Genomic DNA, 72,089 nt, shown 5'->3' with positions numbered 1-72,089 from the left:
TTCTATTGTAAATAACTTTGGCGCCGGTTAATGAATCTACGTGAATTTCTCAAAGAAGATGGCCCGTTGCGCTCTGCTCCTTCCCTGAAAGTTTCGGGGGGATTCGTGAAGTGGGGGCTGAGAAAAAAGGGGGTCCCAAAACATGTTTTCCCCATGCAATTTTTCATAGGACATCTAGGCAAGGCTACAGCCCATACCGCTGAACGGAATTACACCAAACTTGGCAAAATGGTAGAGACTGGTACCCAGTACAGCCTTTTGTTTAAATGGTGTAAATCGCTCCAGTAGTTTCTGAGAAAATTTAATTTGAAAACTATATATATCAATAGGCCGGACACCGTGCGCGCACCGTACGAGCACTGGTGCGCGCACGCTAGCATGCGTGAGCGGAATTTTGATTGGCTGTTGGACGTCTGTCAACATTCCAGTCAGTCGAAATCAGGAAGTGATGGCCGCCATCTTGTCTCCGAGGCAGAAGCTAGCTGAAAACAAAAGTGTAGAACCTGAAAAGGGGCAGGGTAGAGACTCCCTGACCCCCTAGCCCTTCTTATGGGGTCGCAGAAGGCCCCCAAGGGAAAAATCGCAGAGTGCACGCATGGTGCGTGGACGGCGGCCAAAAAAGACAAAAAAATACAGTTAAATAACAAGTTTGAGTGTTTAGATGTTGGTTGTCTCTAAAAGGAACAGCATACTATTGGTTTAGAAAAGTTGAGTTCACACAGGTGTTCTGTGGAGAGTTACCATGGTAACAGGCAGAGAGTTCATTTGGGGTAGGTTGAACATTATGTTAGTTTGAAAGTATTGAAATGTACAACCAATTAAAATGTTAGTTTGGTTTGGTTTTTGCTTGGGAAGAAATTTGATTGGTTATGTACGGGGATATATGTGTAAAATGAGAGGTAATGACGGCCATTTTGTGATTGCAGTGTCTGAGGAACATTTTTGAAAATTTGGCTTCATAACATCTGGTGTGTGATTCACACTGTAGTAAATCTTCAGCAGCATTTTAAAAGGTGAGTACTTAAATTGTATGGGCAACTATGTTGTACAATTTCAGTTAAAAAGAAAAATGTTTTCTAATGTGGAAGTCTCTCACTCTTCCTCTCTTTCTCTCTCTCTCACAGTCTCCCTTTATCTCCACCACTGTTCTTTTTCCTTCCTCTCTTTTTCAAAAAATCCTTCTGTTTCACTTTCTCCTTTTTCTTTTCTGTTAATATGCTTTTTTCTCACTCTCCTTTCCTCGCCTTCATATATCTTCCCTCACTTTACTATAAATGCCATAGAAACCCTTTTACTAGCATTTAGTAATCATTTCAGGAAAATTCTGACAGAATAATTTGCATATTTGATGTGTTTTTTAAAAATATGAGAATACATGTAGTCACAAAGTCAATCTGGCTGTAGGAGATGTAGTGTTAGAAAGTCCTATGCAGTATGTCTGTCAGGCTTCTTAATTCCCAAGTAGTCTCCTTGCTGTGTGAAAAGAAATGCTGGGTGTGTTGTATAAATGCCATAGAAACTCTTTCACTAGCATTTAGCACTGCCCTAAACCCTGAAATAATGATAATGTGAGTTAGTGTGTTTTAGGGAATATTGTGACAGAATACTTGTTAAAGCTAGTTTTATTTTATCTATTACTAAAAATGATAAATTAAAGTGTTTATTTTTTTTGCAAATGACAGCAACAAATTTGTTAAAAATATGGATCGCAATGAGGAGACAGTGGAAATCGGGTTTGAAGTTTCATCTACTTTCTTAGAAGATTTGAATGTTCCGTTTTATGACAACACTAATGAAGAAGAACTTAGTGGAGGAGATTGAACAAGTGACTTTTTTGATGAGTCTTTGGACAGTGAATTTCTGTAATGTTTGGAGATGATAGAGGTTGAAGAGTCATGTTTGCAGACTTACGAAGAAGAAATTCCTGATGATTTGATGTTAGAAGTGATTTTACATTCTGAAAATTCAGAAGAATAAATTTATATTTAGAAATCAAAAATTATTTGAGAAATTTTTCTATTTGTAATTGTAATTTATGAGGTAGTAGCCAAGTGATTGTGGTATAAAGTGAGATTTATAGTATAGAGTGCAACATTTTTGTGTTACATTGTAAGTTTACTTATAGTTACTCCCTTTCTCCCACTATACTTCCTTCTGTGTATATCTGACATCTGTTCTCTTTTACGTATTTTTTCGGTCACTCTCCTTCACTTACTCTCCTTCCCTTATTAAAATCCTGAGTCCCCTTTTTTCAATCCAGTTGTGTAACTCCCTTTATCCCTTCACTGCATTTCTCTCCCCTTCACTCCCCATCAATCAATTTCTTTTATCCCCCTTTTCTTATGTTCATACCCTTTCTCTCACCATCACTCCATTTCTGTTACTTTTATTCCCTTTACCCTGCTTTACTTCTTCCTCTCAGCATTTTACTCACCTTTTCTATCTCCTGCTCCCTTTCTCTCATTCTCCCTCTTTGAAGCACCGTTTAGCCGCCATTTTGTGTAGTTTCAGAGGAGTGAAAAATAAAAGTTGAGAACGTGAAAAGGGGGCAGGGTAGAGACTTCCTGACCCCCTAGGCCTTCTCAGCGGATCCGTGAAGGACCCCAAAGGTTAAAAGAAAATAATTTTTTATGAAAAAAGCTTTGCGGGGTGCGCGCATGTGCGCGCACCTCCCTATAAATTAATGAAAAAAGAAAGTTTAAAATAAAATTTGAGTGTTTAGATGTTAGTTGGCTCTAAAAAGAGCCGTTGTGCTTATTGTGCGTTTCTTTGTACCTACAAGTAAGTACCGATGCAGAGTCTCATGTTACAGAGGAAGATTCTGTTCCCCTCATCTGTGAAATGTACACCATCTCTCCTATAGATGCCTTGCATATTGTAACGGAAGTTGTTGTGGTATATAGAACCTATGCAATAGTCTCTGAGGAAAGCAGAAACAGATAAATTCACATGTTTCCTTGCTTTCTCAATTTGCAGACAAAATTGGTTGGACCATTACCATTTCTGCCTTTGGGTTATATTTGAATATACAAAGGAAAAAGTGACATCAATTGTCCAAAGGTGTCCTTTAATAGCATTTCCAGATCTACCCCAGTCAAAGTGACTAGGTCATTTCCACCACAGTGCACAATTATTAAGTATGGGCGAAATTTGTGACTTCGCGATTCGCAAATTCACGCGAAATCGAATTCGCAATCCGCAAAATCCGCGCGAATTTGCGGATTTTTGTTTTTTGCGTGTTCGCGGGTTTTTTTGTGTGTTCGCGGGGCTTTTTGCGTGTTCGCGGGCCTCTTGCATGGCGAAGTTACCCATGCCGTCGTGTATGGGCACAGCACCCTCTGGTTCACCACTGCCACCCTCTGGTTCATCACTGCCACCCTCTGGTTCACCACTGCCACCCTCTGGTTCACCCCTGCCACCCTCTGGTTCACCCCTGCCACCCTCTGGTTCACCACTGCCACCCTCTGGTTCAGCACTGCCACTCTCTGGTTCACCACTGCCACCTTCTGGTTCAGCACTGTCACCCTCTGCTTCACGACTGCCACCCTCTAGTTCATCACAGCACCTCTGGTTCACCCCTGCCACCCTCTGGTACAGCACTGTCACCCTCTGGTTCACCACTGCCACCCTTTGGTTCACGACTGCCACCCTCTGGTTCATCACAGCACCTCTGGTTCAGCACTGCCACCCTCTGGTTCACCACTGCCACCCTCTGGTTCACCCCTGCCACCCTCTGGTTCACCACTGCCACCCTCTGGTTCATCACAGCACCCTCTGGTTCACCCCTGCCACCCTCTGGTACAGCACTGTCACCCTCTGGTTCACCACTGCCACCCTCCGGTTCACCACTGCCACCCTCTGGTTCAGCCCTGCCACCCTCTGGTTCACCACTGCCACCCTCTGGTTCATCAAAGCACCCTCTGGTTCACCCCTGCCACCCTCTGGTACAGCACTGTCACCCTCTGGTTCACCACTGCCACCCTCTGGTTCACCACTGCCACCCTCTGGTTAACCACTGTCACCCTCTGGTTCAGCACTGTCACCCTCTGGTTCAGCACTGCCACCCTCTGACTCACCACTGTGACTCTCTGGTTCACCACTGCCACCCTCTGGTTCACCCATGCCACCCTCTGTGCCACCATCTGGCTCATCACTGTCACCCTCTGGTTCACCCCTGCCACCCTCTGGTTCAGCACTGCCACCCTCTGGTTCAGCACTGTCACCCTCTGGTTCACCCCTGCCACCCTCTGGTTCATCACTGCCACCCTCTGCTTCACCACTCCCACCCTCTACCAAACCCTTTGTGACGCAGCAGCAGCACAAAAGATGCACCATGGTGCTGGGTATTAACAACGTGACGCGTCTGAGAGATGCGTCACATTGTAAAGCCCTGTGCCATCAGGAGTCGTTCCGGCGCAGGGGAGGGCGTTCCTGCGCAGGAATGCCTCCTAAAAGTGGCTGAGTGAAATCTACAAGAATTCACTCAGTCACTTTTAGGCCAATGCTGCGTCAAAACCCTGTGCCTGCTTGAAGCAGCATTGGGAAGATAGGGCCCCCCAGAGCATTGCTGGAGCGTGACGCATCTGTGCCGTTTTTGCCACATGGTGCGCCGCATTGTAAATGCGGCGCACCATGGGTGGCGGAGCTGCGGCGCACAATAACTGGTGCATCCCTGGGGATGCGCCAGTTATTGTAAATCTGCCCCTATACATTTAGCCAACGACGGAGCACTTACAGATTAGACAGTAGAAAGTACTCCAATTGAGTAGAGGTATTGCACAAAAAGGTGGCATCTTCGTGGACAAACACGCAGGGCGGGATTCATTCTGCCCCCTGTTAGACTCGTTTTTTGTGCCCTTCTGCTCTCTGTTAGACTCGTTTTCCCTTGTTTTTGTGCCCTTCTGCCCTCTGTTAGACTCGTTTTTCCCTTCTTTTTCTGCCCTTCTGCCCCTTTTAGACTCGTTTTTTGTGCCCTTCTGCCCTCTGTTAGACTTATTTTTTGTGCCCTTCTGCCCTCTGTTATTCCCTTGTTTTTGTGCCCTTCTGCCCTCTGTTAGACTCGTTTTTTGTGCCATTCTGCCCTCTGTTAGACTCGTTTTTGTGCCTTTCTGCCCCGTTAGACTAGTTTTTTGTGCCCTTCTGCCCTCTGTTAGACTTGTTTTTCCCTTGATTTTCTGCCCTTCTGTCCTCTGTTAGACTGGTTTTTTGTGCCTTCTGCCCTCTGTTAGACTCGTTTTTCCCATGTTTTTCTGCCCTTTTGCCCTTTGTTAGACTGCTTTTTGTGTCTTTCTGTCCTCTGCATCACCACATCATCACTCAGCGCTACCCCAGCATCACTCACTACCACAGCACCACTCAGCACCACCACAGCATCACTCAGGACCACCACAGCACCAATAAGCACAACCACAGTACCACTCTGCGCCACCACAGCATCACTCAGAACCACCACAGCATCACACAACACCACCACATTATCACTCAGCACCACCACAGTACCACTCAGCACCACCACAGCACCACTCAGCACCACCACAGCATCACTCAGCACCACCACCGCATCACTCAGCACCACCACAGCACCACTCAGCACCACCCCAGCATCACTCAGCACCATCCCAGTATCACTCAGCACCACCACAGCACCACTCAGCATGACCACAGCACCATTCAGCACCAGCACAGCACCACTCAGCGCCACCCCAGCATCAATCTGCGCAACCATTCAACAACTGGTTCAAATATGTTCTCTCAATGTTTCAAACTTTATTACAAATGTCACAAAAAGATTAACTTAATTTGAACATAATCTTCATAAAAGTTATTTACAAAAGTTTAAGCTATTGCCATTATAAATTAAAATCACTTTTATTTAAGTATTAATTATTTCAAAAAATTAAAAGCCATTGTAATTTGTAATATCAATACAGCTAAGTCACTTAAATACAAAACATGTTGCATTACAAATGCTATAGGTGTCACATTTGCGAAAGTTATAACTATTGGCATTGTAAATGACAGAGTTATTAATTTAGCTATCTTCAAAACCAACACATAAATAAAAAAATTGTCATTTACAAGACCAATAGCTCAAACTTTCCGAATGCGAGACAAATTGCATTGCAAATGCTTGTTTTTATATCTGTCAGTGCTTCCTGATGAGGTTTAATTTTCGTGACAGGCACCTCATTGCCTACTTGTAACTATTCTCTGACCCTGCTTCAAGGGTCAGAGCAGGGTCAGAGAATAGTTGCAAGTAGGCAACGAGGCGCCAGGAAGCACTTACAGGCTTACAGCAGCAGGTGCCCAAGTTGAAGTTAATTTCTTTGTTACCCCTTTTGTAAAAGGTTACAAAAAATGAGCTTCAACTTTTGCACCTGCTGCTGTAACCCTGTAAGTGCTTGGCTGAAAATTCGTCCCCGCTGATTTGCGGATTTTACCGCGATTTCACGAGATTCGCGGATCGCGAAATTGCGGAAAATCCGCAAATTCCGCGAGCGGAACGAATATTCAGCCCATGCTTAACAATTATGAGGTCAGGGTTTGGCAGATGCAAAAAGGATTTTACCTATGGCATCAATTGGTGACATCTCAATCCTCCCTGGCCAATCCACATAATGTCCACATTTGGTAAATCAAGGTTGAGAAAGAATCTATTTGCTGCATACCTTTCACTCCAGAAAATAAAACTGTGTCCTACTATCCACACTCTAGGCATTTTGAAGGCAGATCTGGTTGTACTAAGATGGGCTCTTGAAATGAAATGGCAGTTTGAGAAGCAGGAGTTTAGAAAAAAATGTGGAAGAGATTCAGTGCATTAAAAAAAAAAGAAATGATTGGTGATTTCTGAAACTTGAACATTCAAAGCTAGGGTGTATTCTTCTGTTTTTTGAAAGAAGTAATGCTAATGGTTGAGAAAAGGTCATTGAAAGGAACATTGCACAGGATAAGCTGGTGTATTGAGAGGTCAAACCCCCTTGCTGAGTTTATTTGCAACATTGTATGATGAACTTTTCACCTTTGAGCCTAGTTTGGTGTTCTGTGGAGTGTTACCATGGTAATAGGTAGAAAGAGCAGAGGGGGGGATGCTTGAATATTATGTGAGTTTGATAGTGTTGAAATGTAGAACCAATTAAAAAGTTAGTTTAGTTAAGAAATTTTGTGGGAACAAATTTGATTGGTTAAGGACAGGGATGTGTGTGAAGAATGAGAGGCAATCAGTGCCATTTTTGGTTGCAGTGTCTGAGGTACATTTCAGAGATTCTGCCTAAGAAAAGCTGGTGTGTCATTGCCACTGTTGTAAATCTTCCAAAGCATTTCTAAAGGTGAGTTATTAATTTGAAAGGGGATACATGTTGAGCAGTTTAAGTTAATAATAAAAATGTCTTCTATTGTGGAAGTTACTAACTTTTCCTTCTTCACTGTCTCTTCTCTCTCATTGTCTACCTTTCTCTCAAACAGTGTTTTTTTCTTTCCTCTTTTTTTCATTTCATTTCATTAATCTTTATTTCGGCAGTTGCCATAAAAGATGAGCATACAATTGCAACAAACAGTTGACCTCTGAGGCGGAAGCCGGAGGTGTGTTGTTTGTGCTTATTATTACTGTTGTTTTAAAACCGAAATTCTCACTTTCACTGCACTGCTTTTAAAAAAAACTGCTCTTACCTGCCTGAAAAGCGCTTGTTTCTAGCGCCAAGCAGGGTCGACTTTCTTCGCCCTGACACAGCCGATCGAGGGCTGACACAGGGAAACTCCCCTCCACCGCCATTGCCGCTCGAAGGGCAGACACGCCCACTTAGAAGCCACGCCCCCCTTGTGGTATTTAAACGCTGAATATTAGCGTCTCCACAAGTCTGTTGACCTCTGAGGCGGAAGCCGGAGGTGTGTTGTTTGTGCTTATTATTACTGTTGTTTTAAAACCGAAATTCTCACTTTCACTGCACTGCTTTTAAAAAAAACTGCTCTTACCTGCCTGAAAAGCGCTCTTTTCTAGCGCCAAGCAGGGTCGACTTTCTTCGCCCTGACACAGCCGATCGAGGGCTGACACAGGGAAACTCCCCTCCACCGCCATTGCCGCTCGAAGAGCAGACACGCCCACTTAGAAGCCACGCCCCCTTGTGGTATTTAAACGCTGAATATTAGCGTCTCCACAAGTCTGTTGACCTCTGAGGCGGAAGCCGGAGGTGTGTTGTTTGTGCTTATTATTACTGTTGTTTTAAAACCGAAATTCTCACTTTCACTGCACTGCTTTAAAAAAAACTGCTCTTACCTGCCTGAAAAGCGCTCGTTTCTAGCGCCAAGCAGGGTCGACTTTCTTCGCCCTGACAAAGCCGATCGAGGGCTGACACAGGGAAACTCCCCTCCACCGCCATTGCCGCTCGAAGGGCAAACACGCCCACTTAGAAGCCACGCCCCCTTGTGGTATTTAAACGCTGAATATTAGCGTCTCCACAAGTCTGTTGACCTCTGAGGCGGAAGCCGGAGGTGTGTTGTTTGTGCTTATTATTACTGTTGTTTTAAAACCGAAATTCTCACTTTCACTGCACTGCTTTTAAAAAAAACTGCTCTTACCTGCCTGAAAAGCGCTCGTTTCTAGCGCCAAGCAGGGTCGACTTTCTTCGCCCTGACACAGCCGATCGAGGGCTGACACAGGGAAACTCCCCTCCACCGCCATTGCCTCTCGAAGGGCAGACACGCCCACTTAGAAGCCACGCCCCCTTATCTTCCTCAAATGTGCCGGCCATACCAGCGCAGCGGACGAGCGCAGCGGGAGCGCCGTTTGCGTGCCGAAGGCGCGCCTAAGGCAAGCCCGTCTGCGCCCGTCCGCGCACGACCGGGCACAGGGCCAGACTCTATGCCGGATCCCACTGCCACAAGGAGACAGTATTCCCGTCGAGATCTCCTCAGCCTCAGACCTACTAGAAACAGCAACTGTCATGCCATATCCGACCCCACCGACCCCTTCACTATATGCAACTCCTGCAAAATTGGAAATTTAACCATTCCCAGTACCACCCCCCCCGCTCCCGGGGCTCAAAATAGCGACACTCAATTGCAGATCGCTGCCAAAACACGCCCTACTCATAAATCATATAATCGTCGACTACGAGTTAGATATACTTTTTCTAACCGAAACATGGATCACCGGACACTCTAACTCCGACATAGTCTCAGCCCTCCCCCCGGGCTTTCTTATCATGTCCCAACCTCGTCCTCTTGGTCGAGGAGGCGGACTGGCTATCATTCACCGAGACTACTTTACCTATCGATCCACGGAGACCCAGAGCCAGGAGTCGGAGAGCTGCCATTTCTCGCTTCAGCTCTCCCCGACCAATTCCCTGTCGGGCCTTTTGGTCTATCGGCCTCCAGGGCACTTCGGCCCCTTCTCTGCTGCCTTTCTGGAAACCGTCGCATCCCTGGCCCACCTAACATCCAACTTCCTGATTACAGGTGACCTCAACATCCACTTCGACGACCCATTCGATACAGGAGCATCCGACCTTATTTATGATCTGGGCGCCCTCGGCCTCTCCCTGGCTAACTCAGGAGCCACGCATTTGAAAGGACATCTGCTCGACCCTGTGTTCTCTAATATTCCTGCCCTTCAGTTCACCAACTCCCTCCCCCTCCCGTGGACAGATCACTTCTTGGTTTCGGTCTTCCTCCCAGGTTCTTTTAAAAAACGGCACAAACCTCCTACCTTCACCAAGAACAGATCCTGGGCCAGACTTTCGGTTGAAGACTGGGCCCTGGCTCTGGATGCCACCACCCCCAGTCTCACAGCCGACCCCGCCATTGCGGACACTCAGGTTAGTGACTGGATTTCTTCCTCCCTTGATAGCCTCATTCCTTTTAAAAACCGAGAGGTCAAAAACAAGATCAAGGGCCACGCACCTTGGTATAATCCTGACCTCAGAGCGCTCCGTAAAGAGTGTAAAAAGGCCGAGAGAGTGTGGAGGAAAGACTGGCTCCACAGTAACAAAGACAAGTATAACCTGGCAGTAAGACGCTACAAAACTGCCTTGAAGTCAGCCAAATCGTCATACTATGACATTAGAATCAAAACCGCTACAAACTCCTCCAAGGAATCATACCAGATAGTTAAAGAACTACTGAACATCCCTACAGCACCCTCTTCTCACTCCCCCCCCCCCCAGATAGAAGTCAGGATCTGGCCAACTATTTTGATTCTAAAATCTTGCGGATACTGGACTCCCTACCCATCATCAGCCCCCCTTCCATCTCGGACATAGCGGACGGTAATAACAATTTACAGCTGGACACTTTCAGAGCAGTCTCCCTTCCTGAAGTCACCTCCACGCTTGAGAAAATGAAAAGCAGTTCCCCTCTCGATCCAGCCCCGGCTAGATTCCTAAAAAAGGTATCTCACATTATAGCCCCTATCATCAAGGACCTTATCAACACTTCTTTATCGGAAGGCACGGTGCCCCCCAACTGGAAGAATGCTGTTGTTAAGGCCCTGTTAAAAAAGCCCCAACTCAACCCGGACGACATGGCTAACTACCGCCCTATCTCACTGCTCCCTTGTATCATTAAGATGGCGGAAAAGCTAGTCAACTCGCAACTGTCTCAATTCCTTGAGACCAACCATCTCCTGCGCCAATCTCAAACCGGGTTCCGACCTGGCCATGGTACGGACACCGCCCATCGAGGAGGCAAGGGGCATTCTGGACTCAGGAGGATCGGTGGCAGTGATCCTCCTGGACCTTAGTGCCGCCTTTGATACAGTGGATCACCGTGTCTTATTACATCGCTTGGCCAAGGCAGGTATTGTGGGCACGGCGCGAGCATGGATTGAATCCTTTCTCGCCAACCGCTCCTTCCAGGTGTGGGACGGTAACTCTCGGTCGGAACCTCTTCCTCTCAAGAACGGTGTTCCCCAGGGGTCGTCGCTCAGCCCCACCTTGTTTAATGTTTACATGGCCCCCCTGGAAGACGTAGTAGCCCCTTATGGGATTAAAATAATAAACTACGCTGACGACACTCAATTAGTCGTCTCACCTGGATAACCATCCCGACAGCCTGTTGAACTGTCTTCAGGACATCCACACCTGGATGTGTGACTCGGCCTTGAAGCTAAACGATGCAAAGACCGAGATCATGCTTCTGGGAAACAAATGGACATCCATTCCACCCTCGGTTTGGCCTGACTCCTTTGGCGAAATCCCCACACCTAAAAAGGAGATCAAAACTCTAGGTGTGTGGTTGGAACCCGACCTAACCATGAAGACGCAGGCGACCAAGACTGCTGGTACGTGCATCGGTCTCTTGCGTGCGGTGCGTAAGATTCTACCCCTTCTCCCTCCGCTATCTAGGAAATTACTGATCCAGGGACTTGTCTTAGCCCGGCTCGATTACAGTAACGCCATCTATCTCGGGGCTCCGGAATACACCCTGGCCAAACTCCAACGCACTCAAAATGCGGCGGCCAGACTTATTATGAACCTTCCCCCAAGAGTGTCAGCCAAGCCTGCCCTCAAAGCCCTTCACTGGCTTCCTGTCCGCCAGCGAGTAGAATTTAAAGCCCTGTGCACCACCCATAAGCTTATCAATGGAGTTGGCCCAGCCGCACTAAAACACATGGTTATACCATATAAAGCTTCCAGATCCCTTCGCTCCGACGCCGAACATCTGGCCACTGTACCAAAATTCAGGAAGGCCAGAACCGGTGGCCGTCGCTTTGCGGTCAAAGCTTCCAAAGGCTGGAATGCACTCCCTCACAGCCTTCGTCTGGAACCCTCGCACACCCTGTTTCGTAAGAAACTCAAGACCCTTCTGTTTCCCAAATAACCCTTTCCCTCTTTCCTCCCCCTTTTTGGTCTGAACAGATTTACAGCGCGGGGATGCCAACGGGTCACCAGGCGCTCTAGAAATCAAAAAAAAAATAAATAAATAAAAAATCAGACATCAATGTTACATCAATAGCGGGATAGCATACGGATAAAACGAAAGAATGCCCCAATACATAGCAGCCTATACTATAAAAACAATTAAATAAATCAGTACTAATTAATTATTTGGACAATCTATAACGTAAGAAAACGTGAACAATTTTATATATGGGTTAAATTTTACTTAAAATAACCTAATACAAAAAGATTGTACACTCAGTAGTACATGATCTAAATCAGGGATGAGGTACCCTAGGAATTAAAAGCAGTCTCTTACGCCATGCTGCTTCGAGAAATTTGGCCATTGCAAAAACAATTACTTTTAAAAGGTCAGTCTTGAGAATTCTAAAGGCCTCAGAGCATTTGACAAACCCTAGATTTTTACATAGTGGGATTATCCAGAATCTTCTAGCCGCACTGTAGGCAGGACAAAAGAAGACTAAATGCAATTCCTCTTCAAGCCTACAGTTGCAGCCAGGACAATTTTCCAGGGAGTGCTGCTTCCATTTGCTGGTGAATGCTCTAAGCGGAAGAGTACCATACCGCCATTGGAGATATAATCTCCTGGCCAGGTTCGGAAAAATGTCATCAAAGACTGACTCAAACTTATAGGAATCTTTCACCCTGAGAAAGGTGTTAACCAGGGAATCTGGGCGTGTACCCTGTGTGTGGGATGCAAGATTGCATGCGTGAAAGGTTGCCACCAGGTGTTTACGGGACAAACCCTGACAGGCCACTTCAGGATCACTCCACAGGGTAGGAAGACCCAGCCGGGCAAACTCAGTTTTTAGATATTTGAACGACGGAATGTTCTCTATAGTAGGAAGAGCAAGAATTTCCTGCAATTCCTGCCTATAGTTGGCTAAAGGGGTAGACCATATTCTTCGCCAAAAGGTTAGGGGCTTTACACCCACAACTTCGTCCAATGGTTTTAGACCCAAATCCAACCTGAGTGGCAGAAGGGTGGGTGCTAGCCGGTAACTTTAGGAGTTGTCTAAGAAACTTGTTTTCAACTATGACCAGCTCTTTTTTGCAGGCCTGTCCCCAGAGTTCACTGCCATAGAGAATCGCGCCTCTAGCCTGGAGTCTATAAATCTCCAACGGGGGGGCTAATGGTCTAACAGATGATTTATTTGAATTAACTAGTCTAATTATTCCTGTGCTGTTTTGGCCAATCTGAGCTGGGACTTAACTTGATGGTCGCCCCATTCCAATTTATCATTCAAGGTCACACCCAGATACTCAAACGTAAGGACTCTTTCTAACCTATTCAGGCCTATGGTGGGCTTGGGGCGTGTTTTTTTGGGGGGATTAAAAATCATGTACTTGGTCTTCAGGGCATTTATTTCAAGACCGTGCTCTCCACAGAATGCCTCAAAGCCCTCGAGAATACGCTGAATCCCCATTGGGGATTTCGACAGCAAAAGGGTGTCGTCCGCAAACATAATTGCGGGCACCCTCCTGCCGCCGAGCCTTGGTGCATCTGTGTTGGGGACATTATTTAGGTAGTCGATTACCCCGTTGACAAAGAGGCAGAACAGGGTCGGTGCAAGAACACAACCCTGCCTTACCCCTCTGCCAACGGGAAATCTTTGTGAGAGGCTGCCCGACCTCCCGCACCTAACCTGTGCATAATTGTGTGTATGTAGGCGAACAATGATGTCTAAAAGAGCAGGGGGGATGCCAACTTTGGCAAGTACCGTCCAAAGTTTACTCCGCGGAACCAAATCAAAGGCTGCGCGGAGATCAGCGAAGACGGTATACAACGTACCCCCCTCCACCCGCACCGTCTTCCAAAAGAGAAGGACCAAACGAAAAATGTGGTCTATAGTTGACACCTTGCTCCTAAACCCTGCCTGGAACGTGCTTAAAACTGAATGGTCCATCATCCATTCCTGCAGGCGGTCAAGTATCAGCCTCGCAAAGATTTTTTGTGAAACATCAATGAGGCTGATTGGCCTATAGTTGGCTGGGAGCAAAGGAGAGCCCTTCTTGAAGATAGGTACAATCTCTGCTCCCAGCCAAGTATTAGGGACCGCCATTCCCCCAAGAATTGCGTAAAAAACTTCCAACAGATACGGGGCCCAGACTCTAGGTTGGTGCTTAAATAAGTCTCCCGGGATTTTGTCTAACCCGGGGGCCTTACCGCGGGCAATTTAGATATTACATTAAAAACCTCCCCCAGTGAAAATTGCAGTGTCTCAACGCCCTCCAAAGTTTCAAAGTGCGCGGTTGACCCACCAGAAAGTAGAAGGTGTTCAGACGTCAGCTCGTCTTGGAGCTTGGGCGGGCCAAGGCTAACCTCTTCATAGAGGCTGCGGAAGTGGTCCTCCCAAACCGAAGCCGCTATATTGGCCTCCACAGCCTGAGTCGGCTCGGCAGACCATGTTCTCACTATCTGCCAAAATTTACGAGCATCTCTAGTCTGAAGAGAGGCCAGCATATTTTCCCAATTAGAGTAATCCCATTCCACCTTTGCTTGGTGGATTGCTTGCTTTAGTTCTGCCCTTCTAACCTTAATTATCTCTTTGTCCCTTGGTTGCTTCAATACAGCGAGGAGGTCGGCCTTTGCCTTCCTACAAACTGAATTGAACCAGGAGGGTCTTTGCCCCCTGGGGGACCCTTTCCGCGCGATTGGATTTAAAAGTTCCACAAGGGTATCCACCAATTCCGTATGGAGGGTGCCCAACTTGAGGAAGAAATTTTCTGGTGAGGATTGACTAATAAGAGCCCCGACATGTTCAAATAAGGGGAGAATCCATGCATAGAGCTCGGAAATGTGGGCAGGATTATCCAGAAGCTTAGCCCACCTCACTCTGCTCCTGTCATTTGTTAAAATTAGTTTAGAATCTAAAGATGCCTCTACCTGCTGGTCGCCAAAATTACCACTGGGCACAACCAGCGAAAGAATCAGCATGTTGTGGTCGCTGTCTGTTCTTTGGACTACCACAAAGTCGGAGACCTTGTTCCAGTCCGATGTCTGAACAAGGATATAGTCCAAATGAGACTCCTGCCCTGATTTGTTAAAGGTGGGTTGTCACTCTTAAGTCGGCCATTACAAGCCCCCAGCGAATTACTGAGAGTGAGTGCCATAATTTGTGTTGCTAAAGGAGACCATGGCTTAGGCGGGGGGCCAACCAATTGCGGAATTCCCCACTGGTCATCCTCCTCCATAAGAGCTCCCTCCATAGTCAGGGTTAGCAGCTCATACTGACAGTTAAAGTCTCCCCCTAGCAAAATCCTAGCACCCAGGGGTATTCTGGGCAGAAATAGAGAAAGCTCATCCCAAGTGGGTGAGGGCTTTGTTATGCCCGTCGGTCTGGAGTATACATTTATCTGTGCAAGTTGAGTATGGTTCGACCATTCCAACAGCACGCACTGAACATCCAGTGAATTAGTTTGGAGGGCCCTAGCCTTGCATCCCAGATGGGAAGTCACCCATATAAAAAGACCCCCCGAGGGCCGTCCCTTCCCCTCCCATTTGGCTGGGATTGAAAAGGTTGCATACCCTGAACGCCATATATCCTTCCGTGCCCATGTCTCCTGAAACAGGCATATGTCCTGTTCGTCAATAAAGGACCCCCACTCAGGGGAGTCTAACTTACCCTGAAGCCCGCCAAATTCCATGAAAGAATGGACAGACGGGATGTGTGCTCTCCGGGGGATGTAGCAGGGGGATCAACTATGGTTGCCACAGTAGTGTCCGCCAACTTGGCAAGGAGTTTGGTAGATGGAATTCTGCACCAGTCAATCCCTTGCCGGTGGCATTTGTTTGGGCACCCATACCCTGTTGAGACTGTAAACTTCAGTCACAATCATCCATACCTGAGAACACATCAAACCTGTTTGCTGTGTAAAAGGTCTCAGATGATCCATTCTACTATTCATATTTCTTTTAGGCCTAGGACGTACCATATTCCACCCAAAGGGGTCAGCAGCGGGTAAAAGATGTGTAGCTTGTAATGGATATCTGGTATTGTAAGGTAATAAGGGGATAATCTGATTGGGTGCCTGGCCACCAGTGTGGGTGGGGGGAACACTAGGGATCTAGGGTAAAAATAAGTCGAGGGACAATGGAATTGGTGCCACTACCTAGGGGCCAGTTTAATATATAATTGACCGCTCGTGGGTCTCTAAAATTTACAACAACCAGGTCTCCCTCGTTGACCTTAACCCTACTGCCCAGTCAGGGGAGGCGCCGAACGTGCACAACCTCACCATTAATGTTTTGTGTAAGTGGTCTAAATTGGCTGAGCCAGTGCATAATTTTATTTTTCAACTGGTACAACCCTTCCCTCTTATTATCTGGTAGTCTAGGGACCCCTGTCAGTACAACCACATAGGGGAGAGCTTCAGGGGGTAATTCTACTTGGGGGCATTCATTTGCGAGAAGGTGACCTGGTATTTCTAGTGGTACCCCATGTAGTCTCCAGTGTGTTTCCTGTAGATACTTTTCCAGGACCCCTCGTAGCTACAGTAACTGGATTTTGGGTTAAGTTATTACCCTGCTTAGCGGGTGGAGCCTTCTGTTGCTTGGGGTGTGTTGGATCAATGGATAGGACAGAAGATTTCGGAAGAATGGGAGTGCTTACTATAACCAAGGCTGGAGGCGGGACAACCCCACTCACCGGTACCTTGGATAGTCCCACATGATTGCTGATTGCAGATTCAATGTCCTCAAGCCTTTTCTCTACCCTCTTCAGCCTCTCTATGATAGGTAAGATGAAAGACCTTATTAGGTGTTCCATATTATCCAGTGAGACGGCAAGAGGTGCATCCTTTGTGGGGGGGTCAACAGGAGTGTCAGATTGAACCATGTTATTCACTGCCTGTGAAACTGGTGCCAGTGGTGAGGGAGGTGCCGAGTTTGCCAAGTTTACTAATGCGGGCGTTGGGGCCAAAGAAGATCTGGTAGTAGCCCTTGAGGGTTTGCCAAAGTCAGTATGACTGATCTTAGGCTTTTGTGGATCGCCCCCATCCGTCTTCTTTTGGCAGGTGGTGGGCCGTGTACCTTAGCAGGCACTGTTTTTTTCAATTTATTTTGAGCAGGTTTAACTCTGACCGAAGTCTGTGGAGTCGGGTCAGCATCTATTAAAATCGGACTGGAGAGAGGAGTGTCAGTTATAGGCTGAACTGTGGGAACTAGAGGTGTTGGAGTACATTCCCGCAACAAGAGAGGGAAACTCTCCAGGGATAGTGGATCTTCATTACTACCAGTAAGTCCTACAATGGGGGCAAGGGCGTGGAGCGGGGGATCTACAGAAGACCTTTTCTTCATGCATTCAACAGAGCGACGACGCTCTGCCCGGCGCTCTGCCAGTGACTTTTCCCTGTCTTGGTCAGTTGGAGCCCTTGTAAAATAATTATCAAGTGTTCCTTTATTATTAGCCCCAGTCTTCTCGAAAAGTGATTTGTCAGGACTTTGCATCATTGCGGGCGGGTGCACCAAGAGTTAATATCCGTAGAAGCGGTGAAAGAGAGTAGGCCCTGCCCGGCCTCACTCGGTCTCTGAGGGCCTCAGAGGGCCCGCCATTTGCCCGGGCTTCTCCCGGGTCGCTCCTGCGCAGTGTGCAGCAATGACTGTTATATGGAAATGTAAATAGTCATGGGGCGTGGCAGCACTGAGAGCGGGCCATGTGCTGATGGTTTAATCCTGCAGAGACTCCTGGGAATTTGAGTCCCTGCGGCACCGCTCGCAGCCCTGCAGCCTAGTCAAGCCTCAAAGTTTCTGCCCCAGGTCTGTTGCACAAAGAACACTCCTACAAGCTACGAAGCGGGACCCGCACAGCGGGTCTGGCGAGCAGTAGCGATAGTGGCAGGCAAGTGTGATCAGAAGCTCCTCGTGGCCCAAAACTATTCCGGATGGTGTCCCACGGAGTTCAGGGTTTTTAAGTACACCTTGGTCGGGGAGCGTGGCAGCCGGGAGAGCGGGCCAGGTGCTGATGGTTTAATCCTGCAGGGATTCCTGGGAATTCGAGTCCCTGCGGCACCGCTCGCAGCCCTGCAGCCTACTCAAGCCTCAAAGTTTCTGCCCCAGGTCCGTGGCACAAAGAACACTCCTCTAAGCTACGAAGCGGGACCCGTGCAGCGGGTCCGGCGAGCAGTAGCGATAGTGGCAGGCAAGTGTGATCAGAAGCTCCTCGTGGCCCAAACAAATTCCGGATGGTGTTTTTTTTTTCAATAAATCTTTTTGTTTCACTTAGTCCTTTTACCTTTCTCTTAAGATGCTTCTTTTTCTCTCATTCTCCTACCCTTACTCACATAACTGTTTTCTCACTGTAATTATCCCTTTTCTTTACTCCTCTTTTGTAACTGTGTTTACTCCCTCTTTTTCTCTCCCTTGCCTTTTTTGTGTTTATACAACACTACTAGGAAGAGTCCCCCTTTCACTGTGTATTGTGTCTCATGTTTGTATGAAATGCTGGCAAAAAACGAATGGTGCATATAGAAATATATTTTGGAAATGAGTCAGGTTTCTGCATTGTAATGTAGTTGTTATTTATATGGGCTGTGCTCTGCGTTTTAAACGATTTACTGTGTTATATGTTTTTTGGTAAAATGTATGCCTTTAACATTTTTGACTAGGATCACACTGAGTGTTTTTCTAAATTAAAGAATTATATTTGCACCTTTTTCTATAATGTCACCTGTGTCTCCTCACAGTTTGCATCTCTTTGCTTACAGGGTACTCTTTTTTTTATATTGTTTCTCATGGTTTGATTAAATGCTGGTATACAGATAGTGCTGTAAATTGGAAATGGAATGTATTTTCTGTCTGCACTATCCCTCTGCCTCTGCCTGCATTATCTCCCCTCTGCCTGTACCATCTCTCCCTCTGCGTGTGCCATCTCGCCCTCTGCCTGTGCCATATCACACTCTGCCTGCGCCATCTGTCTCTTTGTCTGCGCCATCTCACCCTCTGCCTGTGGCATCTGACCATCTGCTTGTGCCATTTTTCCCTCTGCCTGCGACATCTCTCCCTCCGCCTGCGTCATCTATCTCTCTTTGTGCGACATCTCACCCTCTGCCTGCACCATCTCTCTCTCTGCCTGTGTCATCTTACCCTCTGCCTACTCCATTTCACCCTCTGCTTACGCTATCTCGCTCTGTGCCTGTGCCATCTCACCCTTTGCTTGCGTCATCTCTCCCTCTGCCTGTGCCATGTCCCCTGTACCTGCACCATCTCTTCCCTTTGTCAGCACCATCTCCTCTCTGCCTGCACCATCTCTTCCTCCGCCTGCGCCATCTCTTCCTTTGGCTGCGCCATCTCACCATCTGCCTGTGCCATGTCTCTCTCTGACTGCGGCATCTTACCCTCTGCGTGCGCCATCTCTCCCTCCACCTGTGCCATGTCACCCTCTGTCTGTTTTATTAGTTTGTGATTGTTGTTATTTATTTAAGAAATTGCTGTTTGGAAGAAAACATTTAAGATATGTTTTTTTCTAATTTTTACATTATTTATTGAAATGTTGTATGGGTTTTTTTAAACACAATCTTTTTGATTGTGTTTTTTTTTGCACGCTGTCATATGATGAGTAGTATTGAACTCACTGTTTTTAGTGAAATTCAATATATTCTGAGAACAGCAAAATAAAGCATATAACATATTGTACAAGTTATTTTGTATTTTGTATTGTGAAATATATATTATAACTCAATTGTTTATTCTCTTCCACAGATATTACATTTACAAGGTAAGTACGACAGTCTAAAAATACTTTTTCATTTTCTTACTTTTCTTTCTGTCTATCCTTTCTTCAGTTTCTCTCCTACTCCTTTATCTTTCCTCATCTTACTCTTCTTCCCTCATTTTACTTACTCCCCTTCATTCACCTTTACACTCCTTCTTTCACCATCAGTATACTCTTCTTTCACCCTCACTCATCTTGTCCAACTCTATCGTTCTCCTGTCTGTCCCTGACTTGATTTTTTATCTTCCTCCATCACTACCTTTGTTTTGCTGTATCGATCAGTCTGTTTTCACTGTCCCCTTACTCTATTTCCTTCACTTCATCCTTGACTGATCTTCACTCAATTCACTTGTTTCACTTCATCACTCCCTTTTGTTCACTCCCCTGTAAGTCTTTTCCTCTGTGTCAGTGACTATAACTGATTTAGTTCCTCACAGTCCGTCACTCTTCCTCTGTTTCTCTCTTTTACTGTCTCCTTCTCTCTCCACCAGTCTTCCTTTTCTTTTCTCTCTCTTTCCATAAATCCTTCTGTCTCTCACTTATTTGTTTTTCCTTTCTCAATATGCTTAATTTTCCATCACTCCCCTTCCCTCACCTTTATATTCGATCCCTCACTGTCACTACCTTCATTCAATCTGAGTCCTGTACCTCCACTTCATGTTCTCCTCTCTCTGCATCACTCTGATTCTATTTCTGCTGCTCCCATTCCCTCACTCTCTCTAATACTCTTTCGCTCACTCCATCCGTCGATCGTCTTCTCTTATTCCCCGTACCTCATTATTTTTTGATAACTCTCAATCCTTTATTCTCTTACTCCTTTCACTCCATATTTCTCTTACTCTCTTCCTCTGCGGGAGCCCTGATGTAAATGTAAGTGCCTCCTGGCGCACACAGATGGCGGCAAACTTTGGCACTCTCCCTCTCTTTCTCTTTCTTTCTCTTTCTCTCTCTCTGTTTATCCCTCATTCTTCTTCTCTTTCCCTTTCTGTTTCTTTCACTCCTACTAAATCCCTTAGTTTCCTTTCCTGACTCCTAATCTCGTTCCTTCTCTCTTGTATTGTGAAATATATATTGTATATATTATAATTCATTTTTTTTCTCTTTAAAGATATTATATTTATTAAAAATATTTAATTAACTTATTTTATTTCTTAGAAGGTAAGTATAACAAATAAAGAAATACTTTCTCATCACTGTCTAACTGTTCATTATTTATAAGGTAAGTATGAGAAACAAAAAATAGTTTCTTATCACTCTCTTATTGTGACAGAATAACTGCCTCACTCTTTGTCAGTCCCTTGCTCTCTCTCTCTCTCCCTCTCTCTCTCTCTCTCTGTCTCTCTCTCTCTCTCTCTCTCTCTCTCTCTCTCTCTCTCTCTCTCTCTCCCTTACACCTAATCTTCTTTCCTTTCTCTTTCTACCACTCCTCCTCTCTCCCTCATTCACTTTCCCTCTCCTTGTAATTTTTTTTCTTCTCCCTTATTCCCCTTCCCTGACCCTCTCATCCATTTCTTAACTATCACTAACCCTCACTCACCATCACTCCCCTTCCCCCACTTTACTTCCTCCTGTCTGTTTCTCACACCCCTTCCCTTTTGCACTCACTTTCGCTTACTCCCCTTTGCTTTCTGTTGCAAACAGGTGCAGGATTTTTACATAGTATAAGTGCAAAAGTGACTGAATGAAATATTATAAATTTCACGTATTCACTTTTAGGAGGCGTTCCTGCACCAGAACATTACCCATGTATACAGAAAAGCCTCCTTTTGGTGCACAGTTTTACAATATGATGCACCTTGCAAGTACATCAGATTTTAAAAACCATTCTTTATGGTGCATCTTTTGTACCACAGCTGCATCCCAAATGTGATGCAACGGTTGTGTAAAAGACACACAAAGGGATTATAAAACTGCCCGTAATACATATAAATTCATTCACGCACTTTCACTAATAGTGCAAATTGAAGCATAGAGTTGTAACATATTTATAAACATATGTTACATTTCAGTGCTTTGGAAGAACTACAATATACTATAGGTAAACACCCTATAGGTTTATGCTGTACCACATCCTTATAGTTTTGGACTTTGATGTTCATTTATTCATTTATGAACTAGACATTCACTCTGACAAACCTTTACATACAAACATAGAAATATAGTTCTTTTTATGACCAGTAGAGGTAGTTTTGAAAATAACGTTTTTTTAATGTTTTGTTTTGCTGCAAAAACGGAGAAAAAAGGAACTTTTTAAACCAAACAATTGTTCAACAGGAACAACTGAAAAAAATTACAAAATTAATGAGAGCACTTGTGGCTCCTGTACTTCTGCAGAATGTTTTCTATGGACTCTTGTCCATAAGCAATTAATTGGTTGCAATGCATGCACCGAATGATTAGATCTTTAAACTCAGGCTGTATATTTGCAATCATGTCAGGTGGTGCTGGTGGTGCCGTTGAGGTGCTTGGAGCAGAGCCCTGCTCCTCCTCCGATCGTCACATCACAGCTCTCGCCCTAATCATGGGGGGTTTGTTCTTCACATGGCGTTCCATGCTGAAAGTGCCAAATGAATACTTCTTGTTGGCATTTCCCCTAGATAGTACAGTTTGACATATCTTACATGTCACAAGTGGGGCGTTCACTTTTTTTAAACCTTCAGGGAAGGTAAACATTTTTCACACAATGGATTCCTTTTTCTTGGAAGGCTGTGGATCCTCTTCAATAAATTCATCAGATGAAGATTCATCTGTTTCTGGTCGTTCAGCCATTTTCAATTGTTCTCTAAAGCCCAATAGCTGAAGAAAAAAGATGGTTCTTCTGTGAAAGCAAAAGAAGAATGATTAACTTGGGAGGGGTCTTTCAACAATTGGAGTAGGAAGAATTATAAACCAATAGAATCTCTTGTTTTAAGGTCACATGGTTTGACGTAATCTTACGGTGCGCTTACGTAGCGCTTACGTGGGCTTACGTAGCGCTTACGATGCACTTATGGATCGCTTATGTAGGAGGCACCCTCGCGAGATTCGTAATTGCTTTAAAAAGTATTATACAGTTCTTAAAAATTTTAAAAACCCATTTTCTTCATTATACCAGATATTGTCTACCTTTAAAATACGTAGATATTATGTTTTTGAACTTCAGAAAACTTTCGGGTTGAGCGCACGTAGGTTTTACGGTGCGCGCACGGAGCGTGTAAGTGCGTCGTACCCTTGCACAATTTGTAATTACTTTAAAAAGTAATATACTGTTCTTTAAAGTTTAAAAACCCATTTTCTTCATTATACCAGATATTGTCTACCTTTAAAATTTACATTAAATACGTAGATATTATGATTTTGAACTTCAAAAAACTTTCGGGGTGAGCGCACGGAAAGTTTATGGTGTGCTTATGGTGCGCAAACCTTGTGATCATAACAAAAAAAGTAGCTTGCAAATAAAACAAATTTGAAAAAATTATTTTTGTACTTAGTTTTATAATTATTTTACTATAAAATGTGAAATATATATAAGGGAAAAATAATATATAAATATGTATTATAAAATAGAAAAATTTGAATAAAAAGAAAGAATTTGAATAATTAGTACATTGAAAAATTATCTTTTACAAAACATTTGAAATTCAACGAAAAAAACATAGGTTTTAAAAATGTTATAGTGAGGTATTAGCATTTAAAAAACCGTACAAATTCACTGAAAAAACCATAGGTTTCACACATGTTATAGTTAGGAATTAGCATTTAAAAAACCTTGCAAATTCACTGAAAAAAACATAGGTTTCACACCAGTTATAGTTAGCTGGTCATTTTACTCATACAAAACCTTTGAAATTCCCCCGTTATAGTTAGTTCAGCTATGTACCATGTCATGAGTGATGTAATATGTGATATCATCAGCAGTGCATTGCGGGGGCGCGAGTTATAGTTAGCTGAACTAACTATAACGGGGGAATTTCAAAGGTTTTGTATGAGTAAAATGACCAGCTAACTATAACTGGTGTGAAACCTATGGTTTTTTCAGTGATATATATATATATTTCGATTTGCTCGGGGGGAGCGCCCGGTACGCGCACCAGGGAGCGGACCGGGGAGCCTACCATGGGGAAAAAAGAATGACAGAGTTTTAAAAAAATGTAGCCTTTTTTTATAAATTGGAGGTAGTTCTAAAAATAACTGTTTTTTTTCTTCTTTTTGTTGTTTTATATTTTTTTTAGTTCTTTGGAACATTTTATACTTTTTTGGGCTTTTATGAACAGTTTTATATTTTTTTTATATTTTTTATGGGGACAAACAAAAAACAGGGAATTGTAAACAGCTCAACTGGAGCAAAAAAAACAAGGAAAAAATTAAGGCTTCTTTCGGCACTGGTGGTTGTCTCCAGCACGGTTTATAAGTTTGATGCTCTGCTCCCCATAAGAAATGGTAGTCCCACAAAATATACAAGTAATCTTGTATTCTCCAAACTGGCGTTGGATGCATGGGACCGTCTCTCTAGTTTCCGGATCCGATGGAGTGGGTTGTTTAGAGGTGCTCAGAGAAGATTGGGGAGGGTTTCTGGTCAGTTCTCTGAACTCTGCTGCAGAAAAGTTATTGGGGTGCTTTCATTGCATGTGGCGTAGCATTGTGTGATTCCCAAATGAATATTTTTTTGCAGGGTTCCCCCTGGAAAGTTCAGCGCCACAGATGAGACAGGTCACCTTTGCAGCGTTAACTTTTTTGAAACCCCTTGGGATTTAAAAAAACTCCCATATAAAGTGCTCCTTAGGTTTATATGGGGATTGTCTTCATGCAGGGAACTGCCTTCTCTCCTCCTCCTCCTCCTCTTCTTCTTCACCACCAATGTAATGTTGTGATGGTCCTTGTGGTGGTGGTGGTGGTGGTGCAGATGCTCCAGCTGCTGCTGCTACTGTAGCCATTTCTCTATCAATAGAAGCAGGTCTTCCTCACTCAAAGAATAAAGTGAGAATGAGGAAAAAAGGTGGGGGTTTTCATCATTTGGAAAACAAAACTGTTCTGAACCAATGAAAAGTGTTATTTTCAGGTCACATGAGCCGGCCTTTCAACATGTGGAAACCAAAACTGTTCTGAACCAATGAAAAGTGTTATTTTCAGGTCACATGACCCAACGCGCTTATGCTACGCTCCCCGGTGCGCGCCCAGTGGCACTTACGTAGCGCGTTCGTATGCACGTGGATGCTTCCGGGTGCGCTTATGCCGTGCGTATCACGCGGACGTGGCTACGCGATACGTCACGATGATGTTTTCATTCACGGCAATAGCGCTAACGAGACGCTCACCGGTACTCGCCCTGGGGCGCGCCGCAAGACTGCGCTTACCGGTGCGCTCACCGGGACGCGCACCGGGAGCGCTCCAAGGCAAAAAAAACACCAAAAAAATGAATAATATACATATATAAAATAGTATTACATAAATATACAATATAGGATTCATTAAAACAAATATTATATTTCATAGCTATAGAAATTTGCTATTAAAAAAAACGATATATATATAGTTAGGAATCAGCATTTAAAAAACCTTTGAAATTCACTGAAAAAGCCAGACTCCTGCAGTGTCCCGGGGTGTCTACCCTCGGGACACTGCCATTTGGTGTGGTAGGGCGGGAGCATCGCGGCTCCCACTTTAGCACAGGAAACCAGTTTCCTATTTGAATGAGAGAGAAAGTTGCTGTGTCTTTCAAGTATGAAAGCAGATTGCTTATCGTTAGAGAGAGCAGCATATAAACTGCTCTCTTTGACAAAGCAATGCCGGCTCTCGAAGGATGCGGGGAGCCGGGGGGTATTGGTGTTCCCTACACGGTCCCTAATGATATTTTTTGAGTCCTGGGGAATGGGCTCCTTTGCAGCTCCTTAAACATTCGTACATTTAATTTCTGCAAAATCCTTTTTTGTGTGGGGGAACAGAGTATTCCTCTAGTGACTTTGTCATCCATGTATGTTTTTTACTTTTTCTTTATTTGAATTCCGTTTTATTTACAGGATGTTTCTGCCTCTCCTTAGAGTTCCACAGCGTAGCGTGGGTTGCAGTGTCTTTAGTTTTTTTGTCCTTTTGCTTACTTACCAGTTTGTGTTCAAGATTCAGTGTCTTATTTGTGTACCTTTCCTTTGTGTATCTTTTTTGCAGCCTTATTTTGTGTATTTTTTTTTAATCTGAGTTTTTTTATTCAGTGCTTCATCCAGTTTTGTGAATATAGCAGTACATCTGTAGACATGTACTTTACTCCTTTTCTTTGCTTCCCTCCACCCTAATTGACAACGTAATGGCGTGAGTCAAAGCATGGCACTGGTGTCGTCACTGTTTTATGTTTGCAACACAGTAGGTAGGATAAATAAATAAAGCACTTGACGCCATGCAGAGTGACACTATTTATTGTATTTAATTTTCTAATGTTTTCAAAATAAAATACACTCATGTACAAAATATTGTTGCTTTATTTGCAAGATAAATATCTAATATGATTCATATGAATCACCACACATGCTGATATTACAGTAAAGACAAAATGAAGTGTTTATGTTTTTGTACAAGGACCTACAACATAAGGTATTTAGTATGGGAAATCAACAAAACAATTTGGAAGACACTTACACTCATGTACAATATATTGTTGCTTTATTTGTAAGATAAATATTTAATATAATTCATATGAATCACCACATATGGTGTTATTAGAGTAAAGATAAAATGAATTGTTTATGTTTTTTGTACAAGGACCTACACCCTAAGTAATTCAGTATGGAAAATTAACAAAACAATTTGGAAGACAGTTTTGAAATTAGTAACAGTGTCATAGAAGAGGTGAACAAGTAGCGAGAATGAAGAGGAAGATATAAATGCTGCAGATATTAGCTGTGATTTCCTATACTAAACCTTAAATGTTGATTTTCTGGAAGCATTAGATGACATCCAGTATGATCATATGACTTTTGAAATTGATAATCAGGAATATGAAATACATGATGAAATTATTTTAGAAGCTCTATTAAGTTATGAGATGTTATAAACATACATTTTTTAAAATGGTTTGAGACATTCTTCTTGCAGAATTGTAATCATTCAGCTATTACTGAAGTACTCATGTTGCAAAGTGGGCCTTAGGGCATGGACTGCTTCAAACCACTATAGACTAGGTATGCACTTTTTCATGCACTGGCAAATTTGTCTTTTATACCTTTAAATTGGGCCGTCTGTTTCCTTACACTTCCAGGAAACACTAATACACTTCTAGAAAGGCAGCAAGTGTGCAAATTTCTTACTGCCTTCGGCTGGGGTAGCTGTTACAACAAAAAGGCTTGATAAAGGGCCTGCACTTTGAATATGAAGATGAAATAGAATAGTTGATAACCATAGCCAAGAAAGGCAGCAAGTAGGTGTGTGTACGTGTAGATGGTGTGTTGATTGAGTGGAAGATGAATAATGTAAAAAATAAGAAAGGCTGCAAGTGTGCAAATTACCCACTGCCATTCACGGGCAGTAGTTACAAAGAAGGCTCAATAAAAGGCTTGTACTTTAAATTAGAATAACAAACAGATTTGTTTATCATAGACCTTATTGGCTTTTTTTTAATATTGGTAGACTTTTGTTAAGCTTTTTATTATACATGAACGGCAGGAAGTGTGCGAATAACCCACTGCCATTCACGAGTAATAGTTACCAAGAAGGCTCAATAAAGGGCCTGTACTTTGAATTTGCATTACAAGAAGAATAATTGATAACCCCAGCCAAGAAAGGCAGCAAGTGTGCAAATTTCTCACTGCTTTCGGCCGGGGTAGTAGCTACAACAAAATGGCTCGATAAAGGGCCTGCACTTTGAATAGGCATATGAAATTGAACAATAATTGATAACCCCTGTCAAAAAGGCAGTCAGTAGGTGTGTGTATGTGTAGATGATGTGTTGATTGAGTGGAAGATGAATAAGGTGAAAAATAACAAAGGCAGCAGACCCACAAAATACACACTGCCTTGCCAGGGAAGTGGATGTTTGGATTTCCAGTCTATTACATAGAGTGGGAGTTGCATTCCACAGTGAGAGTCTTGAGAAACTGCTTCCACATGTAAGTAAGCAAGGAAGTGCATAAAGTACACACTCCCGACACTGGGTGGTAGTGGTGAAAAATAGCAATATTGGCCCCTTTCTGGGGTTATAAGAAAGGTGAAAAATAAGAAAGGCTGCAGATGTGCAAAGTACCCACTGTCTTGTCAGGGAAGAGGATGTTTGGATTTCAAGTCCTTTACACAGACTGTGTGTCGGATTCCACAGTGGGAGCCTGACAAATGGGTACCACATCTAAGCAAGCAATGTAAGTACACAAAGTACACACACTGTGCAGTAGAAAGGATGCAAGAAAGGACGAAAGTGTGCAAATTACCCACTGCTATTCACGAGTAATAGTTACCAAGAAGGCTCAATAAAGGGCCTGTACTTTGAATTTGTATTACAAGAAGAATAATTGATAATCCTAGCCAAGAAAGGCAGCAAGTGTGCAAGTTTCCCACTGCCTTCGACTGGGGTAGTAGCTATAACAAAAAAGCTTGATAAAGGGCCATGACTTTGAAATACAATATGAAATTCAAGAATAATTGATAACCCCAGCCAAGAAAAGCAGCAAGTGCACAAATTTCTCACTGCCTTTAGCCATGGTAGTATCTCCATTAAAAAGGCTTGATAAAGGGCATGGAGTTTGAATCAGAATATAAAATTCAAGAATAATTGATAACACCAGCCAAGAAAGGCAGCAATTAAGTGTATGTACATGTGTGTTCATTGATTGGAAGATGAATAAGGTAAAAAGTTAGAAATGTTGAAGATGCGCAAAGTAAGCATTGTCTTATCATGGAAGTAGATATTTGGATACTGAGCTCATTACAGACTGTGCGTCGGAAGAAAGGATGCAAGTGTGGAAATTACGCACTGCAATTTACGGGAAGTAGTTAAAAAGAAGGTTGAATAAAGAGTGTGCACTTTGAATTTGTATTAGAAGAAGAATATTTTATAACCCCAGTCAAGAAAGGCAGCAAGTGTGCATATTTCCAACTGCTTTTGGTAGTTACAACAAAAAAGGTTGATAAATGTCTAATGAGTAATGATGAGGAGAGATATGTTCCTGTTTTTTAAGAAGTTGATTTAGGTTTACTAAAATCAAGATTAATATGTGAGTATGGAGTGCTTGCCGAAGATGCTGTTGCAGCAGTTTATGTGCTTGGTGCAGCAGCAGGTGGGTTGCCCTGCAATTTTTGTGTTGCACCTCAAGCAAAGTTGTTGTGGCGCAAGTTCTTCACGTGTTGCACTATATTTGCTGTGTCAAAGAAGTATTTTTTGGATGGATTACCCTTTGAAAGAGTTGTTTGGTAAATTTTACAGATTACTTTTGGAGCATTAACCTTCGGCTGGAGTATAAGCTATGACATAAAGGTTCGATAAAGGGCCTTGATGTTCAATCAGAATATTAAATTGAGAAATAATTGATAATCCCAGCCAAGAAAGGCAGCAAGTGTGTATCTAAAGCACAAAAGTTCTGTGGAGTGTGTTGAAGCGTGGTCCAAGCACGACACATTGGTAGCAAAGTCTTTAAAATCAAGTTTTCTAATAAATATTGGTTGTCCATTCACAGAAGTTGAAGTACATCTTTAAAAAGTATGATATATTTTTTCTAAATAAGTCATCTCATTCAATACGGTCACGTGGTGATGAGTTGTGCTGCACTGAGTTAGTAATACCTTTGGCGCTGAGCTTGAATGTACTAAGGGTGGGTGTAGTTCGCGTAGCTACACTCCGCGGAGCTACGCAAAGTTGCTCTTGCACTCCACGAGCTACGCGTAGCTCCGCGAGCTTGCTTAGTAGCTTGCTCGACCCGTTCGCGAGCTGTTTTTCTTCCTGCGCGTGTTCAGGGTGCTGCCTGCATGCTCAGGATGTGTAGCGCGCGAAGTTACTCATGAGGTGGGCTATGGGCATGGCCATCTTGTTTTTTCAATTGTCCCGCCCATGCTCACGCGTTATTCTGTGCCAGATTGCAGTTTCTGCGTGTTCAGCAACTCGATCTTACCGACAAGCATCCTTGCTCGTCCTAATGACCTGCGTTCGCACAGTCGCGCGGGATTGTGCGGCAGGGTTTACAAACATCGTGGCACACGCGACCGGGAAAGAACATAAAGAAAGCGAACGCACAACCAAGGTAAGACATTGCGGCACACGCGAGAACGCTATTGAGCGCGTGAGAAGTATGCTACGCTGCCGATTGCGGAGTATTCGACAACTACGCGTTCTCCGCGGAGCACGGAGTTGCAGAAACTCCGCAAACTCCGCGAACGGAGGGTAGTTCTTCGCCCAGGCTTAGAATGTACCTTGTGATGATGTTTGGTTGGGGGGAGGTACAGTAATTGAAGTAATGTATTTTGTTGATTGAATTCTGTATCAATTCCATTTAAAAAGACAGTATGTCTCTCTGTGACATAAAACTGTTCACTCTTCTTTGTGATGATTTATGGTGCACTGAGCAATTAGTATCTTTGACGTTGAGCTTGTACGTTTCTTGTGCTGTGTAAATTGAAGGCAGTTGTTAACAGACATAGACAAATGGTTTTTGTCACTTATTTAAACAAAATGTGAACATATATAGTAGAATTGTGTCTGCATTAAATAAATGAAGGCTGAATTTCCTAGTGTTCAAACTTTAAGAAAATCTGAGGACATTGTGCAAGTGTCTCTGTTTTAAGTAAATCAAGATTGTATTGAATATTTTCTGTAGTGCTGGCGCTCTTGGTATCTACTTGTGAACTCTTCTGAGTGCAGAATTGATTGAAGGCACTTCTAAGCTTACATAAGGAAAACAAAGTTAAATGCAAAACGCAATTGAAAATGTGAACCCTGCTGTACGTAATGTACATCGAAGGTACTAATTGACACAAACATTGATGAATGCTATTTTGTACAGTTAACAGAATGTGAGGACACAGTATAATTGTCTCTGCCTTAAGGAAAGCAAGGCTGAATACAATGCTGTACTTAATGAAGAAGGAAAGCGGAATTCAAGTGGTGAACCCAGCTGTCCGCAGTGTAGATTGAAGGCCGTTGTTGACACAAAGATCAATGAATGCTGTTTTGTCACAGTTAACAGAATCTGAGGACACAGTACAATTGTCTGTTTTAAATAAAGCAAGGCTAAATTCAATGTTGTCCTTAGTGTAGATGGAAAGGTGAATTTAAGTTGTGAACCCTGCAGTCTGTAGTGTAGATTGAAGGCTCTAGTGAACACAGTTATAGATGAATGCTATTTGTGACATTCTTTTACAAAATTGGAAGACATAAAATCCATTAGTCTCTACCTTAAATAAAGCAAGGCTGAATTGAATGTTTTCTGTAGTAGTGGAGCTCCTTCTATCAAGTTTTGATTTTTACTGACCGCAGAATATATTGAAGGTAGTTGCCAGCACAGATATTGAAGACAAATTAACAGCCTGATTCATCATTCTCCCGTTTTGCGAGCCTCTAATAGCGATTCATAGCGAATCCCTATTAAGGACTCGCAAAACGGGATTCATGTAGAAATTGCATAAAGAAATGCGATTCCTACATATTCCTTATTTGCGATTAGCAATTTGCTAATCGCAAATAAGATAGCGATTTGAAGGGTGCCAGAGGTGTCCAAAGGACACCCTGTAGCACCCCTCAAATGACATTTTACTCAGGTGTTGCACACACACATGTCCCAAGGACATGTGTGTGTGTAACATGCAACTCAGAAAAATGCATTTAAATGCATTTTTCTGAGTTTTCGCAATTTACCACGAGGTCTGACCTCACGTTAAATTGCGGCCAGAAATTGCGAATTCACAACAAAAAAATTGGATGATGAATTGCATTTAAGGAATCTCAAATAGAGATTCCTTAAATGTAATTCCTCGCAAAATTGCGAGATCGCAATTAGCGATTTTTGCATTTGGGATGCTGAATCCCAAATGCAAAAATCGCACTCGCAAAGGGCCAGATTCTCAGAATCTGGCCCTTTGCGAGCGCAATTTTGTTTGATGAATCGGGCGGTTAGTTCCAAAGCTGAATTCAAGTTGTGAACCCAGCTGTCTGAGTGTAGATTGAAGGCAGTTGTTGACACAAAAATCAATGAACGCTGTTTTGTCACAGATAACAGAATCTGAGGGCACAGTACAATTGCCTGTCTTAAATAAAGCACGGCTATATTAAATGGTGTCCTTAGTGTAGAAAGGTGAATTCAAGTTGTGAAATCTGCTGTCCGCATTGTTTAGATTGAAGTGTTTAGTGAGCACAGTTATAGATGAATACTATTTGTCACATTCTTTTACAAATCGGAAGATATAGAACCCATTAGTCTCTACCTTAAAGAAAGGAAGGCTGGATTCAATGTTTTCTGTAGTACTGATGTGCTCGTGGTATGAAGAGGTAAACTCTGTTGTTCGCAGTGTACATTTGAAGGTAGTACTTAGTATAGACATTGAGGAATGTTTCTTGTGCCATCCATTAATAAAATTGTGTCTGCCTTACATAAATGAAGGCTAATTTGAATGCTGTGCATAATGTAGATGAAAAGCTGAATTCAGGTTTTGAACCCTGCTGTCCGTAGTGTGGATCGAAGGCAGCAGTTGAAACAGACATGGAGGAATTCTTTTTGTCACTTATTTAAACAAAATCTGAAGACATACATTAGAAATATCTCTAAATTAAAAAAATGAAGGCTGAATTTCCTACTGTTCAAACTTTAACAAAATATGAGGACATTGTGAAATTGTCTCTGAAAGGCAGCAAGTATGCAAATTTGTCATTGCCTTCGGCCAGGGTAGTTGATAGAACAAAAAGGGCTTAATAAAGGGCCTGGACTTTGAATAGGAATATGAAATTGAACAAGATTTCATAACCCCTGCAAAGAAATGCAGGAAGTGCGCAAATTTCCCACTGCTTTCTGCTAGTGCAGTATCTACATGAAAATGGCTTGATAAAGGGACATGAGTTTGAATTAGAATATGAAATTGAAGAGTAATTGATAACCATAGCCAAGAAAGGCAGGAAGTGTGCAAATTTGCCATTGCCTTCGGCCGGGGTAGTAGCTACACCAAATAGGCTCGATAAATGGTGTTGAGTTTGAATCAGAATATGAAATAGGTGTTATACTTAGTTTAGTTTCCACTGAGTTAGTAGTACCTGAAACAACAAGGTTTGTGGAGCTTGCGAAGATGTGTGGTCAGCGCTTAGTAAGGCCAATTGGTGATTTTGTGTAAGTTTGAGTGAGATTACTTTATTTGGTACTGTACTTTATACGTAATGAATGAAGAATCAGTTAAATTCTGGCTGAATACGGACATGTGGTGATGGTAGGAGGTAGCGGTTAACAAGACTTAATGACTACGTTGCATTGAGTACAGCTGCACAATATTGGTAATTTAGTGTGTGTGAATGCAGCGATGATAAGTGGTGGAATGAGTTAGTGGCACCTGAAGGAACAAAGTTCTGTGATGTCTGCGATTATGAGTGGTCCTAGCAGGACGAATTGGTAGCAAAGTCTTTAAAATCAAGTTATTTATTCAATTTTGGTTGTCCATTCACAGAAGTAAGTTGAACTATATCTCCAAAAAGTAGGATATTTTTTGTTGTTGTAAATAAGTCATGTTATTCAATACGGTCCTGTGTTGATGATTTCTGGTGCACTGAGTTAGTAATACCTTTGGCTCTGAGGGTGAACATACCCTGTGATGATCAATGATCAGGGGGAATGACAGTAATTGAAGTAATGTCTTTAGTCGATTGAATTCTGCATCCATTCCATTTAAAAGGAACAGTATGTTTCACTATAACATAAAAGTGTTCACTCTTCTTGGTGAATATTTATGGTGGAGTAAGTAAGTAGTATCTTTGGCGCTGAGCTTGTACGTTCCTTGCGCAGTGTAGATTGAAGGCAGATGTTGACACAGAGATAGACGAATGCCTTTTGTCAGTTATTTAAAGAAAATGTGGACATATAGTAGAATTCTCTCTGCATTAAATGAAGGCTGAATTTCCCACTATTCAAACTTTAAGAAAATCTGAGGACATTGTGCAATTGTCTCTGTTTGAAATAAATCAAGATTGTATTGAATGTTTTCTGTAGTGCTGGCGGTCTTGGTATCTAGTTGTCAACTGTACTCAGTGTAGAAATTATTGAAGGCCGTTCTCAGCACAGATACTGAAGAGAAATTTACATCAAAGGCTGATTTGAAGTTGTAAACCCTGCTGTCTGCAATGTAGATTAAAGGTATTACTCAACACAAACATCGATGAATGCTATTTTGAACCGTTAAACAAATCTGAGGACATAGTACAATTGTCTCTGCTTTAAATAAATCGAGAGTAATATGTCATACTCTGTTTTAAGAATTTGCTGCATTCTTAAATGCACAAAGGCAAACATTGAGTTTGATACCATGCTTAGGTCATCAATAATGAGAAGTTTCATTTTTGTCAAGACCCTTGAAACTTTACAACAAGCTTCTCCAGATAGCTTGTGGTATTGTAATTTGTTGTTATGCTCCACAGGTAGTATAAGTAAACAATGCAATGTAGGATTGGATATGTTAACATTTGGTCATATTTTGAATATAAGGAACTTATTACAAATATGCAACAAGCAAATAATGCTGAATATGGAACTATTCTAAAAGAAATGAAAATTGGAGAAATGACCGAACATGGCAAAGACGTTTTATAGAGACGATTACTTTGAAATTTGTTTCCAAAAGAAAATATTGTTCCTAAGCTGGTAACTACTTTTAAAATAATTGACAACCCGAGTGAAAAAAAGCAGCAAGTGTGAAAATATCCTACTGCCTTCGGCCAGGGTATTACCTACAAGAAAAAGGCTCGATAAAAGGCCTTGACTTTGAATCAGAAAATGGAATTGAGCAATAATTGACAACCCCTACCTAGAAAGGCAGGAAGTGTGCAAATTTTCCACTGCCTTCGGCCGGGGTCGTAAGTGCAACAAAAAGGCTCAAAAAGGGCCACGAGTTTGTATCAGAATATGAAAGTCATGAATAATTGATAACCCTAGCCAAGAAAGGCAGCAAGTGTGCACATTTCCCACTGCCTTCAGCCGGGGTAGTAGCTACAACAAAAAGGCTAAATAAAGGGCAACGAGTTTAAATCAGAATATGAAATTCTAGAATAATTGATAACCCCAGCCAAAAACGGTAGCAAGTTGGTGTGTTATGTGTAGATGATGTGTTGATTGAGTGGAAGATAAAAAAGGTGAAAAATTAGAAATGCTGCAGACGTGCAAACTATCCACTGACTTGTCAGGGAAGTGGATCTTTGGATTATTCATTCATTATACGGATAGGGCGTCGAATTTTGCAGTGGGATGCTAAGAAATGGCTACCACATCGAAGGAACCAATGCAAGTGCATTAAGTTACCACTGTGGGCAGTAGGGCTGAAAAATTACAACACTGTACCCATTTCACGGACTCTAGTTTGAATTAGAATAATACTTGGCAAAGGCTGCAAGAAAGTTAGCAGGTAGGTGTGTTTGAGGTAGTGGATGTAGAAGGATCACTGACATAATATAGAATGACAAAATATAGACTTACCAAAATATAGTCACCAAAATATAGAATGCCAAAATATCGAATTCCTATCTACAAACAGGTAAGTACAAAAATATCGAATCCAAAATATAGTCTGTAAAAAATATAGTCCGTCAAAATATCTAATTTTTTTAAATGTCTTAAAAGTAATTTAAAATGAATAAAATAATGAATATAATTAGCTAAAACATACTTAAAAGTACTCAAATAACCTTAAAATTAAGATATAATTAATTTAGGTTATTAATAGAAAATGTACAATATTTTACCGTAGGATAGCAGAAGGGTAACATTTAATATTACCACTCCAGTGAGTGCAACAGTAGGGAAAGCGTTGGATAGCGTAGGGGTAAAAAATACTATTCCCACTCCAGTGAGTGCAACAGTAGGGAAAGCGTTGGATAGCGTAGGGGTAAAAAATACTATTCTCACTCCAGAGAGTGCAACAGTAGGGAAAGCGTTGGATAGCGTAGGGGTAAAAATTACTATTCCCACTCAAGAGAGTGCAACAGTAGGGAAAGCGTTGGATAGGGTAGGGGTAAAAAATACTATTCCCACTCCAGTGAGTGCAACAGTAGGGAAAGCGTTGGATAGCATAAGGGTAAAAATTACTATTCCCACTCCAGAGAGTGCAACAGTAGGGAAAGCGTTGGATAGCAGGAGGGTAAAAAATACTATTCCCACTCCAGTGAGTGCAACAGTAGGGAAAGTGTTGGATAGCGTAGGGTTAAAAAACTACTATTCCCACTCCAGAAAGTTGCGTTGGATAGCGTAGGGGTAAAAAATAATATTCTCACTCCAGAGAGTGCAACAGTAGGGAAAGCGTTGGATAGTGTAGGGGTAAAAAATACTATTCCCACTCCAGAGAGTGCAACAGTAGGGACAGCGTTGGATAGCATAAGGGTAAAAATTACTATTCCCACTCCAGAGAGTGCAACAGTAGGGAAAGCGTTGGATAGCGGGAGGGTAAAAATTACTATTCCAACTCCAGAGCGTGCAACAGTAGGGAAAGCGTTGGATAGCGTAGGGGTAAAAATTACTATTCCCACTCCAGAGAGTGCAACAGTAGGGAAAGCGTTGGATATTCAAAGGGTAAAAATTACTATTTCCACTCCAGAGAGTACAACAGTAGGGAAAGCATTGGATAGCGTAGGGGTAAAAAATTCTATTCCCACTCCAGAGAGTGCAGCAGTAGGGAAAGCGTTGGATAGCGGGAGTGTGAAAATTACTATTCCACTCCAGATAGTGCAACAGTAGGGAAAGCTTTGGATAGCGTAGGGGTAAAAATTACTATTCCCACTCCAGAGAGTGCAACAGTAGGGAAAGCGTTGGATAGCGTAGGGGTAAAAAATGCTATTCCCACTCCAGAGAGTGCAACAGTAGGGAAAGCGTTGGATAGCGGGAGGGTGAAAATTACTATTCCCACTCCAGTGAGTTTAACAGTAGGGAAAGTAATGATTCAATATATTATTAAAAATAAATTAAATATCAATCCCAATAAAACATTAATTGAAATTAATAACCAATTTAATATGATGTAATAATTAATTAGAAATACAACTACATATTTCTTTTTAAAAATGAATAACCTATTCATAATTATTTAACTGATTAATTTTCAATAACAAAAACTAATTAATAATACAAATTAATACCAATTAAAAATTAACAGTAAATTAATTATCAATAAACAAAAAGTATTTTTAACATGTTATTAATTACAATTACATTACTTCCCACCCTTTTCCCCTATAAACCCACACCCCACTACAGAAAATACATTAATAAAATTATCATAATTATCAAATATTTAATTAATACAAAATAATTACCAATTAATAAAAATTAATTGCCAATTAATAGAAATTAATTACCAATTAAAAATGATTTAACAATAAATTTAAAATCAATACCAATGAATGAAAAAAATGATTTACTTAATTACAATTAAATTACTTCCCACCCTATTCCCCTATAAACCCACAACCCGCTACAGAAAATATATTTAGAAAATTAACATAATTACCAATTAATCAATTAATACAAATTAATTGGCAATTAATAAAAATGAATTACCAATTCAAAAATAACAATAGATTCAAAATGAATACCAATAAATAAATAAAAATATTTAATTAATTACAATTAAATTACTTTCCACCCTATTCCCCTATAAAACCACAACCCGCTACAGAACTAAAAAGCTAAATTTAATTAAAAATTAATAATAATTGCTAAAAAATAATTTTTAATTTAATATAATTAAATTACTTCCCACCCTATTCCCCTATAAACCCACAACCCGCTACAGAATTAAATTACGCAAAAATTAAATAACATCAAATTCATTACTTAAAATACATTAAACATACATTACAAAAATTAATATACACTTTTCACACATATACTAACATACAAAACACTTTAAAAAAAATTATATTATTAAAAAATCGATATATTCAATGCCTATATTGTATACTTCGATATTTTGACTTCTATATTTTGAAAATCGATATTACTTACCTTAAATTCGATATTTTTAACCACTATATTGTGTCCATTCGATATTTTGTCCATTCTATATTTTTACTTCGATATTATGTCCATTCTATATTTTGGAATCGATATTATGACTGTTTACCGATGCAGAATACGGTGAAAAGGAAGAAAGGTAGCAGATTCTGAAACAGTCCACTACCTTGTATTTGAAATGGGTGTTTGGTTTTCCAGTGGATTACAGATTGTGAGTCGGATTCCTCAGTGGGAGCCTGAGAAAGGGGTATCTCATCTAAGGAGTTAAGCAAGTGAACAAAGTGCACACACTGTGCGGTGGAAAGGACGCAAGTGTGCAAATTAACCACTGCCATTCACGGGTAGTAGTTACCAAGAAGGTTCAATTAAGGGTCTGAAGAATAATTGATAACCCCAGCCAAGAAAAGCAGCAAGTGTGAACATTTTCTACTGCCTTCCGCAGGGGTATTAGCTACAACAAAAAGGCTCGATAAAGGGCCTTGACTTTTAATCAAAATATGAAATTCAAGAATAATTGATAACCCCAGCCAAGAATGCAGCAAGTGTGTATATTTCCCACTGCCTTTGGCCGGGTTAGTAATTACAATAGTAGGGCTCGATAAAGGGCCTTGAAAAATTACAACACTGTACCCATTTCACGGACTCTACTTTGAATTAGAATAATACTTGGCAAAGGCTGCAAGAAAGTTAGCAGGTAGGTGTGTTTGAGGTAGTGGATGCAGAATAAGGTGAAAAGGAAGAAAGGTAGCAGATTCTGAAACAGTCCACTACCTTGTATTTGAAATGGGTGCTTGGTTTTCCAGTGGATTACAGATTGTGAGTCGGATTCCGCAGTGGGAGCCTGAGAAAGGGGTATCTCATCTAAGGAGTTAAGCAAGTGAACAAAGTACACACACTGTGCGGTGGAAAGGACGCAAGTGTGCAAATTAACCACTGCCGTTCACGGGTAGTAGTTACCAAGAAGGTTCAATTAAGGGTCTGAAGAATAATTAATAACCCCAGCCAAGAAAAGCAGTAAGTGTGAACGTTTTCTACTGCCTTCGGCAGGGGTATTAGCTACAACAAAAAGGCTTGATAAAGGGCCTTGACTTTTAATCAAAATATGAAATTCAAGAATAATTGATAACCCCAGCCAAGAATGCAGCAAGTGTGCAAATTTCCCACTGCCTTTGGCCGGGGTAGTAATTACAATAGTAGGGCTCGATAAAGGGCCTTGACTTTTAATCAGAATATGACATCCAAGTATAATTGATAACCCCAGCCAAGAAAGGCAGCAAGTGTGCACATTTCTTACTGCATTTAGCCGGGGTAGTTGTTACAACAAAAAGGCTCGATAAAGCGCCTGCATTTTGAATATGAATATGAAATAGAAGAATAGTTGATAACCATAGTCAAGAAAGGCAGCAAGTAGGTGTGTGTATATGTAGATGATGTGTTGATTGAGTGGAAGATGAATAATGTAAAAAATAAGTAAGGCTGCAAGTGTGGAAATTTCCTACTGCCTTAGGCTGGGGTAGTAGCTACAACAAAAAGGCTTGATAAAGGGCCTTGACTTTGAATCAGAATATGAAATTGAACAATAATTGATAACCAGCGCTAAGAAAGGCAGCAAGTGTGGAAATTTCCAACTGCCTTCGGCTGTGGTAGTAGCTACAACAAAAATGCTCGATAAAGGGCCATGACTTTGAATCAGAATATGAAATTCAAGAATAATAGATAACCCCAGCCAAGAAAGGCAGCAAGTGTGCAAATTTCCCACTGCATTCGGCCGGGGTAGTAGCTACAACAAAAAGGCTCGATAAAGGGCCTTGACTTTGAATCAGAATATGAAATTCAAGAATAATTGATAACCCCATCTAAGAAAGGCAGCAAGTGTGCAAATTTCCTACTGCCTTCGGCCGGGGTAGTTGTTACAACAAAAAGGCCTAATAAAGGGCCTGCACTTTGAATAGGAATATAAAATAGAAGAGTTGATAACCACAGCCAAGAAAGGAAGTAAGTAGGTGTGTGTATGTGTGGATGATGTGTTGATTGAGTGGAAGATGAATAAGGTGAAAAATAAGAAAGGCTGCAAGTGTGCAAATTGCCCAGTGCCTTCAGCCGGGGAAGTAGTTATAACAAAAAAGGCTCGATAAAGGGCCTTGACTTTGAATCAGAATATGAAATTCAAGAATAATTGGTAACCCCAGCCGAGAAAGGCAGCAAGTGTGCAAATTTCCCCACTGCCTTCTGCCGGGGTAGTAGCTACAACAAAAAGGCTCGATAATGGGCCTTGACTTTGAATCACAATATGAAATTCAAGAATAATTGAAAACCCCAGCCAAGAAAGGCAGAAAATGCACAAATGTCCCACTGCCTTCGGCTGGGGTAGTTGTTTCAACAAATTGGTTCGATAAAGGGCCTGCATTTGAGTAGTAATATGAAATAGAAGAATAGTTGATAACCACAGCCAAGAAAGGCAGCACGTAGGTGTGTGTATGTGTGGATAATGTGTTGATTGAGTGGAAGATGAATAAGGTGAAAAATAAGAACGGCTGCAAGTGTGCAAATTACCCAGTGCCTTCAGCCGGGGAAGTAGTTACAACAAAAAAGGCTCGATAAAGGGCCTTGACTTTGAATCAGAATATGAAATTCAAGAATAATTGGTAACCCCAGCAAAGAAAGGCAGCAAGTGTGCAAATGTCCCACTGCCTTCGGCCGGGGTAGTAGCTACAACAAAAAGGCTCGATAAAGGGCCTTGACTTTGAATCAGAATATGAAGTTGAACAATAATTGATAACCCCAGCCAAGAAAGACAGCAAGTAGGTGTGTACGTGTACATTTAGATAATGTGTTGATTGAGTGGAAGATAAAAAAGGTGAAAAATAGGAAAGGCTTCAGATGCGCAAAGTACCCTCTGCCTTGTGAGGGAAGTGGATGTTTGGATTTCCAGTCCATTATACAGACTGTGCATCGGATTCTGCTAGTGGGAACTTGAGAAATGAGTAGCACATCTAAGCAACCAATGCAAGTGGTCAAGGTACACACACTGTGAGATAGAAAGGACGCAAGAAAGGTAGCAAGTGTGCAAATTTCTTACTGCCTTTGGACGGGGTAGTTCTTACAACAAAAAAGCTTGATAAATGTCTAATGACTAATGTTGAGGACAGCGATGGTCCTGTTTCTTGTTTTTGATGAGGTTGATAAACTGTTTCACGTAACACAAAAGTTGATCGCAATAAATGCATAGAAATGTAAGTTTACCAAATTTAAGATCAATATGTGAGTATGGACTGTTTGCTGAAGATGCTGTTGCAGCAGTTGATGTGCTTGGTGTAGCAGCAAGTGGGTTGTCCTGCAATCTCTGTGTTGCAGCTCAAGGAAAGTTGTTGGGGTGCAAGTTGTTTACATGTTGCACTATATTTGCTGTGCCAGAGGATTAATTTTTGGATTGATCACACCTTGAAAGAGTTGTTTGGCAAATTTTACAGGTTACTAATGGTTGGTGTGTTTCAGTTAGTATGTGTCTGGACTTCGCTGGAATCTTTAAGGGACACATTTGGCTTACATAATACAGAAATACTTTGTACTTAGTGACATCCAATTCTATTTTATGATGAACGGTGGAATTCTACATCCGCCTTTAGGACTAGTTGGAGGGAAGCATTTTAAAGTGTTTGACAGGTTACACTACATGTGTCCATGCAGCTAAAGAAAACAGCAGGGTTATGCATGGGTACCCTCTCACACAAAACGTAGTCCTCAGTATTCAGGATTGTAAAAGCTTGCAATAGGAGTGACTGATGAGTTTATATATGTCAGTGAGAAAACACAAACAAGTACGCTTGTTTTACATTAGAGATATACAGACATGAAAGAATATGCATGTCAATGCATGACATCTTTTTTTGAAGGTATGGAAGAAAGCAGTGAAAGGGTGTTTAGAAACCATACTGTCCAGCTTAAAAAGGGCTTGATTGTTCTTTTTGTTGAGTGTAAACACACCTTTTTGATTATGACCATGGAATAGTGGTGTAACTATATCATAGATTCTATTGTCAGATATCTACCATAGTGATTGTGGAATTACCACTACTTTTTAGACTACCATTGAACAGTCATGTGTAGAGGAGCGGTATTGCTTGTTGACTTTCAAAGAGGAGGAAGATTTACATTTATATTTCAACACCTAAACAAAATAATTGTTGAATTTCAAAACGAAAATTAAGTAGGAATGTTAGGGGAAGTCTGGTCCAACTCTAAAAAGATTGTGCAAATCGTGAAAGCTGAAAGAAGTTTGTCTCAACATTAGATTTTAACATACTTCAGACAACACTAGATTGCAGGAATGTGCAAATGTCTACTTAGAAATTGCGAACAAAACAAATTCAGGGTGGATGCACAGCTGTTCAACAAAAGTTTGATCCAGTTTAGGTTCTCCGTGGGTGGCGTTAATACCCCTAAAAACGCCTGTAAATAACCGTAAAATATGTGATGCCAGTGGGTCACTGGGACCATCCCCTTGGGAACACTATTTACTCCTCCTAACAACAGAGGATTCCACTCAGTTAGTTCGATTTATAGTTGCATTTATTTAGCAATGTTCATTTGTTCAATATATCTTGGTAGCAGTATGTTCACTGTCATGTACTTATGTACTGTTCGTCATAGAGGCATCGTTATGATACATACAATCCAATGCATTTCGGGCTGCATATTGAGCCCTTCATCAGGGAATAACACTGTAAAAATAAGGTAAATATATGTAACTCAATACTGCAATAAACATTCTGACATACATGGAAAGTGCGGTTTCAAAATCAAATCTGCATGTTGCCTTGAACATTTCTAAGGGAAAAACGTCATGTTTGAAAAGCGAGTGGTAACTTACATGCCTGCCTTTATCTTGGGTGGACTTAAATGTCGAGTGAAACTCTAGAAGAAAGGTGCACAAAATGGGTTTAGAACATGTTCTACTTGGTCTTACGATATCAGCTGGTCACGTAGGACTTGTGTGGTTGAAACTGACCTGAAGTTCAAAAAGGTGGAAAACGCCACGAGCGCGGCTCCTGCAGTGTTCTCTCGTTACAATTGCAACATTGTAACCGTTAGATTTGTAAAACACAGTTGCGATCACGTGATGTGATGCAACTATGGAAAGACTGTCGACCGGCCGGTCTTGCTCACTGTATCAGTATGGGCAAGCTGATGTATGGTAAACACTCAGCGGTGCTGATTATATATTTGCGAAATGTATAGTAAGTATAAGGAAAAGGTTGTGAAGATTAAAAATTGAAAAATAAAAATAAAAATAAAATATGATCCGAGGCAGTCTCAAACCGTGGTACCATGAGACTGTAATCTGTTGAGGCTATTGTTAGTGGGGTGAGCTATATGGAAGAAGGAATGGGTTGGAGCTAAGATAAACTGAAGTGTATGTCACAGTGCAGTATAACAAAAACAAACAGGAGTACCAGGCTAAGGCACTGGAGCAAATTTACAATAATTATGTTACAGATAGCATGAAAATTCAATTCTTTCATTGAGTCCAAAAGGTTTTTGAGTACATAGTCTATGAATCCATGAGTTCTCTCGTTGAAGTAAATATTTCGTGTTGTCTCTGCCTTCTATTTTTTTGATATTTTCCAGAATCAAGAACTTGAGTTGGGCTATGCTGTGTTTGGATTCCATAAAATATGTCGCCGCAGTTGATTTTGCATTTTTCAATCGTATGTTCGATTTATGTTCAGTGATTCTCGTTTTAATTCGGCGTTCCGTTTTACCAATGTACATTTTGCCGCATGGGCATTTCAGTGCATATATGACGTTTGTCGAATCGCACGTAGCATTCACTCTCAGTTTGATTTCCTGACCTTTCATCGGGTGATTAAGTCTGTTGCCTCTAATAATATTATTAATATAATATTATTTCTATGGTAGGAGTCTGTGGTTGGATCATTTCACCGATGTTTTTGGTTCTGGTAAATGCACTATTTGCATTTACCAGAACCAAAAACATTGGTGAAATGATCCAACCACAGACTCCTACCATAGAAATCTATAATGGAACCAAACCATGCCACAACTGTGGCCATTGTAATAATATTATTAGAGGCATATACGATCAATATGAATAGAGGCCTGGAAAGGCCATGTGAGGTAGCAATAAATATTTAAAGTCACTGGAGGATTAGGAGGGAGCAAATACAATGAAGTACTAAGTATGTGTCGCACAAAAATAAAGCAAACCAGAGTTTCGAGGGCCACGTGACAGTAAAAAAAAAAAATACTATCATGCAGGTACAATTTATAGCGGCTTCTCCTACCTTTGCTTTTGTCGTCTCTTGTCTTGTCTTCAAAGGCTGGGTCATTGGCTGGGCCTGGGTGGGTGGGAGCGGGAGACGCCGGCACTGCGGCTATGATGGCCTGGCTGGAAGGTAGCAGCAGTGACACCACGTCGAGGGTCACTAGTCCTCCTCTGCTCAAGCAAACAGGTCGTAGTACAATCGACAATGATGAGAGTCTGTCTGTCACTGCAGCGGAGGCAAATGAGAGCGTGGTTAGGTCACTATCCGTTTTATATGGGAACCGCGGGGGCTGACCAAACTAAGGGGGTCATTAGGATGGCGGACGGACCTGCGTCCATCTGCCACCCCCAAGGTAGAGGGACGTCCACATGGGCAGCGGCGGTCCCTCCATGCAAATTAGGATGTGACCACCACCCTGGCAGTCACATCCCATATCTTTAACCTTGCGGCAGGTGCTGCTTGAAGCAGCACCTTCCGCAAGGTTAAAAAAGCATGTATTGCATTTACATGCAGAAAGCGGCAGGTACCGTGCGGTGCTGCTGCTTTGTTCATGTAAATGCAGGGGGGTACCATAGGTACCCCCCCATGTGCACTCCCCACCCCCTGACACCCTGGGGACCCGCAACGGGCCCCAAACTGAAAAGACCACATGCTTTTCCACGGCGGTAAAGCCGCCGTGGAAAAGCATGTTTCCTGCCCCATCCTAATATGGCTGGCAGTGTCTGATAGACACCGCCACCATATTAGAGCTTTTCCGCCACGGTCGGAAGGCGACCGCGGTGGAAAAGCAGCGGACTGTTTTCCCGTCCGGCGATGACCCCCCAGCCATCCTAATCTGGCGGGGGGTCTTTGGAGACACTGCTGCGGTGATTCCTCATCCGCTGGGCCGGCGGTGGCTTCCACCGGCCCGGAGGATGCTGAATCACCTTAATCCTAATCGGCCCCTAAGTCCAGGGTCTCATCTTCCAGCCATTCTTCAGAGGAACATTTCATTCCTGAAGAACCTCCAAAGAAGAGGAAAGAATCTCTAATTTGGAAATTTTTTACTTTTCCAGAAGGGCAAAAAAAGGTTAATGCTCCAAAAGTAACCTGTAAAATTTGCCAAACAAGTCTTTCAAGGGGTGATCCTTCTAAAAAATACTCCTTTGGCACAGCAAATATGGTGCGACATGTGAAGAACATGCACCCCCAATAACTTTGCTCGAGCTGCAAGATGGAGGTTGCAGGAGAACCCACCTGCTTCTGCACTAAGAACATCAACTACTGCAGCAGCATTTTCAGCAAGCAGTCCACACGCACAAATTGATCCAGATTTTGCTAAGGTTAAAATTGTATGCATTTATTGCGATAAACTTTTGTGTTATAGGGAACAGTTTATTGATCTGATAAAATGCAGGATGCAGGAGCATTGCTGTCCTCGACATTGGTTTTTATTTTTTCATTCATTTGTTCCAGTTGGACACTTTTTGGGTTCCAGTTCCATTTTTTGGGGTTTTAAAAAAAACTTGTTGACAAAACACACAAAAAAAGAAAACTAAAAACACAAAATAAAAGTTATTTTTAGAACTACCTTCACTGGTCAAAGAAAGAACTATATTTTTATCTTAGTGTATAAAAGTTTGTCAGAATGAATGTGTAGTTCATAAATGAATTAATGAAAACATTACTAGTGTATGGTGAATGTGAAAATGCAGAACTATAAGGACGTGCTACAGCATACATTTATAAGGTGTTTACCTATAGTATACTGTAGTACCTCTGAAGCACTTAAATGTAACATATCCATATAAATATGTTACAAGTCTATGCTTCAAGTTGCACTGCTGGTGAAACTGCGTCAGTGAATTTGTATGTGTTAGAGGTAGCTATACAACCCCCTTCTGCCTCTTTTAACACAGCTGTTACATCACTTTTGTGATGCACTGGTAGTGTAAAAGATGTGCCATGGTGCGTGGAAGGTGCATCACATTATAAAGCCCTGCGCCAGAAGGAGGTGATATCACAGCACACAATAACTGTCTTATCTCTGGGAATGTACCACTTATTGTACATCTGCTGATTAGTGTTTTAATGTAGTGAATGGAGTAGTGTAAAGATAAGCATATAGTGCTGTACGGTCAGTACAATACTGAAACAGAAGTGTGATAGTGTTTACTGGAAGTATAAGGATACAGATTGGGGAATTGAAGGTATAAAAGACAAGTTTGCTGGTGCATAGAAGACTACATGCATAGTCTATTGGGGTTTTCTCATGAACTACTGAACGGATTTACTCCATTTAACAAAAAGAACAATCTGCAAACCGAACTCTACCTCTTGCCAAATTTGGTGTAATTACATTGGTGTATGCGTATGGCACGATGATAAAGAAACAATGTTAAAGGAATTATATAGAATTCAATTTCAATATATTGAAAAAAAATAATTAATTAGAAAAAATATTTTTCATTTTAGTTTTGTTAATATTTTACATTAAGAATATGAAATATAATGTAAAAAATGAAATACATAGGAATATTTATATTAAAAATGTAGGAAAAATTTAAGAAATTGATGTAAAAAAAATATAATTATTAATACATTTAATAATTATCATTTACAAAACCCTTGAAATTCACTGAAAAAACCATAGGTTTCACACCCATTATAGTTAGGAATTAGCATTTAAAAAACCTTTGAAATTCACTGAAAAAACCATAGGTTTCAGCCACGTTATAGTTAGGAATTAGCATTTAAAAAACCTTAGAAATTCACTTTAAAAAACCATAGGTTTCACAGATGTTATAGTTAGCTGGACATTTCACTCATACAAAACCATTGAAATTCCCCCGTTACAGTTAGTTCTGAAAAATCGTGTGTGATATGTGTTGCTGTGTTATGTCACGCTTTTTTGTTTTTAGTTATGCACTCTAATGAAAGTTATGCTTAGAGCTCTTGTGCTACCGCTTAAAGGGCTGAAATTCTGCCTTAAAATCTATGCTACGGGTGTGAAGCAGCGTCATTGTAAATTGAATACATAATCTTCTAAGTGGAATAGAGAGCCAAAATATTTTAAAGAACAAGGGGACTACTAAAATAAAATAAATTGGGCTAGGCCTGTTCCAATGAGTCAAAGCAAATGATCAATTTAATTGGTACCATATTCGAAAATAATGTATTTTTGTTTTTGAATCTACTCTGTTATGCAGGAAGGGTAATTTGCAAATCTTTCTCTGTATGAAAAGTTGTAGTTGTTGATAACTGATGGAAAATTCTTAACCAGCAATTGCATACATGTATTCCAAGAATTAGCAAAGGCAGCAGTTTTGGTTTTAACATGTTAACCATCTGTATATTTTTGTGACTCCTGTGTTTGTGCTACACTCCTTATTTCCTAATATTTTGGTGCCTCGTGTCACGAGCACTGCAAACTCGAGTGCTAAAAAGGGGCACAGTCATAGGCCGCACATAATAGGCCTGGTAGCAACGGAGATAGGAAACATATAGCCTATGCGCATGAGTGCATTCTTGTGCTTTCATGTGTTACTGAATTAAAGCCATATATGTTGGCTTTGCCGATACTTGTTTGTTTGTACCAAATTTTGTTTTACAACCCTGAGGCTGTCCTTAGCTAGCTGTAACTTGTCACTATTACTCTATTACATCATTTTGAATGCTTGACATAATGAGCACTTTAGTAGGGGTATGCTTGCTTTAATACAAGCATCCCAGTTATAAACGCTGTACATTGGATGGTACGATTTTGCTGCATTTGTCACATAATCCATCATCTGAGGTCAGATTAAAATAAGTTCCTTGAATGTATATATTTCTAGATACCAACTCTTTAGCTGTTGGATTGTTCAACACCTCTTCAAGAGTGTTCATCTCTTTTTTAAGTTCAAAAAGACTTTATTAGTCAAAAATGCAAGGTATCAGTTAACAATACCTGAAAAAGTGGAGAGGAACAAAAAGAAGGGGAGGAGAAAACAAAGGTAATCTGGGAAAATAGTACAATAAATTCAATAACATGAGCAAATCATGGGTAGTAAATACAGTAACAGTAAATACAATAGTTCTACATGGAATCAGGCAAAAATATATTAATAACATGCGATGACGGAGAGAAAAAGGAAATGCAAAGGGTATTCAAGGCAGTTTGGGGACTTCTTGTTGGGTTGGCAAAGGGCAAAATTAACGGAGAGCACACCTATCTAAATACAATGTAACAGGAAGCCACAATTCTGCACGTTTTGTAGCCATACAAATGGGGAAAACAAAAGCCGTATCTAACCTATGATTATGACAAACATTATACCACCATGCTTTAAATGAGATGTTGGTTGAGGCCTTCCAATTAATAGTAATTTGTTGGAATGCGACAGCCAACAATAGGTCAACAATACAAACATCAAGATCAATACCTTCCCAAAAAGACGAAAGGCTTCCCAGGAAAATTTGAGCGGGGTAAAAGACAATGTGTGTGCTAAAAATTACATTAATTTGATCCCAAACCTGTATCCCAAAATCGTGTACTGGCTTACAGAGAAACAGCATATGAAAAAGGGTAGCATTCGACGAGGTACAAGACCAGCAAGCATCTGGAATAGTGGAAAACCTCTTATTAAGGGTGGAGGGAGTGAGGAGTAACCAATTGTAAATGAAGAATAAAGACTGTGTGAGGGACGCAGCTCGAGACGACTTACAAATTTTAGTCCATAAATTGTCCCATGTGGAGATGGGCCAAGAAGTGGCAAGGTCATGCTCCCATTTCGCCTCTATCTTGGACTTAGCCAAAACAGACTCTGGAGTATGAAGGTATTTGTATACAGAGGAGGCTTTGGGAGTAGTGCGAAGGAGTGAGTGAAGTCGTGTAGCAGGAGAAGGGGAGGGGGAAGGTGTCTGTGTCTGTGTGAGCCGGGTATATGTAGACATCACTGCTTCCTTAAGTAGGAGATACTTAGGGGCAAAAGTTGGAGGTAAATCAAAAGAGGATGAAAGGGTTGAGAATGACAGAAAAGTGGAACCGGAGAACAATTGCGAGATCCAAATTAACCCCTTATGTCTCCAGGACTTCCAAAAAAAGGGTTTAATATGGATCAGGAGATAAGTGTTATGCCAAATGGTGGAGGAGAGAAAATCAGCAATGGTGACGGGAGGAGAGAGTTTGGAGGAGAGGAGAAGTTTAGTGGTATACTTATGAATGGGAGTGGAGAGTGAAGAAGGCTTACGGGAAAAAGAGAGCTACTCAGCAAAAGAGAAGGGAGACAGGAATAGTCGTTCAACCCTAGCCCATAAATGACATGGAAAGGCGGGATCCAGCAGCCAAAAAGAAGCTTGGCAAAGCAAAAAGGCTTTCTGGTAGGCTGGAAAATTCACTCCACCTTCAGAAGCAGGACGAAGTAGTCTAGCCAGGGACATCCTAGACCGTTTGTTGTTCCACAAACAGGTAGACAAGATTGTGTATTTCTTTTTTTAATTTGGAGGGAATAGGCACAGGAATGTTAGAAATGGTATAAAGGATTATGGGAGATAGCATCATTTTAATAGTGTCAAGGCGACCCCACCAGGATAGATAGAGAGGATGCCACCTAGTTGCTAGATCTGAGATTTTTTTAATACATTTATTGAGGTAAAGGGAGACAGTATCACAGATGGAAGGAGTTATGTCCAGGCCTAAATACTTAATGTGCTTAGGACGCCAGGCAAAATTGGAAGCACTGAAATCCGGTTTGAAAATGAGTTCTGTGAGGGGAAGGATCTTGCATTTATCATTGTTGATTTTATACCCTGAGATGAGAGAGTAGCTCCGTACTTCCTTCAAAAAAGCTGGAATGGAAACCGTGGGATTAGAAAGAAAAAGTAAAATGTCATCTACGTATGCAACAAGTTTAATCTGAGAGGTCTCCATTTGAAAGCCATAAACGGATTTTGGCAAAGCTTGGACAAAAAGGGATCCAACGCTAAATTAAAAAGAAATGGGGAAAGGGGGCATCCCTGACGGACTCCCCTACCTAGACTAAAGAAGGGAAAAACCTGGTCATTAGCACAGACCGCTGCCCGTGGGTTGGAATACAAGAGAGAGACCAAGGAAACGAATTTTGGACCAAACCAAACCATTCAAGATAGGGCCACTCAACCCTATCAAACGCATTTTCGGCATTTAGGGCGATCGCTGCAAGAGGATGCTGCAGAAGGGAAGATTTGGATAGGATATTAAGTAATAGCCTGGTGTTATCAGTTATATAACGACCTTTAACGAAACCAGACTGTTCTTCCCCAAGGAGGTCAGGGAGTAGATGGTCAAGTCGAGCAGCCAAGGACTTGGCAAAGATCTTGTAATCAATATTCACCAGGGATATGGGTCTGTAATTCTTACAGTATTTGGAGTCCTTACCTTCCTTGGGTATCAGGCAAATGTGGGCTTTGGAGAAGGAACCAGAGGAGTTCCCAAGCGTGGAAAATGAACCTAAGAGAGAGTGAAGTTTTGGAATGAGCAACTTGGAAAAATGCAGGTAAAATTCCACAGTGAAACCATCCGGCCCAGGAGCTTTGTTCAATTTGAGGTGTTTAAGTGCAGTCAGCGTTCCTTTTGAGAGATATCAAATTCTAAGGGAGTCAAATCAAGGGGAAAGTGGTCGGGTTTGTGTATGGTGGAGAAAAATTGTGTGAGAGAGTGAAGAGAAGGCGAGGTCTCAGAGGAGTACAAGGTCTTATAGAAAAGGGAAAACTCAGTGAGAATATCAGCGTCTTTGTATTGGAGAACGGAATTATCTTCATAAACAGACTCAATGTTCAACTTATTATGCTTAACCTTTAGGTAGTTGGCAAGAAGTTTCCCAGCTTTATTTCTCCCCCGTAGAACTTGGCGCTAGATTTTAACAAATACAAAGAGGCATCTTCTGTAGATGTTTCATTAAACTTCCTTTTAGCATCCACAAGAGCAGTCAAACTGTCCTACGAATGCGAGGTAAAATAGGCATGCTCCAGTCTCTTAATGTCACCTAGGAGATTTCCGGTAAATTTGCAAGCAGCTTTAAGTTTCTTTGCCACAAAAGTGATAATGAAATCTCGTGCTGCAGATTTAAATGCATCCCAAATAGTGTGATCAGGGAGAGTGGGAGTATCATTGAATTTAAAAAATTCATCTGAGAAAGGCAAAAAAGAAACAGTAAACTTAGGGTTTAAGAGGAGACTATTGTTAAAGCCCCACCTCTTAGGGCCAGCAGATTTAGGGAGTACATCTATGCCAATCAAAACCGGAGCCTGATCCCAGAGTAAAATTGGACCAATTTCAGCTACAGGTAAGGTTTGGGCAATATGATGAGAAACAAAAATATTGTCGATGCGCGACTGAGAATGATGTAAAGGAGAGTAAAAAGTGAACTCTTTTAGTGTTGGGTTGCAAAGACGCCATGCATCAATAAGATTATGTTGAGAAATGGTTTTGGTGAAGAGTTTGTGGGATTTGTTGGGGATACAGCGGGCATTAGAGTTCCTGTCAATAAAGGGATCGAGGGGGTAGTTGCAATCACCAGCGAGGATAAAGTTATCATCTATGAAGCGTGTGATAAGTTGGGAGAACTCAGCCCAAAAAAGAGGCTCACCTCCAGTTGGGGCATAGACGTTGAGAAAAGAGACTGGAACACCCCTAAGAGATAACTTGACAAATGCCCATCTACCATTAACATCGGATTCTTGAGAAACAAGCGTGAAGGGAAGCGATTTGCGACAAAGAATTGCGACACCATTACGTTTCCCATCACCCTGCGAATAAAAAACCTCACCCACCCACCCACAATAAACATCAGTGCAACGTAAGGAGAACAATAACAAGGAATATAAGACTCCATAAAAAGGAGAGTGTAGCTAAAAACAGTGATGGAGCAGAAAAACACAGAACAGCAGCTCAGCCAGGAGCAGAAGAGGAAGGACCCGAAGAGTCCATAGCTGAAGTCTTATGCGCGTTGATGAAACTCTGGAGCCGAACTGGATCTTTGTAGGTGGTAGTTTTGTTATTATAGGTAACTTTAAATAGACATGGATGGTATAAGCCGTATCTGGCACCCATTGAGAAAAGATCCTTACTCATATTTAAGAAGGCTTTTCGACGATTAGCCATTGCTTTTGCATAGTCCTGGGCAAAGAAGAGAGAAGAGCCAGACCATGTCAAGTTAGAGGAGGATTTGGCAGCCGTCAGAATCTTAAAAAGGTTGGTATATTCCAGAAAATAAAGAATTATGCATCGAGGCCTCTGTGAAGGAGAAGAAGAAGTAGGTGGGCGACCAAGCCGATGAGCGCGCTGGATGTTGAGAGTGGTACCTTCTGGGAAGCGGAGCAACTTAGGAAGAAAAGACCTGAAGAAAGCAAGTGGATCCGACCCCTCAGGTCCTTCAGCCAAGCCGTAGATGGGGAGGTTATTCCGCCTGTTTTTGTTCTCCAACTCCTCCACCTGCTTCTGGAGGGCAGATACTCGCAATGTCAGATGCGGCACTTTAGAGCAGGTATCCTGAATGGACGAGACTGCTTGCTCAACTGTAGAAACTCTCGTATCAATGTGTGACCAATTATCAGAGAGAGATTGAAGCTTAACATTAGATTCCTCTATGAAGGGACGCGAGGCTCTGATTTCTTTCAGAAAGGGGCGAAAAGACCTTATTTTCTCCAACAGGAGCTCCATAGAAACAGGCGCAGATTGGTTGGGAGGTGAGGGAGGATCCTTTCTGTGTCTCTTAGTGTTGGTTTTCCCTGGTATCGCCTGAGAGGGATCCATAGTGGCATCCAAACCAGAGGAGGCGAGAGGATCATCCAATTTCGATAGAGCAGAAAAAAACTTGGAATTTTTCAAAAAGGTAGTCTTTGTGGTGTTATGGGATAGATGCGTCATCGTCTTGAGTCTGCCCATGTAGCGAAGGCAGGATGCAATAATCCCGCAAGAAACACTATAGGCAAGAAGAAGTAGTGAATAGCAAAAAGATGGCCACAACAAAGCACCAGAAAAATCTGTTCAATCAAAGGAAAGGTAGAGACGCACTGTCCTGCTGAAAGACGGAGTATTCAATCACCCAATCGCCAGCCAAATCAAGTTCAGCGCCAAACAGAAGTGCTGAAAGAAAGGCAGCCTCCTGTAACTTGAAAGCACTCCCACACCATCACAAGGAGCAGTATAGAAAAGCGCTTGAGGCCAAGCGAAATGGCAGTAATGAGGATGCAGAGACACAGCAGCAGAGCACAACTGTTATGAGGCAAATAGCAAATTTACAGCCCCCAGCAGTTCCTAAAAGAGCACGTCACAAAACTGGATTGGTTAGATAACATGTGGGCGCAGTCAGTTGTGGAACAAAGCACTAGAAAGGCAGGAGAGTCGTGTCCCTGTGAGCTTTATTTCCAGGGAGAATAGTGAAAGGAAGCATAGTGGTAGAAATGCGCTGTCATACTGAGAAACGAAGTAGTAAATCACTCGTTTGCCAACAGAGCACATTCATCACAACATGGAATAATTAGATGCAAGGCAGTCCTTTGTAGCTTAGAGACGCCCCTGCGCCATCACAAGGAACAGTTCGAGGAAGCTTCTGAGGTAATATAGACATGGCGACAAGAAGGAAGCATTAATACCTCAGCGCTACCCACTTGTGCTAAAGCTGAACCTAAAACTGCAAGCTGTAACAGTTCTTAAATAGGAGTCATGAAGAACAGGAACGCTGCACATGAAATTCAACTCCGTGACACAAAGTGCGCCATGAGCAGGCAGAGCAGATGGAATGCGTGCAACATCTCAAGATGGCGGTCGTGGCCGCGGCCGAGGCAGAGCAACTTACTTCATAGAAGCTCTCCGCCTTTGAGCCGTTCCGCGGGACTACAGAAGTCGCAGGGGGGTCCTGAAACGTTCCTCCATAAAAGTGTAGCCGCCAGCCAGGAAAAGGCAAGCTACGGACGTTATGCCTCCCGGTGCCGTTGCAGAGCCTCACACGGGCGCCGCCATCTCCTCTGGGCGCCAAGCCACCCCCCCAAGAGTGTTCATCTCTTCTTTGATTATAAAACTTTACAGCTGCATTTCAGTCTTTAAAGAAAACTAAGACCAAATCAAAATCCCAAACACTTCTTCTCAGTGGTGCAATACTTAATGATCTCTTGAACCGGCTTTGGAAAGAAGCTTGCCAAAGGTTTTTCTTTAGCCTGGGTAAGAAAAGTATATGTGGGGCTCCACTTCTCCTTGCGATCGTGCCAGGTGAAATGTGTGCCGGGATGAAAGTAGAAACAAGTGTTCTACATACAAAGAGAACAGGACTTTGTAGGTTTTCATTTAACATTTCTAGCTCCATCTCGTTTTTTCCACGTTATCTATCTCATCATGAATAATACAAATAAATGACTGGTTTGCTATATAAATTGATTTTGGAACAGAAACATGAGGACCTGCAAAGGTGCAGGGCCTGTGCATACTATTACCACAGCCCATTTCACGATGACTCTGTTTGGAACGTGCATGAACTTCACTGGAATCCCTAAAGGCTGTGGTACAATCAGGAACCCTATCTGGAAATCGTAATGTTTAATACATATTCAAAGTTCACACAATCACTAGGCACAAATTATGTTGCCTAGTGAATGCCACCAAGCTCTCCACAAACAACTTGTTGCCCCGGCTGATAAACAAACTCCATCCCTTTAAAGCAACAACCCTGCCTGGGGCAACCACAAGGAATTGTCTTCAGCAACACCATGTTAAGCAACTGTTTCCTGTCAAAGCTGCCTGACTGATTGTCAGGCACTTAGGAGGACCTACCCAGTCTACAGACTACCCCTCTGGATGATGTGGGACCATGCAACGGCCAAGTTCTGATATCTTTTAGCGAATCAAGAAGTTTCCCTCATTTAGGGCTAGATGTATCAAGCCGTTTGCGAATCGCAAAGGCCGGAATTTGCAGAATTCCAGCCTTTGCAAAAATTTGCAAAATAAGGAATCGCACAAATTTGCGATTCCTTATTTTGCTTCAGCATTTAAGGAATCACAATTTTGTGATTCCTTAAATGCTATGTATGTAGCATTTTGGAATTGTGAATTAAGGTTAAGAAATCGCAAATTACCACCAACTTGAAGTTGGTGGTAATTTGCAAATTCTTTTAAAAATGCACAATTTGGCATTTGTGAAGGTGGCATGTATGTGCGCCATATGCACAAACATGTAATTTCAGGGGTGCAGCAGGGTGTCCTTGAGACCCCCCTGCACCCTTGAAATTATTCTCAATTAGCAAATTGCGAATCGCAAATTGAGATTTATTTCACAATCATTCCTATGGGCCTCCTGGCCCATAGGATTGAATTGGAAATTATTCCTTAATTGCGAATTCGCAAAATGCGAATTCGCAAATAAGGGCGATTAAGATATCACAAAAAAATAGCGATTTTCTACATACATCCCATTTTGCGATTTCTAAATAGCGATTCCTTAAAAATCGCTATTTAGAAATCGCAAAAGGGTATGTTGATACATCTACCCCTAAGTTTGTAAATAAGGTTCTTCTTCCAACCTTTCCATATCATTGCCAACAATGTGGGGTTCACGATTACTGACAGCTGTACCCTCTTGCCTGCAACCACCAGATGAGCTGGCACAGACCATCCAAGCAAAGGCCTCCACTAGCAGCCAGCAGCCCATTAGAACTGGAGCCTTATGTTTGTTGCCTGTCTGCTAAACCGGTTCAAACGAAAGTTGACTTTGAACGTCATATGAAAGAGTAACCAAGGATCCATGCACTGGCTGAAACCATGTGACTTAATGAAAAAACTGAAAGGAGCAAGAATAAGTGCTTAATTTGAGACAATGGTTTCCAGTGCTCAGCAATCAATCAATAAATCAATCAAGAAATGTGTACAGCGCGCTACTCACCAAGAGGGTCTCAAGGCGCTGGGGGGGGGGGGGTCCGCTACTGCTCGAACAGCCAGGTCTTCAGTTGCTTCCTGAAGGAGAGGTGGTCTTGGGTGAGGCGGAGGTGGATGGGGAGGGAGTTCCAGGTCTTGGCTGCCAGGTAGGAGAAGGATCTTTCTCGCATGGTGGTTCTTCGGATGCATGGGACGGCGGCGAGGGCGTGGTTGGTCGATCGTAGTTGAGGTACCTGGGGCCCAGGTCGTGGAGGGCTTTGTGTGCGTGGGTGAGGAGGCGGAAGGTGATTCTTTTGCTGATGGGGAGCCAATGCAGGTCTCTCAGGTGTCTGGAGATGTGGCTGTGGCGGGGGATGTCCAGGATGAGTCGTGCGGAGGCGTTCTGGATGCGTTGGAGTCTTTTCAGCAGTTTGGCTGTGGTTCCGGTGTAGAGGGTGTTTCCGTAGTCTAGTTGGCTGGTGACAAGAGCCTGGGTTACCCTCTTTCTGGTTTCGGTGGGGATCCATCTGAAGATCTTTTGGAGCATGCGTAGGATGTTGAAGCATGAAGATGAGACGGCGTTGACCTGTCTGGTCATTGACAGGGAGGAGTCCAGGATGAAGCCCAGGTTGCGTGCGTGGTCCGTTGGTTTGGGTGCGCAGCCTAGGGCCGGGGGCCACCAGGAGTCATCCCAGGAAGATGGTGTTGATCCAAGGATGAGGACTTCTGTCTTGTCTGAGTTCAGTTTCAGGCGGCTGTTCTTCATCCACTCGGCTACTTCTTTCATCCCTTCGTGTAGGTTAGTTCTGGCGGTGGCGGGGTCGTTGGTGAGGGAGAGGATCAGCTGGGCGTAGGAGATGATGTTGGGGCTGTGTTGGCGTGCAATGGCTGCGAGGGGGCTCATGTACACGTTGAAGAGGGTGGGGCTGAGTGATGAACCTTGAGGAATGCCGCAGACGACTTCGGTGGCCTCAGATCTGAACGGGGGGGCGGACTCTCTGGGTTCTTCCGGCAAGGAACAAGATGATCCACTCCAGTACCGTCTCTTGGATTCCGACGTTGCTGAGGCTTTGAACTAGGGTGCGGTGGCAGACAGTATCGAACGCTACGCAGACGTCCAGGAGGATGAGGGCCGCTGTTTCCCCGTTGTCGAGCAGGGTTCGGATGTCGTCAGTGGCTTCGATGAGGGCGGTCTCGGTGTTGTGATTGGCTTGGAAGCCGGACTGTGAGTGGTCGAGGGATCCGTTCGTCTCGAGGAAGGCGACCAGCTGTCTGTTGACGGTCTTCTCGATGACTTTGGCGGGAAACGGGAGCAGAGAGATGGGGCGGTAGTTCTTGAGGTCGGTGGGGTCTGCCGATGGTTTCTTCAGGAGGGCGCTGAGTTTCGCGTGCTTCCAGCTCTCCGGGAAGGTGGCGGTGTTGAAGGAGCAGTTGATGATGTCCCGGAGTTGGGGTGCAATGACGGAGTCTGCCTTGTTGAAGACGTGGTGAGGGCATGGGTCGGTTGGTGATCCGGAGTGGATGGTGTTCATCGTCCGGATGGTGTCTTCAGTGTTGACTGGGGTCAGTCGCGGAGGGTGGTAATGGGGAGCGTTGGTTCTGTGGTTGGGTGCGTGGTATGTTCGCCAAAGCTGTTGTGTATGTCTGCGATCTTGTTGTGAAAGAACCGGCCAGTGAGTCGCAGAGGTCTTGTGAGGGAGTGATGTCGTTGTTTCCGGCGCTGGGGTTGGAGAGCTCTTTGACGATGCTGAAGAGCTCCTTGCTGTTGTGTGCGTTGTTGTCTAAGCGTTCCTTGAATGCCATCTTCTTGGTGGTGTGGATCAGCTGGTGGTGTTTGCGGGTGGCGTTCTTAAGGGCGGTCATGTTGTCTATGGTCGGGTTCTTTCGCCAGGTTTTCTCGAGGGTGCGGCAGTTCTTCTTGGAGTTCTTGAGGTCGTTGTTGAACAATGGGGCTTTCTTGCTTCCGGGCCTGCTGGGATGGGTTCTCAGGGGTGCGAGGTCGTCGGCGCATTTGGTGATCCATTGTGCGAGGTTGTGGGCTGCTTGGTTGGGGTCTGATGATCTGGCGGAAGGGTTCTGGTTCAGTGATGCGGTGAGCTGGTCGGTGGTGATCTTGTTCCAGTTCCTGCGGGGAACCTGTTGCGGGAGGTGGTGAGTAGTGTACCTTTCTGAAGCTGAAGTGGACGCATCTGTGGTCCATCCAGTGAAGTCCAGTTGAGTGGCTGAAGGAGATGTGCTTGCTGGAGGTGAAGACTGGGTCAAGCGTGTGTCCGGCGTAGTGGGTGGGGGTGTTCACCAGTTGTTTGAGTCCGAGGTTAGCGAGGTTGTCCAGTAGGGTGGTAGTGTTGTTGTCGTTGTTGTTCTCCAGGTGGAAGTTGAGATCCCCAAGGAGGGTGTAGTCGGCTGAGTGGAGGGCATGTGGGCTGATGAAGTCTGCGATGTCTTCGCTGAATTGTGTGCGTGGTCCTGGGGGTCTGTAGATGAGGGTGCCTATGAGTGTGGTCTTGGGGTCGGCAATGGCGCTTAATTGTCAAAACCGACACTTAGAGATCAGCACAAAAACAGTTGTTTATGAATTCAACCTACAAAATGGCTATTACCTGCCATCCACATCATTTATATAGCTTTGGTGACCTGTAGTTGTTTGAATTTTTGACACTTATATAAGTTTAATGGTTAGTCATTGTGTTGGGACTGTCACTGGCAGTGCTGGCAGGGCAATGGGGGATGGAAGCGGCAGTGGGCTCCTGATGAGGACCTTGGCGCTTCTTTCTTTTTACAAACTAGGCACTGGATGGAATACATGTCATTACTTAACAAGACCAGTGTGAATCTATTGTATCTACATCATGCTAAGATGCTCATGGCACCTCTACCATTGGATCTCCACTTTCCCATCCTCTTTACTGCCTCAGGGTGAAGCCCTGCCAGGTGGGTGATGTTACTGCCTCATCCTCAAGCAGAAGCTCAAGAATTTATGCATGTAATATGGACCAATAAGAAGGTGGATGCCACCTGGGGACTGATCATTAGGAATGTGTGCATTGCAGACACTTGAGAAAACCAATCATACCTCCTTGATTCCTTTTACTGACTTGTGATGCTCCAGTGAATTAGTATAAGGATAGCAATCAAGGTTTGGCCTCCCATTACAAATTCCTTTACATTTACAGAGCGTTTTGAGATTTTAGGGCCCGATTCACAGAACAAACTTAAGACAAAATCCTAAACTTACTACTTTTGGTATTCACAGAAGTTAGGAATTTGTCTTAAGTTTGTCTTAAGACAGACTTAAGTTAGGATTTTGTCTTAAGTCTGATGAATGAAATGTTGATTGAATTTCTCTGTCTACCTAGCCAATCTGCTTGTTCTTTTGAATGGAACGTCTTCTTGATTTTTTCATTTATGTTGCCGGCATAACCGATGAGACTTATTTTCCAGACTGTATGGTTGTCTTTTTTCTAAACCCATATAATTCTTACTGTTGATACTGTTACCTATCAGTCCAATTCTCACCATCTCACGCGTCACGTTATCCTCTTTTTTGGGTTCCTAGCCAGAGTATCGACTCTGTTCTTCTAGAATATTGATATTGGTTGTTTTTTGATTTCTTGTGTTTCTTCTCAGTATTCGCGGAACCCTATTTTTATATTTCCTCACCTGGTTTCTACCTATTTCATGTGGGATGTCACTACCTAACATGTGAGATGTATTTATTTTTTTCTCGCTTTCACATCCATAAGGGTTTTCACTCATGTAAGGTGATCTTCGGGGCTATGCACCATTCCACAGACAATATGCCATGTACATATTTTTCAATACTGTACTATGTTTTTCATCTCACCCCCAGCCCTGAAGAGTCACGGTCTTCTTGCCCGCTTGACGAAACACGTGTCGGCTGGTCATTTGCTTTTGAAGTTACCTTTCAACAGAGGAAGGTCAAATACAATCCTTTGAAGAACAAAAAGACTTTCTATTGTGTCCACTTTGTTTAATTTACTACCTATTGTGTTCTTTTGATTAAGCTTGATACATGAATACACCTTGCTTAATGTGTGCACAGGATTCTTGTCATACTTGGAATGAGTATATCACAGCAAGTATCCAGATACAATTGCTGTGTTGCTAAATATTTGTCTGACAATTATAAACTCTGGTCTTGTTGCTATTTTTGGGCAACGTGAGGGTCAACCTCATGACTGCGATTAAGGAGCAAATTTACAGGAATTTGGCATAGGTCAGGGAAGCAAGTCATCTTACTGTGCTGCCCTGTATCAAAGGGAAAGGGTAGGATTGCAGCATACTTATCTAATACAGTGCATTCTTGTCCTTTCCCCCTGCGCTGGCACCGTTTTGGCAGCCTAGAACCAGAGTGTGCACCCTTCCACCATGGTGCAAGGGTGCCTGTGTTGTTGGGAGGAAGTTTTTTTGTGTAGGAAGGGGCACTTTCTGCACAAAAGCAATCCTTGGAGGCTTTTTACTCTCACCCCTTACATAGAAAAAGGAAACAATGTGGAGAAATAAAGTTCTTTATGCTTGTTGTGCCTCCCTGGGGAGGTGTAAGGTTTTGGCGCATCCCCAGGTATACATGTTCTTGTAAATGTGGGGAATGTGTCAAAGTCCACTGGTGCTGCATAGGAACCCCCACCGCATCACGGCTCTCGCTGCATAATTTGACTTGAATAGGGTTTTAGTCAAATGGGAGGAGGGAACACCACTGTAATGGAGGTGATTTTGTAGTTTTCATACACATCTCACGTGTAGAATATTTCACAATGATATTCATTATTTAGACTAAAGGTCCACAGTATTTTGAATAACTGTATAATTTTGAGAAGTGCTCTGGCTTTAGGTTACTTGTAATATGTTTTTTTACCATTTTCTTTGGTTTTATATTGTATACGTTTTTGGTTTGTTTAACATTGTTTTTGCTGCATTTTCTCTATGTGTGTAATTACTATTTATGAACAGTATCTCTAAGAAAATTGTGAAGTAAGTTTAGTAAATTCTTCATTTGATCTTTATAATCATATGTCATCGCTATAAACAATGTCACCATCTATCTTACAGACATTCGGAATGTAAAAGAAAGTGCACTGGCATTTGAAACTGCTTGGATCTACTGTTCGCTTACAAGACACAACATTAGGCATTCTTGGTTTGTGAGCAAAATTAAACGCAAATGCCAAGTTTATAATCTACTATTTGAATTTGGTCTAAACATAGGTCTCTCAAATAAACTATAGACAGAAACTATTGTAAACTTGACACCTTCCAAATAAACAAAAAAAATCCAGCTGAGTACATGAAAAGGAAACATTCATTTGTGGCAGCAGGAAAATGTCGCGCTGGTGATTTAAAATGGATAACGAAGATGCCTCATCATTGCCGTGCTTACTAAAATGTAAACTCTGAAACTCCCACTGCTTACTGAATCAAATGCTTGAAGAATTTAAATGCACTGCAAGAAAAGCTACAAATAGCGTGTAGAACTATAGGTTATTGGCAGAAATCGACTTCCTTTTAGTGGTATCACTCATATGTAAATCGCAATTTTCTATTCATCCTGCTCCCGAGATAGGAAAAGATGACAAAACAAAACCTGTTCCTACTTTAAGCAACAATTATGTGGGTGGTTTTGTCATGAACTATATTGGGAAATCATTGCTCTGCTTTAAAATCACCAGCAATGTTGCTCCTTAACATGAGGTCACAAGACCTACTGAGATCAGAGACAGTCCCCTGTGCTGCTGTTGACACACATTTTATTCACTGACACAATGCTTTTATTAATAAAGTACAACGTTGCGTTTAAATAAAACATGTTTGAATGCTAAAAGTGTAGTTGATATTCATACTTAACTGTTACATGCCTGCAAATGAATAAAAGTGCTGATTGATGTTACACTAAATGTGGATGTCATGTTAAATGAAAAATAATACATTAACATTGAAAGGCATGTTTATCACGTTGAATAGATGTTTGAGCACAATGTTTTTTAATTTTAAATGCTGTATTTTTCCAGAAGCTTCTGGTAGCTAGTAAAAAGGTTTTTGTTATGTATTATACAACTATTAGTGAGAAGAGGAGGTGACCAGAAGATGATTCATGGGAAGAACTGTATTTACCGCAAATCATCAATGATGTAACTTTGCCTGAATCAATGTCTCAATGTCTGAAGGCTATTGTACCTTCTGAGAAAATGGGAGATTGCTGATGTTCTTTTGGAGGATGAAGAAGAGGACAGAAAATAATGATGCAATCCAGAAATTGTGTTTTTATATTTGTGCCTGTTCCAAGAGTAGGGTAGGACTCGTTCCCAGACTCTACGACAGTCGACTCTGCATGTAAGGCTGCTTTATTTAGATGTTATTAAACATTGACTGCTGACATGTTTGAGCTGAGAATACTTTCCAGCCTATAATGCCAAGACGTCATGCTTTATGCTCATCAGAGCTCTTTATTAGGTTTCTGAACCAACACCTTTTTTTCTTTCATTATTCCAAACTATTTAGAATAGGGAATTTTCCTTTATGGAACAAGGTTACTTTATTATTACTATATTACCTGTGATTTAAACAATCATTTTGATCTATTTTATAATCAAATATCGATTATTGGATCATATTAACTTTTAGTGTTGGAACCTACGGATTAAAAACAAATAAACAGATTGATGAAAGACTAAAAGAATTACAAATAAAACCCTTTAACTCACACTAACTTTCTTTATTGACTGAACTAAAAGTATTTTTTGATTTATTGTTATATAGATGATTGCTCCTCACTCTTCTTTGTTCATTAATAAAGGCCCATGCAACAAGTGGCGTGTGTTATTTAATGATTTTACTCGAAGGTTGAGCCCTATAAAATACTGCTCCCCCAAGTGGTAGTGAGAGAATGGTTTAGGCCACAAGACAGAGGAGCTGAAAAAGTGTGCCTTGATTTAGAATTGCCCATGTCAAGTCCAAAGCTTGAACCTGAACACTGAAGGAGGTGCGGTTTTGAAGGCAGTTGCCATGGTGTAGGTGTGAGTATCAATAGGATGTGCATCAAAAACAAATTCATTAAGAGAGTGAAATTGTGTTGAAGTTGTGTATTTGAGTTATAGTACATTTGTTGTGTTAGTTGTGTATGTGTTCAGATGTTGAGCTGTTAAAGTTGTTTTCCGACTCAAAGAAGTCCAAGATCCCTGGATATTTGAAATTATGGTGTAATTTGTCTGCTAAGGATTGGGCTGCAGATTTAGTGAGGTACCATTGACTGCACAATTAAGATAGGGACAATACCATGTGCTGTGATTACACTAATATTCATTGGTATTAGTGTAACCTGTTGCACAAAAAGGAAGCTATATCAGTCAAGGTGATTTTACACTTGTCAATTTTCCCTCCGTGTGTTTATGTGTGAGTAGGAAAGTCAGAGGTAGTTAAACCTCATTACTGATTGTTTTTTGTATGATTGGTCTATTTTGAATTCTTTAGCATAGTAGACAACGTTATCTATTTATTGTGCTTGCTTAGAATTGTAGAATTTGTGTATGAGAAAAGTGCAAAGGAGGATGAACCTTTGCAAAGAGTGAAGAATTACATCAGGGTGTGCCACACTTGGATAAGCCAGTTGGTGTGAAGTGCCACACTGATATTGGTTGATGAGTCTTCAATGAAAGATAACATTGTGACAGGATTGGAGGAAATTATTGACATATGCAGAATTGTAAATGGAACAAAAACATTGGCCTTTTGAATTTGATTACTGCTCATTTCTTGCTAAATTGCTTCCAATTTAATGAGTTGATGAGGAGTGGTGTGTGAGTCCCAGTTCAGGAAGGTGAAGAAGCACCACCGGAAGGTGCACCAGCTCATTATTTGGCAACAAATGTAGGGCTCCATATATGTTTATGGCTTTTTCAATGGTATAAGATCACTGAAAACGATGGACCATTTAAATTTCCACAATATGGTACTTTCGCTTTAAAGATTATTGAAAATTTGAGTGGTAAGTTAAATGAAATGAAGCTACCTCCTAGACCTACAATGTGTGAAGCATTAAATGCTTGGGAGTGAGCAGCTCATGCTAAAGAGAAAGAAAAGTACCAGATGAGAGGAAAGAGAGATTGCAAAATTACGGTGATGCTCTAAGGGATGAAGGGCAGCGGAGGTGGAGCAAATGCATAGTTGAGAAAGCTAGGATGTACCCAGCTATAATTACCAAAAGGTCAAAAAATGAATCGGAAACAAGGAGATGATGATGAGGAAGTTGCAAGGAAAACAGCCACTGATAGCGACTCAGGGGATGATATTTGAGATGCTTTGTTGTCCTTACGACCACCACCATATATGGCACCATATGTGGCTCCCACAACAAATACAGAGAGCATTACAACTGCTAGTGCTACAGTGGCTACATCCCCTGTTGATCCAAGTACAATACAGATTGAAAGACGTGTACCAACACTTTAAATTGCACCTTCACTTGTATAAGCAGCTCCTATGATGATAGCTGCAGGTGTTACTGCTTTTGTTGTGACTGTTCCAGCTCCAGAGCCACACGCTGCAGCAGCTAGGACATTGGGAGGGGCAGTTGCATCTGCACCAAGAAATATTGTGTTAAATGCTGTTGTTCAAGTTGTTGTAGGAGTAGCTGTGTCAGGGATCATTCTGACATCACATATTGTTGCAGGGACACCTCAACAACATTTTCAAACATTGAGAGAAGGGAGAAGAATTGATGTTACGACACCAATCACACAGGGAGTGAAAGACCATTTGAATATTGATTTTTCTCCTAAGGTTTAAGAAACCTTTAACAATAAAAGGGTGACCGAAGCAGAGAGGCCATGTACTAACCAAGAAAAAGTAAAACCTTTGGATGTATCAAAATTAAAGGTGGAATTAGAAGAGATTATTAGAGGATGTCTAGCCATTTCAAATTTGATTTCAATACTAGGATACTGAACTGGTATATCTGAGTAAAGAGATCACAAGACATATGGCTGCCACCCATCACAAATTAACTGAATTGGTGGGAAAATATAAGGTGGATCTTCCTAAGAATGTCCCTTTACAAAAAAGTTTCAGGGCACCACTAGATGATGAAGCTATTGTGAGAATGAGGTCTTCAGGGATGATATTACACATTGAGGAATTGATAAAGTGCTATCATAAATGGTGCTATGTTGAAAGGTTAGAGAGTAAGTGGGCAAAGAAACAGGGAAAGAAAATGAAAGAATCAAATACCATAGAAACAAATGGTAAACCACCACCACTACCCCAGATAAAGATATGGCTTTAACCTTTAGTAAGAGGCAAATACAAGGTGGAGGGTATGTTTATGTACTGTGAAGTAGTGGTGATCTTGCAACATTTACGAAAAATTTTCCAAAGCTGAGAGAGAATCCTGAGCATACTGAAATACTTTCTTCATCATTGTGGTACAGAGTGATCTGTGGGCTGAATGCAAGATAGCTGCGCAATAACCACCTACTGAGCCACCAAGTGATGTGCATACTCTTGCAGCTTCACCTGTGTTAATGACCAAGTATGGTGAGGTGATTAACTTTTTGAAAGGAAACGTGTTCTAATGAGAGTCATCGATTGGCTAAATATCAATAGAACTAGAGAAGAATGATTGTTTCAGGAGTATAAAACTTAGGGCCAGATGTAGGTAAAATAGATTTACCGATTCTCAATTTCCGAAAATTACCGATTTCTACCGATTCGGTAATTGAGAATTGGTAAATCTGAGGGGTGGATATGTAGGTATTCCAGATGTGTTGGAATAACGAATCGGATAAATTCGGTATTTACTGATTCGGTAAATACCGAATCGGTAATGCCCATTCATTCCTATGGGCTTTGAAGCCCATAGGAATGAATGGGCATTACTGATTCGGTATTTACCGGCCCATTCATTCCTATGGGCTTTGAAGCCCATAGGAATGAATGGGCATTACCGATTCGGTATTTACCAAATCGGTAAATACCGATTTTCACAAGGGTGCAAGGGGTGTAACTTTGACACCCTCTGGCACCCCCAAAACAGGCTCGGGTGCCATGTGCCAGGCATACATGCCCTAAGGGCAGGTCTGCCTGTCACATGGCATAGGTGTGCATGCACACATGTGCATGCACACCGGAATCGGTATTTTACCATCAAATTGAATTTGATGGTAAAATACCGATTCAGTAAGGCATCTGGGACTCAGAAGAGTCCCACCTACATCTGGGTGCCTCAGAATCGGTAAATTTACCGAATTTTTATTTTAACGATTCGGTAAAATTACCAATTCGGTAATTTTACCGAATCGGTACAAAAATAACCCCTACATACCTGTCACCCATTTACCGATCGGTAACGGACAAAATCGGCCGTTACGATCGGTAAATGGCCTGAAACGGCCACCTACATCTGGCCCTTAGAGAGAAATGTATGCTTGCAAACAACGAAGCTGGCTCAAAGGGGGTTTCAGAATCAATTACATGGAGGAAATGTCATTAGAATGCAAGGTGTTGGTTTACAGGTTGGAAGTTAAATTGCACAGGGCAGTGTTGGTGTTTCACAGGGTATAGGTCGAGGTGTACTGGTTGATCAAAATTCAGTGATAAAGAAATAGACTCCTCGTCATTATTGTAACAGGCTTAGGCAATGAAAGACAGAGTGTAGACAAAATCCAAATTGAGTGAGTGGTGATGGACAACTGCAAGGGGAAAATCAAATACAGATGCAAAATGTTCCAATTCAGGCTCCAGTCCAATGAATGCAGATGACAACACAATCACAAGTCCCATAATGCAGGTTCCACAAGCTCCAGTGGCCCCACAGAACATTGGTAATCCTCGATTCTGTGTTAATCAAGTATCAAGAGCTAATTCACATCCATTCCAAAATCACAACCTAGTTCTACAATGTCCTATGTTGGAAAATGAGAGTTTGTAAATCTGACAACTCACAATGGTGGTGCCTGAGCAGTAACGAATATTGGGTACTTGGTGCAGACTTAGAGTTAGATCAAAGTGAACCATTTGTAGAATGAGAGGTTAATGGTCATCAAGTGTAATTTCTCTTCCACGCAGGAGCTGCACATTCCACAGTTAGAACTGTGGAAATCCCAGACCTACCCCTCTTGTGAAAGAAGATCTAAGTTGTAGGTACCACACATAAACAAATAACTAATCCTACTAAGTGCATGTAAAACTAGATTAATTTGAGGAAAAATATCTCTTTGTGGTATGTGATTCATGTCCTGTAAATCTGTTAGTGAGAGATCTTTTGTGCAAGTTAAATTGTGCTATTAATTGCTCACCACATGGTGTTAAAGTTAAAACATATGATGAATATGTTGAATTTAAAATGGCCAGACAAGGATGATGAATATGTTGAATTTAAAATGGCCAGACAAGGAACAGCAGCAGAATAATATCCTTTGAGAATGATAGAGGGCTGCCTTCCTAATTTGAGATACTGTAACAAGTGTTTGGGATTTCTTAAAGGCGGTAAAGCCAGTCCAAATCACAATAAACCAAAATGCAATTTTTTAAGAACATCATATTACAATTTAATACCAGATACAGTGGCTGGAATAACTCCAGTGATTGAAAATATGTTAAAAAAAGGATCTTGAAGATAATTGCCAGAAGTCCTTCCAATTCATTATGGGCTTTTTACAGAAGCCCAACAGAAAAAAACCGGATTATACAGGACCTTCCAAAAAAATAATCAACATAGTTGTCCTATTTTGTCCTGTTGTACAGAATCCAGCTACAATACTATTTCAAATTCCCTGCCCTGCAGAGTGGTTTACTGTTGTGGATCTCAGTAATGCTTTCTTATCTATTTCATTGCATGAAGACAGTAGATGTATTTTCTCATTTGTGGTTAGAGATATGATTTTGACATGGTGTTGAGTTCCACAAGGTACTGAAAGTCTTTTAACTAGATCTTGAAAAATAATTTTTTGACTCTGCACATGTCTTGCAATTCAGTACTGGTGCAGTACATTGATGGCCTGCTTGTGGCATAAAGTATGTAAGAAGCCTGTAAACTGGACACAATTACTCTTTCAAATCACCTGGCTGAGTGCGGACCCAAGGTATCTCTGAACAAGTTACAATACTGTCGATAAGAAGTCCTATATTTGAGACATATCATTGAGCAGGGAATCAGAAAGGTGTCACAGGAGAGAATAGAGAAAATTCTAAAGATCAGCTTCCCCAGAACTCGGAGAGCAGTCAGAATATTCTTGGGAATGGTTGGTTACTGTAGGCAGTGGATACCAAACTTTTCCGTAGTGGCCAAGCCTTTAGTGAGGCTGATGCCCAAAGATGTGCCTGACCCGTTACCATGGGGCAACCATTGTGGGAGAGAGGACTGTGCTCTCTCAGTGCTTGGTAAGTTACATGGAGACTCTCCAAGACTTGTTGCATATTTATCAACTACACTTGACTCTATTGCCACAGGATTGCCTTGTTGTCTTAAAGCAGTTGAGACAGTTGGTGTCAGAATTAAGAGATGTGAGATTATAGTGATGGGACATCCTCTTACAGTCATTGTCCCTTATTTGGTGGAGATATTGCTCACCCATACAAAAACACAGTATGTGACAAACAACAGACTTGCAAAGTACGAACAATAAATACTTGCTACTGATAACATTGTTTAAAAAAGGTGTTAAACATTCAATACAGCTACATTGTTACCATTGCATGAAAATTAAATTGATGGGGATGAATCTGAATATGACTGCCTAGATGTCACAGATTCATGCACCAAGCAAAGACCAGACATTAAAGATGAACCTCTCAATGAGCCCAACTAAGTAACTTTTGTGGACAGGCTCATAATTTAGAGATAATGAAGAAAACTTGAGAGCAGCTTATGCTATCTGCAGAATTCATGAAGTAGTTCATGCCTTCAAGATTTGATGTTTTACCTTGGCACAAGTGGCAGAATGTATTGCCTTTGCAAGAGCTTGTTGTCTTCCAGGTCAATTGAATGTGGCTATATTTACAGATAGTCAATACAGCTTTGGTATGGTCGATCAATTTGGGCAGTTGTGGTCACAAAGGGGATTTAATACATCATCAGGTTTCCCCATTAGAAATGGGAAATACATATTGAAATTATTGGAAGTCTTGCAGCTACCCAAGAGATTGCAATAGTTAAAGGTGTAGCACACAAAAGTGGCAATGACTATGTCAATGTTGGAAATCGATATGCACAGCATTGTGCACTTCTGAAATGCACATTTAATGAAGAATATACAAATGAATCTGTAGAAGACAGTATCTTTTCAATTTTGTTGTCAGTAGCTCACACATGGGAAGAAATCAAGAGACTACAGTACGAAGTTTCAGAGGCAAACAGTGAGGGTGGATTAGCGCAGGATGTGTTAAAAATGCAAAGGACATTTGGTTTACAACTGATGTAAGTCCAGGGTTGCCAGATCATTTGCTGTTCCCCATGACACAACATTTCCATGGTCCTGCACACATTGGAAAGGACGCAATGGTTCGACTGTTTAGGTAGAACTGGTTCAAACCCAGAAGAGCTATGCCATAGATGCGTTATATGTCACCAGGTGAAGGTAGGAAGAAGAACCCCTGAAACACTTAGCTACATTGGAAGATCAGGAGGTCGCTTTAACAGAATGTAGTTGGACTTTATTGAAATGAGTGTTTGCAAAAGAGAAATGACCTGGTTATAGTGGTATTTTCTGCCAATGAGTGGACGCCTACCCAATGCGGATGAATGACAGTATGGCTGTAGATAAGCTGTTGTTCCCTGAACTCATTCCGCAGTTCATATTCCCAGGGCCTCTTTTATGAAAACTGACGCATCGCTGCGTGAAAACAGCGATGCGTCACTTTTCATTGCCCCCTCCTTGCAACACCAATGATGCGTCACATTTACAGTATGACGCATCATGTCGCAAAGAGTTACAAATACGTCAGTATTTCTGACGTATCTGTAAGCGTAAAAAAGACGCATTGCTGGAGTGTGTCACAAAAGTGACGCAACTCCAGCAATGCGTCCTTTCATATGGTGCAAGCCCCATGTGAAAGGGCCTGCGTCAGTCATACGCCTGCTGTGAGGCAAGATTTTGATGCAACAGCACTTCTACGACCCTTCCTTACGTCAATACGCCCCCCTTGCATACATTATACCTGACGCAGGTATAATGTGGCGCAGGGGTTTACAAAGTGACGCATCTACCTAAATGTGTCACAAAATCCTCATGGGTCGCGCTATGAGACTGCCTGCTATGCCTGCAAATGTGCTTGACAACATCACAGATGACATGATACTCAATAACTGCAAGGGGTTGGCTGATGCGGTGCATTCTGTTTCTCACCAGGTTGGAGGTGTCATTGCCATTCCACATCAGGAGCAGTGCCACAACCTTAACTCAGGTCTCTGGGTTTCGAAGAAGACACATCTATGAAAATCTTGCCTGGAGCCAATGTGGAAAGGCACTGAACCGAGATCAGAGACATTTGTGCCTCCATGATACTCGGCACTAAAAAACAGCATTGATTAAATTACATTTCTGAAACAAATATTACAATCAGGAACTTGACAAACACTATTTATTGAATTCAAAATTGAATTAATTTCCACGACAAATGATGAACTGTGATTGAAGTAGGGAAAATAAGGGACTAAAATAAATGAAATTGACAATAAACAGTTAATTAAAGTGAATAAAAAAGAATTAAGAAGAATTCCCTATGGCCAAAGTTGCAGTAGAAGAGTAGGGATGACACATTTAGAACATGATGGAGTAGGACTAGGGATGTCTCATAAAGATTATTTTATTATAAACTTAATTAAATAACTATAAGTTAATCATCATAGGTTTTGCATGGTTACTGAAGTAGAAGACAACACAGCAGCTGCGGGCCGGTAGTGGGAATACCCGCCGGGTGGTGACGCAGGGAGGGGGAGGGGCAGAGTGGGGGTAGTAATGTATGGATTACAGACCTGAACAGGTAAGTAAACATATAAATAAATAAAACTAATTTCTTTGCATGAACTGCATCGCATTTGGTGATGCAGTGCGCGCAACGATATTCATTTTGTTGAATATGTATATATATATATATATATTTATACATGTATATATATATAGAGAGAGAGATACGTGCAAATCACAGATTGCACGTAGCCCACACATGAATTACTTCCACCTAGCATCCTTGTTAGCAAACTTGAATTATCTCTCAGTTAACATTTTCCTCCCATTGATACATAGCCCCAATGCTTTATGCAATGTGCTCCACTGCTTCTTCAGGGTGGTGGGGGCTCAATAAATACAAAAATCCAAATGTTAATTCATTAATTTGCTTAGTATTTAAACGTGTTTTAGGATCAGAAACTCCATGTGGCTGACAGCTCCAAATGGGCATGCAGTCTATTATCCTCTCTTGCTCCAGTTTACAATGTACTGCACAGTCTTCTCTGCTTCAGTAAATGCCTACGCACTATTATCCTGTCAGCAGTAATACAATAATTATAATTAGCTTTATGAGTTAGTGCAGCTACAAGGTGACCTCAGCTGCTATGGAAGAGGTATTTTTCCTCACTCTAAATTCCTCTGCTTGAGGTATCTCAAATTTGTCTGAAGGCCCCAGAATGGCTGTTCACTTCTACTCAAAAGATGGCTGTCCAAAGTACATCTCTGGATAAGTAGGTGAATCTTCTCAAACCAAATCATCCTCAAAGAAAATGGATAGTGGAAACACACAAGATCAGGTTCTTAAACCTAAGGAAGTTTACTTTTGGACTTTGCAGTACCGTACATCATGGGAGCCAACTTCTACATTGCCCTGGGGAGGCTCTGATATAAGACACACTGTTTGACCTATGTGACATCACCAGAAGTGGTGTGACAGGACATGGTGTCATCTGTATGTATATGGCACTGAGGGAGCCACTGGACATGTAGAAAATTGTTTCTGAAATCCTTAAGGCAAAAGTAAATATCACATGTCACAGAAGCTCTAAGCTACTGTTAATAACCGCTCTATTACATAAATCCACACCTTATTTCCGACATAACATTTCTCAAAGTTGTACAGATGCTCACACATAGATATATTTATTTAAATGTTGAATATATTTGAATTGAAAACTTAATAACAAAATGTATCTGAAATTGCTTTAACATAGATGTCTTCCTTAATGAATACTTGGTTTCTCTAAGCATATGTGAAAAAGAACT

Source organism: Lissotriton vulgaris, chromosome 3_1 (genome assembly GCF_964263255.1).
Source record: "Lissotriton vulgaris chromosome 3_1, aLisVul1.2, whole genome shotgun sequence".
NCBI classification, from domain to species: Eukaryota; Metazoa; Chordata; class Amphibia; order Caudata; family Salamandridae; genus Lissotriton; species Lissotriton vulgaris.
Note: the sequence above shows the minus strand (reverse complement) of the source record.